Raw genomic sequence first — 72,089 nt, 5'->3', positions numbered from 1 at the left:
TCCGGCACGCCGCCGGGACGGGGAAGTGCCCCCGGAAGGCTCCTCCATCGACACCACCGCCATCTCCATCACCGCTGCTGTCTCCCATGAGGAGGGAGTAGTTCTCCATCGAGGCTCGGGGCTGTACCGGTAGCTATGTGGTTCATCTCTCTCCTATGTACTTCAATACAATAATCTCATGAGCTGCCTTACATGATTGAGATTCATATGATGATGCTTGTAATCTAGATGTCGTTATGCTAGTCAAGTGAATTTTACTTATGTGATCTCCGGAGACTCCTTGTCCCACGTGTGTAAAGGTGACAGTGTGTGCACCGTGTGGGTCTCTTAGGCTATATTTCACAGAATACTTATTCACTGTTATGAATGGCATAGTGAAGTGCTTATTTATATCTCTTTATGATTGCAATGTGTTTTGTATCACAATATATCTACATGCTACTCTAGTGATGTTATTAAAGTAGTTTATTCCTCCTGCACGGTGTAATGGTGACAGTGTGTGCATCCGTGTTAGTACTTGGCGTATGCTATGATTATGATTTCTTGTAGATTATGAAGTTAACTATTGCTATGATGGTATTGATGTGATCTATTCCTCCTACATAGTGTGAAGGTGACAGTGTGCATGCTATGTTAGTACTTGGTTTAGTCGTGTTGATCTTTCATGCACTCTAAGGTTATTTAAATATGAACATTGAATTGTGGAGCTTGTTAACTCCGGCATTGAGGGTTCGTGTAATCCTACGCAATGGTGTTCATCATCCAACAAAAGAGTGTAGAGTATGCATTTATCTATTCTGTTATGTGATCAAAGTTGAGAGTGTCCACTAGTGAAAGTCTAATCTCTAGGCCTTGTTCCTATATACTGCTATCGCTGCTTGTTTACTGTTTTACTGCGTTACTACTGCTGCGTTACTACTGCTTGTTTACTGTCCTGGGCAAAGCACTTTTCTGGTGCCGTTGCTACTACTTATTTATACCACCTGTCTCCGACGTATCGATAATTTCTTATGTTCCATGCCACATTATTGATGATATCTACATGTTTTATGCATACTTTATGTCATATTTATGCGTTTTCCGGAACTAACCTATTGACGAGATGCCGAAGGGCCAGTTGTTGTTTTCTGCTGTTTTTGGTTTCAGAAATCCTAGTAAGGAAATATTCTCGGAATCGGACGAAATCAACGCCCAGAATCCTATTTTTCCACGAAGCTTCCAGAACACCCGAGAGTCGCCAGAGGGGAGGTCTGGTGGGCCCAGGAGGGTGGCCGGCGCGGCCCAGGCCCTGGCCGCGCTGCCATACCCCCTCACCGCCTCTTCGCCCCTCCGACTCCGCCTCTTCGCCTATATAAAGGTCCTCGACCTAAAACCTCGATACGGAAAAGCCACGGTACGAGAAACCTTCCAGAGCCGCCGCCATCGCGAAGCCAAGATCTGGGGGACAGGAGTCTCTGTTCCGGCACGCCGCCGGGACGGGGAAGTGCCCCCGGAAGGCTCCTCCATCGACATCACCGCCATCTCCATCAACGCTGCTGTCTCCCATGAGGAGGGAGTAGTTCTCCATCGAGGCTCGGGGCTGTACCGGTAGCTATGTGGTTAATCTCTCTCCCTATGTACTTCAATACACTAATCTCATGAGCTGCCTTACATGATTGAGATTCATATGATGATGATTGTAATCTAGATGTCATTATGCTAGTCAAGTGGATTTTACTTATGTGATCTCCGGAGACTCCTTGTCCCACGTGTGTAAAGGTGACAGTGTGTGCACCGTGTGGGTCTCTTAGGCTATATTTCACAGAATACTTATTCACTGTTATGAATGGCATAGTGAGGGGATTATTTATATCTCTTTATGATTGCAATGTGTTTTGTATCACAATTTATCTATGTGCTACTCTAGTGATGTTATTAAAGTAGTTTATTCCTCCTGCACGGTGTAATGGTGACAGTGTGTGCATCGTGTTAGTACTTGGAGTAGATTATGATTGTGATCTCTTGTAGATTATGAAGTTAACTATTGCTATGATGGTATTGATGTGATCTATGCCTCCTTTCGTAGCGTGAAGGTGACAGTGTGCATGCTATGTTAGTACTTGGTTTAGTTATGTTGATCTGTCATGCACTCTAAGGTTATTTAAATATGAACATCGAATATTGTGGAGCTTGTTAACTCCGGCATTGAGGGTTCGTGTAATCCTACACAGTTAGTGGTGTTCATCATCCAACAAGAGAGTGTAGAGTCTAGCATCTATTTATTTATTCTGTTATGTGATCAATGTTGAGAGTGTCCACTAGTGAAAGTATGATCCCTAGGCCTTGTTCGCAAATACTGCTATCGCTGCTTGTTTACTGTTCTACTGCATCTGTACTGTCCGCAATATTACCACCATCAACTACACGCCAGCAAGCACTTTTCTGGCGCCGTTACTACTGCTCATACTTATTCATACCACCTGTATTTCACTATCTCTTCGCTGAACTAGTGCACCTATTAGGTGTGTTGGGGACACAAGAGACTTCTTGCTTTGTGGTTGCAGGGTTGCATGAGAGGGATATCTTTGACCTCTTCCTCCCTGAGTTCGATAAACCTTGGGTGATCCACTTAAGGGAAACTTGCTGCTGTTCTACAAACCTCTGCTCTTGGAGGCCCAACACTGTCTACAAGAATAGATGCTCCCGTAGACATCAAGCACTTTTCTGGCGCCGTTGCCGGGGAGGAAAGGTAAAAGGCACTCATACTCCGGTTCCAGGTAACAGTACTTTTCTGGCGCCATTGTGTTTGTGCTCGAAGCTATTTCCTTTAGATCCTGCAATTGCATCTTTTTGTTTCTTGTTTACACTAGTTAGGCATAATGGAAAACAACAAAAATATGAGAGATCTTTATGAACTTTATCTTGAATTAGGACATGATGTGTTTGAAGAGAGAATTTAAAAACCCATGGAACTTTATATGCATGCTAATGGGAATGTTATTAATATGAATGCTTTGAACACTATTGTTGCTAATGCTATGGAAAATTCTAAGCTTGGGGAAGCTGGTTTTGATGAGCATGATCTTTTTAGTCCCCCAAGCATTGAGGAGGAAATTTACTTTGATGACACTTTGCCTCCTATTTATGATGATTATAATGATAGTAGTCTTTTGGTTCCACCTATTATGGAGGATAAATTTGATTATGATTATAATATGCCTCCTATATTTGATGATAGCTACTTTGTTGAATTTGCTCCCACTACAACTAATAAAATTGATTATGCTTATGTGGAGAGTAATAATTTTATGCATGAGACTCATGTTAAGAATGCTTTATGTGATAGTTATATTGTTGAGTTTGCTCATGTTGCTACTGAAAGTTATTAGGAGAGAGGAAAATATGGTTGTAGAAATTTTCATGTTACTAAAACACCTCTCTATGTGCTGAAATTTTTGAAGCTACACTTGTTTTATCTTTCTATGCTTGTTGCATTATGCTTCTTGAACTTGTTTATTTACAAGATTCCTATGCATAGGAAGCATGTTAGGCTTAAATTTGTTTTTAATTTGCTTTTTGATGCTCTCTTTTGCTTCAAATACTATTTCTTGCGAGTGCATCATTTAAACTGCTGAGCCCATCTTAATGGCTATAAAGAAAGCACTTCTTGGGAGATAACCCATGTGTTTATTTTGCTACAGTAACTTTGTTTTATATTTGAGTCTTGGAAGTTGTTACTACTGTAGCAACCTCTCCGTATCTTATTTTTGTTGCATTGTTGTGCCAAGTAAAGTCTTTGATAGAAAGGTTGATACTAGATTTGGATTACTGCGCAGAAACAGATTTCTGTCTGTCACGAATCTGGGCAAAATTTTCTGTAGGTAACTCAGAAAATTATGCCAATTTACGTGAGTGATCATCAGATATGTACGCAACTTTCATTCAATTTGAGCATTTTCATTTGAGCAAGTCTGTTGCCTCAATAAAATTCGTCTTTACGGACTGTTCTGTTTTGACAGATTCTGCCTTTTATTTCGCATTGCTTCTTTTGCTATGTGGGATGGATTTCTTTGTTTCATTGACTTCCAGTAGCTTTGGGCAATGTCCAGAAGTGTTAAGAATGATTGTGTCACCTCTGAACATGTGAATTTTGATTATGCACTAACCCTCTAATGAGTTGTTTTGAGTTTGGTGTGGAGGAAGTTTTCAAGGGTCAAGAGAGGAGGATGATACAATATGATCAAGAAGAGTGAAAGCTCTAAGCTTGGGGATGCCCCGGTGGTTCATCCCTGCATATTTCAAGAAGACTCAAGCGTCTAAGCTTGGGGATGCCCAAGGCATCCCCTTCTTCATCGACAAATTATCAGGTTCCTCCCTTGAAACTATATTTTTATTCGGTCACATCTTATGTACTTTACTTGGAGCGTCTGTTTGTTTTTGTTTTTGTTTTTGTTTGAATAAATGCTTGTGTGGGAGAGAGACACGCTCCGCTGGTTCGTATGAACACATTTGTTCTTAGCTTTTAATTTTCATGGCGAAGGTTGAAACTGCTTCGTTAATTGTTGTATGGTTGGAATCGGGAAATGCTACATGTAGTAATTCTAAAATGTCTTGGATAATGTGATACTTGGCAATTGTTGTGCTCATGTTTAAGCTCTTGCATCATATACTTTGCACCTACTAATGAAGAAATACATAGAGCATGCTAAAATTTGGTTTGCATATTTGGTCTCTCTAAGGTCTAGATAATTTCTAGTATTGAGTTTGAACAACAAGGAAGACGGTGTAGAGTCTTATAATGTTTACAATATGTCTTTTATGTGAGTTTTGCTGCATCGGTTCATCCTTGTGTTTGTTTCAAATAAACCTTGCTAGCCTAAACCTTGTATCGAGAGGGAATACTTCTCATGCATCCAAATACTTGAGCCAACCACTATGCCATTTGTGTCCACCATACCTACCTACTACATGGTATTTCTCCGCCATTCCAAAGTAAATTGCTTGAGTGCTACCTTTAAACAATTCAAAAATTATTACCTCTGATTTGTGTCAATGTTTTATAGCTCATGAGGAAGTATGTGGTGTTTATCTTTCATTCTTGTTGGGAAACTTTCGCCAATGGACTAGTGGCTTCATCCGCTTATCCAATAATTTTGCAAAAAGAGCTGGCAATAGGATTCCCAGTCCCAAATTAATTAACAAAAATAGACACTCCTCCATGGTATGTGATTGTTGGACGGCACCCGAAGGATTCGGTTAGCCATGGCTTGAGAAAGCAAAGGTGGGGAGGAGTGTCATCATAATAAAACTAAAATAAAAAGGCACTCCTTCATGGTATGAGATTGTTGGCAGGCACCCGAAGGATTCGGTTAGCCATGGTTTGTGAAAGAAAGGTTGGAAAGAGTGCCACACAAAAATAAAATAAAATGGGAGCCGCTCTTTGAAGGTTTGTCTGGCAAGGGGGTTAGAGTGCCCACTACCATTCGTTGACAACAACAAACACCTCTCAAAATTTTACTTTTATGCTCTCTATATGTTTTCAAAATCAAAGCTCTACCACAAATATAGCAATCGATGCTTTCCTCTTTGAAGGACCATTCTTTTACTTTTATGTTGAGTCAGTTCACCTATCTCTCTCCACCTCAAGAAGCAAACACTTGTGTGAACTGTGCATTGATTCCTACATACTTGCATATTGCACTTGTTATATTACTTTACATTGACAACTATCTATGAGATATACATGTTACAAGTTGAAAGCAACCGCTGAAACTTAATCTTCCTTTGTGTTGCTTCAATACCTCTACTTTGAATTATTGCTTTATGAGTTAACTCTTATGCAAGACTTATTGATGCTTGTCTTGAAAGTACTATTCATGAAAAGTCTTTGCTTTATGATTCAATTGTTTACAAATGTCATTTACATTGTTTGGATCGCTGCATTCATTACATATGCTTACAATAGTATGATCAAGGTTATGATGGCATGTCACTCCAGAAATTATCTTTGTTATCGTTTACCTGCTCGGGACGAGCAGAAACTAAGCTTGGGGATGCTGATACGTCTCCGACGTATCGATAATTTCTTATGTTCCATGCCACATTATTGATGATATCTACATGTTTTATGCATACTTTATGTCATATTTATGCGTTTTCCGGAACTAACCTATTGACGAGATGCCGAAGGGCCAGTTGCTGTTTTCTGCTGTTTTTGGTTTCAGAAATCCTAGTAAGGAAATATTCTCGGAATCGGACGAAATCAACGCCCAGCATCCTATTTTTCCACGAAGCTTCCAGAACACCCGAGAGTCGCCAGAGGGGAGGCCTGGTGGGCCCAGGAGGGTGGCCGGCGCGGCCCAGGCCCTGGCCGCGCCGCCATACCCCCTCACCGCCTCTTCGCCCCTCCGACTCCGCCTCTTCGCCTATATAAAGGTCCTCGACCTAAAACCTCGATACGGAAAAGCCACGGTATGAGAAACCTTCCAGAGCCGCCGCCATCGCGAAGCCAAGATCTGGGGGACAGGAGTCTCTGTTCCGGCACGCCGCCGGGACGGGGAAGTGCCCCCGGAAGGCTCCTCCATCGACATCACTGCCATCTCCATCAACGTTGTTGTCTCCCATGAGGAGGGAGTAGTTCTCCATCGAGGCTCGGGGCTGTACCGGTAGCTATGTGGTTAATCTCTCTCCCTATGTACTTCAATACAATAATCTCATGAGCTGCCTTACATGATTGAGATTCATATGATGATGCTTGTAATCTAGAAGTCATTATGCTAGTCAAGTGGATTTTACTTATGTGATCTCTGGAGACTCCTTGTCCCACGTGTGTAAAGGTGACAGTGTGTGCACCGTGTGGGTCTCTTAGGCTATATTTCACAGAATACTTATTCACTGTTATGAATGGCATAGTGAGGGGCTTATTTATATCTCTTTATGATTGCAATGTGTTTTGTATCACAATTTATCTGTGTGCTACTCTAGTGATGTTATTAAAGTAGTTTATTCCTCCTGCACGGTGTAATGGTGACAGTGTGTGCATCGTGTTAGTACTTAGAGTAGATTATGATTGTGATCTCTTGTAGATTATGAAGTTAACTATTGCTATGATGGTATTGATGTGATCTATGCCTCCTTTCGTAGAGTGAAGGTGACAGTGTGCATGCTATGTTAGTACTTGGTTTAGTTATGTTGATCTGGCATGCACTCTAAGGTTATTTAAATATGAACATCGAATATTGTGGAGCTTGTTAACTCCGGCATTGAGGGTTCGTGTAATCCTACACAGTTAGTGGTGTTCATCATCCAACAAGAGAGTGTAGAGTCTAGCATCTATTTATTTATTCTGTTATGTGATCAATGTTGAGAGTGTCCACTAGTGAAAGTATGATCCCTAGGCCTTGTTCGCAAATACTGCTATCGCTGCTTGTTTCTTGTTCTCTTTCGCATCTGTACTGTCCGCAATATTACCACCATCAACTACACGCCAGCAAGCACTTTTCTGGCGCCGTTACTACTGCTCATACTTATTCATACCACATGTATTTCACTATCTCTTCGCCGAACTAGTGCACCTATTAGGTGTGTTGGGGACACAAGAGACTTCTTGCTTTGTGGTTGCAGGGTTGCATGAGAGGGATATCTTTGACCTCTTCCTCCCTGAGTTCGATAAACCTTGGGTGATCCACTTAAGGGAAACTTGCTGCTGTTCTACAAACCTCTGCTCTTGGAGGCCCAACACTGTCTACAAGAATAGAAGCTCCCGTAGACATCACTATTCCATGTATCACATATAAACACACAAACTATTCTATGCACACACATAATCTAATTAGAGTGCATGGGTTGTGTTGTTGAAGGAGAATTTACTTCTTTGCATTTAATATGTAAATGATAGTTTCCATAGGGTTCTTGAGAAATAATTTCCTCTCATTGAAATCTTCTTAAGATTTAATTTCTCAAACAATCATAAATGAACTTATATTAACCTAAGTCAAATGTTCATCATCATCATTTGAGAAGATGATTTAAATGAGGTGGATCACCTCATATCATTTAATAACACTACATAGGATTTAAATCTCTAAGTAATTCATATAAGAGAGTTTGGGTCAGTGGTCCAAACATCCCACGAATTCATGTGAGACAAGATTTAAATGAAGTATAAGACTTCATATGAATTACTTAATAGTTTTGGACAATATCAACTAGTTAAACTAGCCATATTATCCATTAATTAAACTAGGGCATGATCATGCAAAGTGACCACACCATTTTATTGCATAAACAATTAGTGTAAGTCAAATGTGAGCTATTAGAGTTGGAATTAACTTAATATCTATTTTGGTTGATTTTTAATAATTATTTGAATATGAAAAAGTCCCTGACTTCTTCTTTTTATCAAATTAATTCTACAACAAATCTTGGCATGGGACCAGTGGCATTGTGTAGATATTTTCCTTAGCTTTCCAACAATATAAAGTTCATTAAATTTGGTTGAGCCAATTTGAATCTATTGAATTTCAAAGTTTGGGCAGTACTGGAAATGTTTGGAATTGTTTAAATCAAATTTGAATTAAACAGGCCGGCGGGAAAACTAACTGGGCCTAAAGGTTTAAAAACGGCCCAAGCCAGCCCACCACGCGTTTGTGCCCGCGTGGGCTGCCTGACCAGGGGGTCCCGCATGTCAGCGAGTCTTAAAACCCGAAGCGGTATGGAGTAACCAGGGGCGTAGGATTAGATCAAGATCGAACGGCTCTGGTTCATCGTCTCGCCGGCGAGAGAGAAAGTTCGCCGGCGGCTCACGTAGGGGGTCGGAGGGCTTACGGCGGCTCCAGTAAGGGTTGGCAATGTGCTCGAGGTAGATGTGGACGACGGCGAAGCTCCAGGTACCGGCGGCTCGTCCTGGGGTGGCTCCAATCGTCGGCGAGCTTCCGCGGCGGCGTGCGGCAGTGAGGTAGAAATTGGGCGGCTCTGGTGGTCAATGTGGAGCGGCGAGGTGGCTGGGAGATCAAGGAAGGAGAGGGAGGAGTGGTGGTGTGAAGGAATCGACGAGGCGATGCCTCCTTTTATAGGCGAGCGAGTGCCCGGGGCTCTGCGGCGAACTCGACAAGGGCGCGGCGTCTCCGGCGAGCGGTCGAGCTAGGCGAGGGCGTGGCAGTGTTCTACGGTTCCTGGCGAGTCGTTTGGCGGCGACAGCTTGGTAGGGTGGTGGTTAATCTGGTCGCCTTGCTTCCACGACGGCCGCGGCGTTCACGGGATGTGGTCGTCGTCTCCGGCGGCGGCGGGCACGGGTCGTGGTCGAGCGCGTGTCTGCGAGCTTCGTGGCGACGCGGCGATGCTCAACCCGCAGCTAGGTGGTCCAGGGCGCGCGTGAGGTGGCCAGTCGAGAGGTGGCCAGGGCGCGTCCATGCACGTGCATGCGCGACGTCGTCGGCATGGCGAGCGTGTTCTGGGCATGCTGTCTCCGGCCAGTGTCGAGCTTCTCCTCGACCGTGGCGATGCTAGGCGGTGCTAGGGCAGCGAGGTGGAGCGATGGGGCACGGTGGCCGTGGCCAGGGAAGAAGAGAGGAGAGGGTGGCGCGACATGTGTGGCATGGCCGGCATGGCCATGCACATGCATGTTAGGCTTGCCCTTCTAGGGTTTCTATGCTGCATTGAGAGTGAGAGGGGACCAGGGGACCATTTGGTGTAGGCTTGATGTAGATTAGATGTGTAGAGCACTATTTGCAATAGTGTCAAATAGTGCCATATTTGAAATTTGTGAATTTTGTCTAAATTTGGTTTAATTCAAATAGTTGGCCAATTTGAATTGTGTGTGTTTAGATAAGTTGTATTTGACCAGAGATGATGAGAGGTGGTGGTGGAATTGTGGAATTCAAAAATTTGCAAATTTGGCTAAGTGGGAGATTGTTGAACTTAGTAAAAAGTGGCAACTTTGGATGAGCATAGCTCTTGATCAAGAAAGATTTTGGCATGGTGATCTTTACAAAAATTGTTCACCTTGATGTTGACTTTGAAATGGTGCAAAGAGTTAGCAAGATTTAGTTTGAGAAAATTGAATTGCAATGGCTCAAAGTAGTGATCAGACTATAATTGTCAGTTTTGACCATTATCATATGTGAGCTAGTTTTGCATTTGAAAATTATTTGAAATGTGATCCTTTGATTCCAAAAGTGGTAATAAGTGTTTAGTAACATTATTCCACTAATGGTGAAGACCAAATTGGTCTAGGGTCAAAATTTATAAAAATGCCATAGAGCATATATTAGGGTTTTAGGATTTTTCAATTATTTGATTTCTTTCTCTCCTTGATTTATTTGGTTGGTGATCTTCATATGATCTCATTAGGGTTTTAGAGTATAGCACATACAAATAATAACAATCATCATGGCATATCAATCAAATGCACAAGTCCTATGCATGGCACTATATGCAATTTAAAAAGTTTTTGTTTGTTTGAAATTTTGCTCTCTGGAATTCTCTAACTTTCTTTTTATTGAAATTTGGGATGTTACACTACCTCAACGTGAAGAAGGGCCGCTACCCGAGAAATCAAGTGAGAAGAAGGGGATGAGAAGAAGATGCTACATATGCCGTGAGAAGGGCCACATCTCCTCCTTTTGCACTAGTGGTAACTCATCCAACCCTATCTTGATCCATGGTGCTTACTCTCTACATAAGTATAAGGTTGGCGATGTGTTTGCCAAATATGTTGGCACTCAAAGTGGTTTCGCAAAAAGAACCATTTGGGTTGCCAAGCCTATTGTGACTAACTTCTTAGGACCCAACTTAGTTGGGGACCAACGAGCCAAAACTTGATCAATAGGTACATGTGGAGGGCATGGAGGCTTGACTAGCTCATGAAGACTTAGGGGATCTTCATCATTTTCACTTCCTCAAGTCAAGTACTATTCCATTCATTCTTTACCCATGCTCCTCCTTGCGGTAACGAGTCCTCAACTCCTTTACATTGAAAGTTACTCGCTCCCCTTTTACATGTGTTGGTTTTGTGCCTTGCATGTGATTGTGTATGTTGTGCTTCCTACTTGCTTATCTTGTTTCTTTTTTATGTTGGGTGGCACACCATGTACAATTGTTCTTTGTTGAGCCTATTGCATCTTGTTCATATCTTAGTTGTTGGCTCATGTGAGAAATTAATGGACTATCCCATTTTGGGGGAGTGATATGCTCTGTGCATTTCACAATCCTAAAATGTGTGACATGATGAATTAAAATCATATAATGTCCCTTAATTATCTCACTTGGTTCTTATTTTCCTCTTACACGGAAAATGTCTTTATCACATTATGGGGGAGTATTATGCCATGTGCATTTTACAAGCCTAGAAAATGTGAACATTTGAGGTTGTGTCACATAGAGTTGATATTATAGATTATCTTGTTCCAATGTGACATGTGTGCTCAAACAAATCCCACTTTACCATTTGCTTTCTTGTTGTGAAGATAATCTTGGACATACTCACAAACTACATATGGATATTTCCTATACACCTCTTGTCCTTTGACAATTGGTAATAAATTGTGTAGTATTGTTCCGGATCATCCTCACACTTGGCTCTTGTGCTCAATTGTTTCATTTCTTGCCAAGAATTTGTCCTTGTGGGTTAGACTCCCATTTGTCTTCCTCGCTTCTTTTGGATCTCTTTATCTCACTTGAACCTTGTTGGTGTTTTGACAAACATGATTGAGCAAATCCCACATTTGTGCATTTTGTATTCAAATGCAAAATTCTAAATGGTGCACTAATTTTGGGGGAGCTCTCCTATGTTTGCTAGAACACTCCCTTGTTTCAAGAATTTGACCTTGGAAGACAAACCTTTTCTTTTCGGTACATTTGTGCCATCATGAAAAGTGTTGAGGGTTTGGTTTATTTAGAACCTTGCTTTCTTTGGGAGGGGGTTATCTCACTTCTTATATTTGGTTTAGATTCTTAACATGAGATAAGTCCTTGAGCATGCTTGTTTTCGATATCTTGCTCTATCTCTCTTGTACCTATCTTGTGTGTGCATGTTTCTTTGTGAATAAACGTCTCCATGATGTTGTCCACTTAGAGAAACTTATACACATAAGAGATGGTGCATATCTTTTGATATCCCTCTTTGTTGGAGTCTATTCCTTCATTCCTATTTCACTCTTTAATGACTTCACAACGAACTTGGCTATGAGTGCTCATTTTATATCATTTGCATCTTCACGCACTCATAGTTGATTTTGGCACATGCCTTGAGTGGTCTTGTGGGAGTAATGATGTCATGCTTGTGCACCTTATTCTTCAATGCAAATTGTTTATCTTGTGCACAAACTTTGGCGAGCTTTCACATAATTACTTAGAGCATAGTGTTGGTTCATTGATTGCTTGCTTCATAGTGTCTCACCTTCATATCCTCTTGCAATCTTTGATCCTCAATATAGTTTGATTTCCTTCGAATATTCATCATTGAATATGTGCATTTGATTTCACTCACAATTATGAGAAATGCACAACTTATGGAGGAACGCTCACTATATTGGCCTTCCAAACCTTTCGTCCATTTTGGCAATTAATGCCAATGGGGGAGAAGTTTGGAGGGTTTCGATGCCTTGCATGTGTTGCTTTGCATTGTTGAATATTTAGAGGATACTCCGCTAGGCTTTAATTGCCGGTATATGCAATGAAATTCAAGTTCATTCACACATGCATATATTATGGGGGAGTTTGTTCTAAATATTCAACTTGGGTTGTTCGCTAAATTCCATATCTAAACCCTCTCAAAGAGATTGTCATCAATTACCAAAATGGGGGAGATTGTAAGAACAAGTCCTTTACCCCATGTGTGGTTTTGGTAATTGATGACAATCCCTATGGACTAACGGTTGCATTGAGAATCAATCTTAGGTCAAGTCCATAGTCATGTTGGACTCAAGGTTGTAAGATGGAGAAGACGGAGTACAATGATGAAGATGGTGTCGAAGAGAGACAAAGACGGTGTTGAAGATGAAGAGAGAAGACGGCGTAGAAGATGAAGAGAGAAGACGGCGTTGAAGATGGAGGAAGACGGTGGCATGGACAATGATGAAGACGGTGGCATGGACAATGATGAAGAGGGTGAAGACGGAGCTTGCCGACTCGAGAAGAACGCGCAAGGACTAGGTTTGTGCTCGATAGGATAGTGGGTCGTATCATCGGAGAGAGCTCAAACCTTGCATGCATTGCATCGCGTTCTCGGTTCTTCTTGGTTCTTATGCATGAAACGGTTTTCGGTTGCATCGCATATTGCACGCGACAGAGTGATGATTTTCTCGATATATCGTATTGAGAGGTTACACCTCTATGACCATGAGAAAATCATCACTCACTCTTTTCCATGATTTCATCATGTGAGAAAATAGCTCTTTTCGCCCTCTTTCCAACAAAATTGGTTTCATGTCATTCCGATTTTCCTAGCCCGAGTTATCGCTCTTTCCGTTTTGTAGAAAAAAGAAAAAGAAAAAGTGGGCGGTAGTACCGCTTGGGCTTCCGGCCCAAGTACCGCTGCTGCCTCCCAACCTTACTGGACCCGGAGCGGTACCGGGCCGGTACCAGGCCGGTAGTACCGTAACCATTACGGTACTAGGCCGGTACCGGGGCCGGTAGTACCGGCCCTCTTTCTCTTCTTCTTTTTTCTCCTTTTCCCTCTCCTCCACCCACCCTTGGGCCGCAGCATCACCCACCGGCCCAGCTCGCTGAGGCCTGCACCGCGCCCAGCCAATTTGCCTGCCCTGCCCGCACTGGGCCACCGCCTCCACGTGGCCCACCACCGCGCTGCTGCCTCGCAAGCCCACCGCCGCCACGCTCGCTGGCCGCTGCTGCCTCGCAAGCCCACCGCCGCCACGCTCGCTGGCCGCTGCTGCCTCGTGCTCCCGCGCCCGCATCGATCGAGCGGGAGAGCTGCGGCTCGTTCCCCGCGTTGACCCGCTCGATCCCACGCACACGCTCCTGCGTCAGCCCCACACGCTGCTGCTCCTCCTTACCGCATGCTGCCCCTGCTGCCCTGCTGCTTTGCTCTGCTCTGCGCTGCTATCCTATCTCTCTCTCGCACGAAATTGAATCAGTTTTGCTCCAACTTTGGTCCAAGCGGTAGTACCGCCCCAGACAGCGGTACTACCGGTTTTGGGGCGATTTCCAGATCTGGTTTTTGGGCAAAAAGGTAGTACCGCTTTGCACAGCGGTAGTACCGCTTTTGCCTGAATCTGACCGTTTTTCTAGCCCCCAACAGCTATATTTTGGAGCCTCTATTTATACTCCTCTTCCACCTCCGGCCCAACTACCCCTGCACCTCCACTCTCTCTCCTCCATTGTTGACCTTGGGTTCTTGCTTCCTCCTCTTGATCCCTCCACTATTTGTTGCATATTTTTGGGGGAAAGGAGAGAGGAGATCTAGATCTAGAGCTTCACCAATGGAATCCTCCTCTAAGTGAGAGGATCTTGCTAGATCTAGATCTTGGAGTTTCTTGGTGTTTCTCCTCACTTTGTTCTTCCTCCCTTATTCCCCCAATAGCTTCTTCTAGCTTTGTTGGAATTTGGGAGAGAAGAACTTGGGCATCCTAGTGGTGTTCTTAGCCATTGCATTAGGTGCATCGGTTTGCGCTCTCTCCGGGGTTTCGATCTCGTAGGGTGTGTGTGTTCCTCCTTAGTGGTGTTCTTGCCTTAGTGGCCATCTTGCCTCTTGTGGCGTATCGCATCCTTGGTGGAGTTGGTTTCCTTGGTGGAGTGTGTTAGCCTCTTGTGGCGCGTTGCATCCTTGGTGGAGTTGGTTTCCTAGGTGGAGTGTGTTAGCCTCGTGTGGCGCATAGCATCCTTGGTGGAGTTGGTTTCCTTGGTGGTGTGTTGTAAGCCTCGTGTGGCCGTGTACTTGAGAGCCTCCTCGTTGTGGAGTTGCCTCAAGCTTGATACTTGGGAGTTTGCCCAAGCTTGTACGGGTTTGGTGACCACCCTCAAGGGTCCCTTAGTGGATCGAGGCTTTCCTTTGGTGGAAAGGCTCGAGGAGAATACGGTGGCCCTAGTTGGCTTCTTGGAGTGCTTCGTGCCTCCACACCGCTCCAACGGAGACGTAGCACCCTTGGGTGTGAACTTCGGGATACATCGTCGTCTCCTCGTGCACCGGTTACTTCTCAACCCGAGCTCCTTTACCTATGCGATTTACATTGTGATATCTATCATGCTTGATGCTATGCCTACCTTGTTATTACCTTGTTGCTCATCATGCTAGCATAGGTTGTTGGAGCACTTAGGCAAACCCCTAGTTGATAGGCCTTGAGCTAAACTAGTAAACACTTGTAGTTTTATTCAGCCTAGTTTAGCTCTCTAGTAGAAGTTTTTATACACCGCCTATTCACCCCCCCCCCCTCTAGGCGACGTCCTAGAACATTCAACCGGATACAAATCGCCGGGGCTCTCACATCGATGGAGGACCATCCGGGTGCGGGCGTCCTTAACAGAAAAACCAAAAGCATCAAATTCAACAGTCACAGAGTTGTCACGACAAAGAGTTTTAACAGAGACTAAATTCTGAATAAGTGATACATCTCCAACGTATCGATAATTTCTTATGTTCCATGCCACATTATTGATGTTATCTACATGTTTTATGCACACTTTATGTCATATTCGTGCATTTTCTGGAACTAACCTATTAACAAGATGCCGAAGTGCCGATTCTTTGTTTTACTGCTGTTTTTGGTTTCAGAAATCCTAGTAACGAAATATTCTCGGAATTGGACGAAATCAACGCCCAGGGTCCTATTTTGCCACGAAGCTTCCAGAAGTCCGAAGAGGAGACGAAGAGGGGCCACGAGGGGGCCACACCCTAGGGCGGCGCGGCCCCCCCTTGGCCGCGCGGCCCTGTGGTGTGGGGCCCCCGTGCCGCCTCTTGACCTGCCCTTCCGCCTACAAATAGCCTCTGTTGCGAAACCCCCAGTACCGAGAGCCACGATACGGAAAACCTTCCAGAGACGCCGCCGCCGCCGATCCCATCTCGGGGGATCCAGGAGATCGCCTCCGGCACCCTGCCGGAGAGGGGAATCATCTCCCGGAGGACTCTACGCCGCCATGGTCGCCTCCGGAGTGATGTGTGAGTAGTCTACCCCTGGACTATGGGTCCATAGCAGTAGCTAGATGGTTGTCTTCTCCCCATTGTGCTATCATTGTCGAATCTTGTGAGCTGCCTAACATGATCAAGATCATCTATCTGTAATTCTATATGTTGCGTTTGTTGGGATCCGATGAATAGAGAATACTTGTTATGTTGATTATCAAAGTTATATCTATGTGTTGTTTATGATCTTGCATGCTCTCCGTTACTAGTAGATGCTCTGGCCAAGTAGATGCTTGTAACTCCAAGAGGGAGTATTTATGCTCGATAGTGGGTTCATGCCTGCATTGACACCGGGACAAGGATGTAAAGTTCTAAGGTTGTGTTGTGCTGTTGCCACTAGGGATAAAACATTGATGCTATGTCTAAGGATGTAGTTGTTGATTACATTACGCACCATACTTAATGCAATTGTCTGTTGCTTTGCAACTTAATACTGGAGGGGGTTCGGATGATAACCTGAAGGTGGACTTTTTAGGCATAGATGCAGTTGGATGGCGGTCTATGTACTTTGTCGTAATGCCCAATTAAATCTCACTATACTCATCATGATATGTATGTGCATGGTCATGCCCTCTTTATTTGTCAATTGCCCAACTGTAATTTGTTCACCCAACATGCTGTTTATCTTATGGGAGAGACACCTCTAGTGAACTGTGGACCCCGGTCCAATTCTCTTTACTGAAATACAATCTACTGCAATACTGTTCTACTGTTTTCTGCAAACAATCATCTTCCACACAATACGGTTAATCCTTTGTTACAGCAAGCCGGTGAGATTGACAACCTCACAGTTTCGTTGGGGCAAAGTACTTTGGTGTTGTTGTGCAGGTTCCATGTTGGCGCCGGAATCCCTGGTGTTGCGCCGCACTACATCCCGCCGCCATCAACCTTCAACGTGCTTCTTGGCTCCTACTGGTTCGATAACCTTGGTTTCATACTGAGGGAAACTTGCCGCTGTATGCATCACACCTTCCTCTTGGGGTTCCCAACGGACGCGTGTTGAACGCGTATCAAGCAGCTTTTTCTGGCGCCGTTGCCGGGGAGATCAAGACACGCTGCAAGGGGAGTCTCCACTTCTCAATCTCTTTACTTTGTTTTTGTCTTGCTTAGTTTTATTTACTACTTTGTTTGCTGCACTAAATCAAAATACAAAAAAATTAGTTGCTAGTTTTACTTTACTTGCTATCTTGTTTGCTATATCAAAAACACAAAAAAATTAGTTACTTGCATTTACTTTATCTAGTTTGTTTTATTTACTGTCTTGCACTCTATAATAAAAATACAAAAAAATTAGTTACTTTTGTTACCATGTCTAGCTCTGAACCTGTTACTTCTTCGCCTGAAGAATTAGTCTTCACTTTCAAACAAGGGGATGAGGAGAGTTTTAAGGATGCTTGGTCTAGAATTTTTACTTCTTATCGTAAAACTGAACCTCAAATGACTCTAAGTTTGCTCCTTAGTAATTTTTATTTTGGTCTTATGGTTCGCTATAGATATGCTTTGGATACTTTAGTGGGAGGAGATTTCCTTCATTGCAATGGGGATCAAGCTTTTAATGCCATAAAGAAGTTGGTTGCATCACATGATTCAGCTAATAACTTTGATTCAACCCTCACTAGCATATATAGTAGATTAAACAATCTCGAGATAAGTACATCTCGCTTGGATGATAACTATTGCCAAGTTCGTAATCGTCTTGAACAAGTTTTAGTGAACTCTAAACTTTCATTGTGGGATCCTACTGTTAAAATTGTTATCGGTGATCGAACTCTTCATGCCTACTGTGATATTATGTCTGAATTTTGTCTTATGCCTGAAAGCATTTATAAATCTTTGAAACTTTGGGGAGTCGATGAAGGAGGAGAAGAAATAACTCTCATTGATAACTCTGTTATAATTCCTAAGGGAATAGCTGCAGGTGTGCATACAACCATTCTTGGAAGAACAATATCCATTGATTATCTTGTTATTGAATGTGTAGGGACAGGAAAAATCACACTCGGAAGATCCCTGCTGAAACTATTGGGAGCAGTCATTGATGTGGGAGAAGGCACTCTGAAATTCACCTCTATACCGGGGGGAAATCATATATTTCCTAAACCAAAGGGAAAGAAAAACAATAAGAAAGGTAAGGGTAAATCCCAAGGTAAGGTTGACACACCATCTCTTGATAATACTTGATACACACTTTCTGCGCCTAGCTGAAAGGCGTTAAAGAAAAGCGCTTATGGGAGACAACCCATGGTTTTTACCTACAGTACTTTGTTTTTATTTTGTGTCTTGGAAGTTGTTTACTACTGTAGCAACCTCTCCTTATCTTAGTTTTGTGTTTTGTTGTGCCAAGTAAAGTCATTGATAGAAAAGTTCATACTAGATTTGGATTACTGCGCAGAAACAGATTTCTTTGCTGTCACGAATCTGGGCTGTTTTCCCCTGTAGGTAACTCAGAAAATTATTCCAATTTACGTGAGTGATCCTCAGATATGTACGCAACTTTCATTCAATTTTAGCATTTTCATTTGAGCAAGTCTGGTGCCATTTTAAAATTCGTCAATACGAACTGTTCTGTTTTGACAGATTCTGCCTTTTATTTCACATTGCCTCTTTTGCTATGTTGGATGAATTTCTTTGATCCATTAATGTCCAGTAGCTTTATGCAATGTCCAGAAGTGTTAAGAATGATTGTGTCACCTCTGAATATGTTAATTTTTATTGTGCACTAACCCTCTAATGAGTTGTTCTAAGTTTGGTGTGGAGGAAGTTTTCAAGGATCAAGAGAGGAGTATGATGCAACATGATCAAGGAGAGTGAAAGCTCTAAGCTTGGGGATGCCCCGGTGGTTCACCCCTGCATATATCAAGAAGACTCAAGCGTCTAAGCTTGGGGATGCCCAAGGCATCCCCTTCTTCATCGACAACATTATCAGGTTCCTCCCCTGAAACTATATTTTTATTCCATCACATCTTATGTGCTTTGCTTGGAGCGTCGGTTTGTTTTTGTTTTTTGTTTTGTTTGAATAAAATGGATCCTAGCATTCACTTTATGGGAGAGAGACACGCTCCGCTGTAGCATATGGACAAGTATGCCCTTAGCTTCTACTCATAGTATTCATGGCGAAGTTTCTCCTTCGTTAAATTGTTATATGGTTGGAATTGGAAAATGATACATGTAGTAATTGCTATTAATGTCTTGGGTAATGTGATACTTGGCAATTGTTGTGCTCATGATTAAGCTCTTGCATCATATGCTTTGCACCCATTAATGAAGAAATACATAGAGCATGCTAAAATTTGGTTTGCATATTTGGTTTCTCTAAGGTCTAGATAATTTCTAGTATTGAGTTTGAACAACAAGGAAGACGGTGTAGAGTCTTATAATGTTTACAATATGTCTTTTATGTGAGTTTTGCTGCACCGGTTCATCCTTGTGTTTGTTTCAAATAAGCCTTGCTAGCCTAAACCTTGTATCGAGAGGGAATACTTCTCATGCATCCAAAATACTTGAGCCAACCACTATGCCATTTGTGTCCACCATACCTACCTACTACATGGTATTTTCCGCCATTCCAAAGTAAATTGCTTGAGTGCTACCTTTAAAATTCCATCATTCACCTTTGCAATATATAGCTCATGGGACAAATAGCTTAAAAACTATTGTGGTATTGAATATGTAATTATGCACTTTATCTCTTATTAAGTTGCTTGTTGTGCGATAACCATGTTTACTGGGGACGCCATCAACTATTCATTGTTGAATTTCATGTGAGTTGCTATGCATGTCCGTCTTGTCTGAAGTAAGAGAGATCTACCACCCTATGGTTAAGCATGCATATTGTTAGAGAAGAACATTGGGCCGCTAACTAAAGCCATGATCCATGGTGGAAGTTTCAGTTTTGGACAAATATCCTCAATCTCAAATGAGAAAATTATTAATTGTTGTTACATGCTTATGCATAAAAGAGGAGTCCATTATCTGTTGTCTATGTTGTCCCGGTATGGATGTCTAAGTTGAGAATAATCAATAGCGAGAAATCCAATGCGAGCTTTCTCCTTAGACCTTTGTACAGGCGGCATAGAGGTACCCCTTTGTGACACTTGGTTAAAACATGTGCATTGTGATGATCCGGTAGTCCAAGCTAATTAGGACAAGGTGCGGGCACTATTAGTATACTATGCATGAGGCTTGCAACTTGTAAGATATAATTTACATGATACATATGCTTTATTACTACCGTTGACAAAATTGTTTCATGTTTTCAAAATCAAAGCTCTAGCACAAATATAGCAATCGATGCTTTTCCTCTATGGAGGACCATTCTTTTTTGGACGAAATCCTAGTAACGAAATATTCTCGGAATTGGACGAAATCAACGCCCAGGGTCCTATTTTGCCACGAAGCTTCCAGAAGTCCGAAGAGGAGACGAAGAGGGGCCACGAGGGGGCCACACCCTAGGGCGGCGCCCCCCCCCCCTTGGCCGCGCGGCCCTGTGGTGTGGGGCCCCCGTGCCGCCTCTTGACCTGCCCTTCCGCCTACAAATAGCCTCCGTTGCGAAACCCCCAGTACCGAGAGCCACAATACGGAAAACCTTCCAGAGACGCCGCCGCCGCCGATCCCATCTCGGGGGATCCAGGAGATCGCCTCCGGCACCCTGCCGGAGAGGGGAATCATCTCCCGGAGGACTCTACGCCGCCATGGTCGCCTCCGGAGTGATGTGTGAGTAGTCTACCCCTGGACTATGGGTCCATAGCAGTAGCTAGATGGTTGTCTTCTCCCCATTGTGCTATCATTGTCGGATCTTGTGAGCTGCCTAACATGATCAAGATCATCTATCTGTAATTCTATATGTTGCGTTTGTTGGGATCCGATGAATAGAGAATACTTGTTATGTTGATTATCAAAGTTATATCTATGTGTTGTTTATGATCTTGCATGCTCTCCGTTACTAGTAGATGCTCTGGCCAAGTAGATGCTTGTAACTCCAAGAGGGAGTATTTATGCTCGATAGTGGGTTCATGCCTGCATTGACACCTGGGACAGTGATAGGAAGTTCTAAGGTTGTGTTGTGCTGTTGCCACTAGGGATAAAACATTGATGCTATGTCTAAGGATGTAGTTTTTGATTACATTACGCACCATACTTAATGCAATTGTCTGTTGCTTTGCAACTTAATACTGGAGGGGGTTCGGATGATAACCTGAAGGTGGACTTTTTAGGCATAGATGCAGTTGGATGGCGGTCTATGTACTTTGTCGTAATGCCCAATTAAATCTCACTATACTCATCATGATATGTATGTGCATGGTCATGCCCTCTTTATTTGTCAATTGCCCAACTGTAATTTGTTCACCCAACATGCTGTTTATCTTATGGGAGAGACACCTCTAGTGAACTGTGGACCCCGGTCCAATTCTCTTTACTGAAATACAATCTCTTGCAATCTTTGTTCTCATTGTTTTCTGCAAACAATCATCTTCCACACAATACGGTTAATCCTTTGTTACAGCAAGCCGGTGAGATTGACAACCTCACAGTTTCGTTGGGGCAAAGTACTTTGGTTGTGTTGTGCAGGTTCCACGTTGGCGCCGGAATCCCTGGTGTTGCGCCGCACTACATCCCGCCGCCATCAACCTTCAACGTGCTTCTTGGCTCCTACTGGTTCGATAACCTTGGTTTCATACTGAGGGAAACTTGCCGCTGTACGCATCACACCTTCCTCTTGGGGTTCCCAACGGACGCGTGTTGAACGCGTATCAATAAGCTGGGGAGACACAAGGACATTATTGAGAGACAGTGGTTTAGAAGTAGATGGAAAATTAGCAGAACCAATGTGAGAAATAGGAAGACCGGCGTCGTTACCGACAATGATGCGAGACTCGGTGGAAGTGGGAAAGGAATGGGAAAGGTTACCCGGGTGAGCGGCCATGTGAGACGAGGCGCCCGTGTCCATAAACCAGTTGCCGTCACCGGCGTAAGAGCCAGGTGCGGGTGCGGCGTGGTAGGCCGGGGCGTAGGACGGCGGCGTGGCGGTGAAGGCCGGGGCGTAGGGCGGTGTCGCGGTGAAGGGCACCTGGTGAGTCGGCGGGCGCGGCACCGGCATGTTGTAGGCGTGGATGAGCCCCGTCCATGGGTTGTAGGCGAAGGGGTTGCTGTCGTTGAAGACCGACGACATGATGACGCGCGCGCGCGGGATGGCGACGGCGCGGGGTTGGGGAGGGAGGCGCGGCGGCGGCTGCAGGTGTGGCAGCGGCGTGGCATGAGGAGGGGCACACGCGGCGGCGGCACAAGGGCGGCGGCGCTAGGGTTGGAGGGTGGGGCGGCGCGCGCGGGGAGAGAGGGGAGCGGCGGCTAGGTTAGGAACGGTAGGTGTCTGATACCATGTAGAGAGAGATGCAACTCACAATGTATTGATTGGGTGCATATGGCGTTACATATATAGGCCACGTCCTCCACTATACAAGGAAGGAGGCGGGCCCATTAATCAATACAAAGATATGTATCGCTATACATAACTACAGAAGATACACATCTGGATATACAAGGATATGTATCTCAACACTTAGACAAAGCATTGTTGTTTTATCCCTAGTGGCAACAGCACATCCACAACCTTAGAACTTTCTGTCACTGTCCCAGATTCAATGGAGGCATGAACCCACTATCGAGCATAAATACCCCCTCTTGGAGTTACAAGTATCAACTTGGCCAGAGCCTCTACTAGCAACGGAGAGCATGCAAGATCATAAACAACACATATGTGATAGATCAATAATCAAGTTGACATAGTATTCCATATTAATCGGATCCCAATAAACACAACATGTAGCATTACAATTAGATGATCTTTATCATGATAGGCAGCTCACAAGATCTAACATGATAGCACATGAGGAGAAGACAACCATCTAGCTACTGCTATGGACCCATAGTCCAAGGATGAACTACTCACACATCAGTCCGGAGGCGATCATGGTGATGTAGAGTCCTCCGGGTGATGATTCCCCTCTCCAGCAGGGTGCCGTAGGCGATCTCCTGAATCCGCCGAGATGGGATTGGTGGCGGCGGCGTCTCAGGAACTTTTCTCGTATCGTGGCTCTCGGTAATAGGGTTTTCGCGACGGAGAGTTTAAGTAGGCGAAGGGACAGAGTCGGGAGAGGCTCGAGGGCCCCACCCCACAGGCCGGCGCGGCAAGGGGCCCCACTGCGCCGCCCTAGGGTGTGGGAGCCTTGCGTCCCCTCTTCGTCTCCCCTTCGGACTTCTGGAAGGCTCCGTGCAAAATAAGACCGTGGGCTTTTGTTTCGTCCAATTCCGAGAATATTTCCTGTGTAGGATTTCTGAAACCAAAAATAGCAGAAAATAGGAACTGGCGCTTCGGCATCTTGTTAATAGGTTAGTGCCGGAAAATGCATAATAATGATGTAAAGTGTATATAAAACATGCGAGTATTGTCATAAAACTAGCATGGAACATAAGAAATTATAGATACGTTTGAGACGTATCAAGCATCCCCAAACTTAGTTCCTACTCGCCCTCGAGTAGGTAAATGATAACAAGGATAATTTCTGAAGTGACATGCTACTATCATAATCTTGATCAATACTATTGTAAAGCATATGAGATGAATGAAGTGATTCGAAGCAATGGTAAAGACAATGACTAAACAACTGAATCATATAGCAAGACTTTTCATGAATAGTACTTTCAAGACAAGCATCAATAAGACTTGCATAGGAGTTAACTCATAAAGCAATAAATTCTTAATAGAAGGTTTGAAAGCAATACAAAGGAAGATATAAGTTTCAGCATTTGCTTTCAACTTCAACATGTATATCTCATGGATAATTATCTACACAAAGTAATATGATGAATGCAAATAAGCAAGTATGTAGGAATCAATGCACACAGTTGACACAAGCATTTGCTTCTAAGATAGAAAGTAGGTAAACTGACTCAACATAAAAGTAAAATAAAGGCCCTTCGCAGAGGGAAGCAGGGATTACTATTTTTGTGCTAGAGCTTTTATTTTGAAATCATAGAAACAATTTTGTCAAGGGTAGTAATAATTCATATGTGTTATGCATAAGACATCCTATAAGTTGCAAGCCTCATGCATCGAATACCAATAGTGCTCGCACCTTGTCCTAATTAGCTTGGATTTCCATGGATTATCATTGCATTACATATGTTTCAACCAAGTGTCACAAAGGGGTACCTCTATGCCGCCTGTACAAAGGTCCAACGAGATAGATCGCATTTGATTTCTCGTTTTTGATAGATCTCAACCGAGGACATCCATACCGGGACAACATAGAAAACAGATAATGGACTCCTCTTTAATGCATAAGCATTCAACAACAGATAATATTCTCATAAGAGATTGAGGATTGATGTCCAAACTGAAACTTCCACCATGATTCATGGCTTTGGTTGGCGGCCCAAAGTTCTTCTCTAACAATATGCATACTCAAACCATTTAATCATGACAAATCACCCTTACTTCAGACAAGACGAACATGCATAGCAACTCACATGATATTCAACAAAGGTGTGATAGTTGATGGCGTCCCCAGAAACATGGTTACAGCTCAACAAGCAACTTATAAGAAATAAGATACATAAGCTACATATTCTTTACCACAATAGTTTTTAAGCTATTTTCCCATGAGCTATGTATTGCAAAGACAAGGAATGAAGTTTTAAAGGTAGCACGCAAGCAATTTACTTTGGAATGGCAGAGAAATACCACATAGTAGGTAGGTATGGTGGACACAAATGGCATAGTTTTTGGCTCAAGGTTTTGGATGCACGAGAAGCATTCCCTCTCAGTACAAGGCTTTGGTTAGCAAGGTTGTTTGAAGCAAACACAAGTATGAACCGGTACAGCAAAACTTACATAAGAACATATTGCAAGCATTATAAGACTCTACACTGTCTTCCTTGTTCAAACACTTTTACCAGAAAATATCTAGAATTTTAGATAGACCAATCATGCAAACCAAATTTCAACAAGCTCTACAGTAGTTCTCCACTAATAGGTGCAATCTACATGATGCAAGAGCTTAAACATGATCTATTTGAGAGCTCAAAACAATTGCCAAGTATCAAATTATTCAAGACAATATACCAATTACCACATGAAGCATCTTCTGTTTCCAACCAAATAGCAATGAACGAAGCAGTTTTCAACCTTCGCCATGAACATTAAAAGTAAAGCTAAGAACACCAGTGTTCATATGAACAAGAGGAGCGTGTCTTTCTCCCACACAAGGAATGCTAGGATCCGATTTTATTCAAACAAAAACAAAAATAAAAACATACAGACGCTCCAAGTAAAGCACATAAGATGTGACGGAATAAAAATATAGTTTCACTAGAGGTGACCTGATAAGTTGTCGATGAAGAAGGGGATGCCTTGGGCATCCCCAAGCTTAGATGCTTGAGTCTTCTTGAAATATGCAGGGATGAACCACGGGGGCATCCCCAAGCTTAGACTTTTCACTCTTCTTGATCATATTGTATCATCCTCCTCTCTTGATCCTTGAAAAGTTCCTCCACACCAAACTCAAAACAAACTCATTAGAGGGTTAGTGCATAATAAAAAATTCACATGTTGATACGTCTCCGACGTATCGATAATTTCTTATGTTCCATGCCACATTATTGATGTTATCTACATGTTTCATGCACACTTTATGTCATATTCGTGCATTTTCTGGAACTAACCTATTAACAAGATGCCGAAGTGCCAGTTGCTGTTTTCTGCTGTTTTTGGTTTCAGAAATCCTAGTAACGAAATATTCTCGGAATTGGACGAAATCAACGCCCAGGGTCCTATTTTGCCACGAAGCTTCCAGAAGTCCGAAGAGGAGACGAAGTGGGGCCACGAGGTGCCCAAACCATAGGGCGGCGCGGCCCCCCCTTGGCCGCGCGGCCCTGTGGTGTGGGGCCCTCGTGCCGCCTCCTGACCTGCCCTTCCGCCTACTTAAAGCCTCCGTTGCGAAACCCCCAGTACCGAGAGCCACGATACGGAAAACCTTCCAGAGACGCCGCCGCCGCCGATCCCATCTCGGGGGATCCAGGAGATCGCCTCCGGCACCCTGCCGGAGAGGGGAATCATCTCCCGGAGGACTCTACGCCGCCATGGTCGCCTCCGGAGTGATGTGTGAGTAGTCTACCCCTGGACTATGGGTCCATAGCAGTAGCTAGATGGTTGTCTTCTCCCCATTGTGCTTCATTGTCGGATCTTGTGAGCTGCCTAACATGATCAAGATCATCTATCTGTAATTCTATATGTTGCGTTTGTTGGGATCCGATGAATAGAGAATACTTGTTATGTTGATTATCAATTCATGTCTATGTGTTGTTTATGATCTTGCATGCTCTCCGTTATTAGTAGATGCTCTGGCCAAGTTGATGCTAGTAACTCCAAGAGGGAGTATTTATGCTCGATAGTGGGTTCATGTCTCCGTGAATCTGGAGGGGTGACAAGAACCTCTAAGGTTATGGATGTGCTGTTGCCACTAGGGATAAAACATTGGTGCTATGTTCAAGGATGTAGTCACTGATTACATTACGCGCAATACTTAATGCAATTGTCTGTTGTTAGCAACTTAATACTGGAGGGGGTTCGGATGATAACCTGAAGGTGGACTTTTTAGGCATAGATGCATGCTGGATGGCGGTCTATGTACTTTGTCGTAATGCCCAATTAAATCTCACTATACTCATCATAATATGTATGTGCATGGTCATGCCCTCTTTATTTGTCAATTGCCCAACTGTAATTTGTTCACCCAACATGTTGTTTATCTTATGGGAGAGACACCTCTAGTGAACTGTGGACCCCGGTCCAATTCTCTATACTGAAATACAATCTACTACAATACTGTTCTACTGTTTTCTGCAAACAATCATCTTCCACACAATACGGTTAATCCTTTGTTACAGCAAGCCGGTGAGATTGACAACCTCACTGTTTCGTTGGGGCAAAGTACTTTGGTTGTGTTGTGCAGGTTCCACGTTGGCGCCGGAATCCCTGGTGTTGCGCCGCACTACATCCCGCCGCCATCAACCTTCAACGTGCTTCTTGGCTCCTCCTGGTTCGATAAACCTTGGTTTCTTTCGAGGAAAACTTGCTGCTGTGCGCATCATACCTTCCTCTTGGGGTTCCCAACGAACGTGTGAGTTACACGCCATCAAGCTCTTTTTCTGGCGCCGTTGCCGGGGAGATCAAGACACGCTGCAAGGGGAGTCTCCACATCCCAATCTCTTTACTTTGTTTTTGTCTTGCTTAGTTTTATTTACTACTTTGTTTGCTGCACTAAATCAAAATACAAAAAAATTAGTTGCTAGTTTTACTTTATTTGCTATCTTGTTTGCTATATCAAAAACACAAAAAAAATTAGTTACTTGCATTTACTTTATCTAGTGTGCTTTATTTACTGTTGCTAAAATGGCCAACCCTGAAAATACTAAGTTGTGTGACTTCACAACCACAAATAATAATGATTTCTTATGCACACCTATTGCTCCACCTGCTACTACAGCAGAATTCTTTGAAATTAAACCTGCTTTACTGAATCTTGTTATGCGAGAACAATTTTCTGGTGTTAGTTCTGATGATGCTGCTGCCCATCTTAATAATTTTGTTGAACTATGTGAAATGCAAAAATATAAAGATGTAGATGGTGACATTATTAAATTAAAATTGTTCCCTTTCTCATTAAGAGGAAGAGCTAAAGATTGGTTGCTATCTCTGCCTAAGAATAGTATTGATTCATGGACTAAATGCAAGGATGCTTTTATTGGTAGACATTATTCCCCTGCTAAAATTATATCTTTGAGGAGTAGCATAATGAATTTTAAACAATTAGATACTGAACATGTTGCTCAAGCTTGGGAAAGAATGAAATCTCTGGTTAAAAATTGCCCAACCCATGGACTGACTACTTGGATGATCATCCAAACCTTCTATGCAGGACTAAATTTTTCTTCGCGGAATTTATTGGATTCAGCTGCTGGAGGTACCTTTATGTCCATTACTCTTGGTGAAGCAACAAAGCTTCTTGATAATATGATGATCAACTACTCTGAATGGCACACGGAAAGAGCTCCACAAGGTAAGAAGGTAAATTCTGTCGAAGAAACCTCTTCCTTGAGTGATAAGATTGATGCTATTATGTCTATGCTTGTGAATGATAGGACTAATATTGATCCTAATAATGTTCCGTTAGCTTCATTGGTTGCACAAGAAGAACATGTTGATGTAAACTTCATTAAAAATAATAATTTCAACAACAATGCTTACCGGAACAATTCTAGTAATAACTATAGGCCATATCCTTATAATAATGGCAACGGCTATGGTAATTCTTATGGGAATTATTACAACAATAATAGGAGTTCACCCCCTGGACTTGAAGCTATGCTTAAAGAATTTATTAGTACACAAACTGCTTTTAACAAATCTGTTGAAGAAAAGCTTGGGAAAATTGATATACTTGCTTCTAAAGTCGATAGTCTTGCTGCTGATGTTGATCTTTTGAAATCGAAAGTTATGCCTAATGAAAATCATCATAATAAAATTCTTACTACAGCAAATGCCATCCAAGTTAGAATTAATGAGAATATAAGATTAATGGCTGAATTGCGTGCTAGGTGGGATAGAGAAGAAAATGAAAAACTTGCTAAAGAGAAGAATGTAGCTAAAGTTTGGACTATTACCACCACTAGTAATGCTAATGCTACACATGTTGCTGCACCTCCTACTATTAATAATAAAAGAATTGGTGTTAGCAATGTTTCCACTTCTAATGCAAAGCGCGAGAAACTGCTCGAAACTGCTAAAACTGCTGAAACTGCCTGTGATAAAGCTGCTGAAATTTTTTCCAACATTGGGGATGATGATCCCATTGCTTTAGATTATAATGGTTTGAATTTTGATGATTGCCACATCTCTGAAGTTATAAAGTTCTTGCAAAAACTTGCTAAAAGTCCTAATGCTAGTGCTATAAATTTGGCTTTCACGCAACATATTACAAATGCTCTCATAAAAGCTAGAGAAGAGAAACTAGAGCGCGAAGCCTCTATTCCTAGAAAGCTAGAGGATGGTTGGGAGCCCATCATTAAGATGAAGGTTAAAAATTTTGATTGTAATGCTTTATGTGATCTTGGTGCAAGTATTTCCGTTATGCCTAAGAAAATTTATAATATGCTTGACTTGCCACCGCTGAAAAATTGTTATTTGGATGTTAATCTTGCTGATCATTCTACAAAGAAACCTTTGGGGAAAGTTGATAATGTTCGCATTACCGTTAACAATAACCTTGTCCCCGTTGATTTTGTTGTCTTGGATATTGAATGCAATGCATCTTGCCCCATTATATTGGGAAGACCTTTTCTTCGAACTGTTGGTGCTATCATTGATATGAAGGAAGGTAATATAAAATATCAATTTCCTCTCAAGAAAGGTATGGAACACTTCCCTAGAAAGAGAATGAAGTTACCTTTTGATTCTATTATTAGAATAAATTATGATGTTGACACTTCGTCTCTTGATAATACTTGATACACACTTTCTGCGCCTAGCTGAAAGGCGTTAAAGAAAAGCGCTTATGGGAGACAACCCATGTTTTTACCTACAGTACTTTGTTTTTATTTTGTGTCTTGGAAGTTGTTTACTACTGTAGCAACCTCTCCTTATCTTAGTTTAGTGTTTTATTGTGCCAAGTAAAGCCGTTGATAGAAAAGTTCATACTAGATTTGGATTACTGCGCAGAAACAGATTTCTTTGCTGTCACGAATCTGGGCTGTTTTCCCTGTAGGTAACTCAGAAAATTATGCAAATTTACGTGAGTGATCCTCAGATATGTACGCAACTTTCATTCAATTTGAGCATTTTCATTTGAGCAAGTCTGGTGCCTCGATAAAATTCGTCAATACGAACTGTTCTATTTTGACAGATTCTGCCTTTTATTTCGCATTGCCTCTTTTGCTATGTTGGATGAATTTCTTTGATCCACTAATGTCCAGTAGCTTTATGCAATGTCCAGAAGTGTTAAGAATGATTGTATCACCTCTGAACATGTTAATTTTTATTGTCACTAACCCTCTAATGAGTTGTTCTAAGTTTGGTGTGGAGGAAGTTTTCAAGGATCAAGAGAGGAGTATGATGCAACATGATCAAGGAGAGTGAAAGCTCTAAACTTGGGGATGCCCCGGTGGTTCACCCCTTCATATACTAAGAAGACTCAAGCGTCTAAGCTTGGGGATGCCCAAGGCATCCCCTTCTTCATCGACAACATTATCAGGTTCCTCCCCTGAAACTATATTTTTATTCCATCACATCTTATGTGCTTTGCTTGGAGCGTCGGTTTGTTTTTGTTTTTTTGTTTTGTTTGAATAAAATGGATCCTAGCATTCACTTTATGGGAGAGAGACACGCTCCGCTGTAGCATATGGACAAGTATGTCCTTAGTTTCTACTCATAGTATTCATGGCGAAGTTTCTTCTTCGTTAAATTGTTATATGGTTGGAATTGGAAAATGATACATATAGTAATTGCTATTAATGTCTTGGGTAATGTGATACTTGGCAATTGTTGTGCTCATGTTTAAGCTCTTGCATCATATGCTTTGCACCCATTAATGAAGAAATACATAGAGCATGCTAAAATTTGGTTTGCATATTTGGTCTCTCTAAGGTCTAGATAATTTCTAGTATTGAGTTTGAACAACAAGGAAGACGGTGTAGAGTCTTATAATGTTTTCAATATGTCTTTTATGTGAGTTTTGCTGCACCGGTTCATCCTTGTGTTTGTCTCAAATAAGCCTTGCTAGCCAAAACCTTGTATCGAGAGGGAATACTTCTCATGCATCCAAAATACTTGAGCCAACCACTATGCCATTTGTGTCCACCATACCTACCTACTACATGGTATTTTCCGCCATTCCAAAGTAAATTGCTTGAGTGCTACCTTTAAATTCCATCATTCACCTTTGCAATATATAGCTCATGGGACAAATAGCTTAAAAACTATTGTGGTATTGAATATGTAATTATGCACTTTATCTCTTATTAAGTTGCTTGTTGTGCGATAACCATGTTTACTGGGGACGCCATCAACTACTCTTTGTTGAATTTCATGTGAGTTGCTATGCATGTTCGTCTTGTCTGAAGTAAGAGAGATCTACCACCTTATGGTTAAGCATGCATATTGTTAGAGAAGAACATTGGGCCGCTAACTAAAGCCATGATCCATGGTGGAAGTTTCAGTTTTGGACAAATATCCTCAATCTCATATGAGAAAATTATTAATTGTTGTTACATGCTTATGCATAAAAGAGGAGTCCATTATCTGTTGTCTATGTTGTCCCGGTATGGATGTCTAAGTTGAGAATAATCAATAGCGAGAAATCCAATGCGAGCTTTCTCCTTAGACCTTTGTACAGGCGGCATAGGGGTACCCCTTTGTGACACTTGGTTAAAACATGTGCATAGCGATGATCCGGTAGTCCAAGCTAATTAGGACAAGGTGCGGGCACTATTAGTACACTATGCATGAGGCTTGCAACTTGTAAGATATAATTTACATGATACATATGCTTTATTACTACCGTTGACAAAATTGTTTCATGTTTTCAAAATCAAAGCTCTAGCACAAATATAGCAATCGATGCTTTTCCTCTATGGAGGACCATTCTTTTACTTTCAATGTTGAGTCAGTTCACCTATTTCTCTCCACCTCAAGAAGCAAACACTTGTGTGAACTGTGCATTGATTCCTACATATTTGCTTATTGCACTTATTATATTACTCTATGTTGACAATATCCATGAGATATACATGTTACAAGTTGAAAGCAACCGCTGAAACTTAATCTTCCTTTGTGTTGCTTCAATGCCTTTACTTTGAATTATTGCTTTATGAGTTAACTCTTATGCAAGACTTATTGATGCTTGTCTTGAAGTGCTATTCATGAAAAGTCTTTGCTTTATGATTCACTTGTTTACTCATGTCATATACATTGTTTTGATCGCTGCATTCACTACATATGCTTTACAAATAGTATGATCAAGGTTATGATGGCATGTCACTCCAGAAATTATCTGTGTTATCGTTTTACCTGCTCGGGACGAGCAGAACTAAGCTTGGGGATGCTGATACGTCTCCGACGTATCGATAATTTCTTATGTTCCATGCCACATTATTGATGTTATCTACATGTTTCATGCACACTTTATGTCATATTCGTGCATTTTCTGGAACTAACCTATTAACAAGATGCCGAAGTGCCAGTTGCTGTTTTTCTGCTGTTTTTGGTTTCAGAAATCCTAGTAACGAAATATTCTCGGAATTGGACGAAATCAACGCCCAGGGTCCTATTTTGCCACGAAGCTTCCAGAAGTCCGAAGAGGAGACGAAGTGGGGCCACGAGGTGCCCAAACCATAGGGCGGCGCGGCCCCCCCTTGGCCGCGCGGCCCTGTGGTGTGGGGCCCTCGTTCCGCCTCCTGACCTGCCCTTCCGCCTACTTAAAGCCTCCGTTGCGAAACCCCCAGTACCGAGAGCCACGATACGGAAAACCTTCCAGAGACGCCGCCGCCGCCGATCCCATCTCGGGGGATCCAGGAGATCGCCTCCGGCACCCTGCCGGAGAGGGGAATCATCTCCCGGAGGACTCTACGCCGCCATGGTCGCCTCCGGAGTGATGTGTGAGTAGTCTACCCCTGGACTATGGGTCCATAGCAGTAGCTAGATGGTTGTCTTCTCCCCATTGTGCTTCATTGTCGGATCTTGTGAGCTGCCTAACATGATCAAGATCTTCTATCTGTAATTCTATATGTTGCGTTTGTTGGGATCCGATGAATAGAGAATACTTGTTATGTTGATTATCAATTCATGTCTATGTGTTGTTTATGATCTTGCATGCTCTCCGTTATTAGTAGATGCTCTGGCCAAGTTGATGCTAGTAACTCCAAGAGGGAGTATTTATGCTCGATAGTGGGTTCATGTCTCCGTGAATCTGGAGGGGTGACAAGAACCTCTAAGGTTATGGATGTGCTGTTGCCACTAGGGATAAAACATTGGTGCTATGTTCAAGGATGTAGTCACTAATTACATTACGCGCAATACTTAATGTAATTGTCTGTTGTTAGCAACTTAATACTGGAGGGGGTTCGGATGATAACCTGAAGGTGGACTTTTTAGGCATAGATGCATGCTGGATGGCGGTCTATGTACTTTGTCGTAATGCCCAATTAAATCTCACTATACTCATCATAATATGTATGTGCATGGTCATGCCCTCTTTATTTGTCAATTGCCCAACTGTAATTTGTTCACCCAACATGCTGTTTATCTTATGGGAGAGACACCTCTAGTGAACTGTGGACCCCGGTCCAATTCTCTATACTGAAATACAATCTACTGCAATACTGTTCTACTGTTTTCTGCAAACAATCATCTTCCACACAATACGGTTAATCCTTTGTTACAGCAAGCCGGTGAGATTGACAACCTCACTGTTTCGTTGGGGCAAAGTACTTTGGTTGTGTTGTGCAGGTTCCACGTTGGCGCCGGAATCCCTGGTGTTGCGCCGCACTACATCCCGCCGCCATCAACCTTCAACGTGCTTCTTGGCTCCTCCTGGTTCGATAAACCTTGGTTTCTTTCTGAGGGAAAACTTGCTGCTGTGCGCATCATACCTTCCTCTTGGGGTTCCCAACGAACGTGTGAGTTACACGCCATCACATGTTCAGAGGTAACACAATCATTCCTAACACTTCTGGAGATTACCCAAAGCTACTGAAAGTTAATGGAACAAAGAAATCCATTCAACATAGCAAAAGAGGCAATGTGAAATAAAAGGCAGAATCTGTCAAAACAGAACAGTTCGTAAAGACGAATTTTTTAGAGGCACTTAACATGCTCAGATGAAGATGCTCAAATTGAATGAAAGTTGCGTACATATCTGAGGATTACTCATGATTTTTCGCGGATTTTTCTGAGTTACCTACAGAGAGATCTAATCAAATTCGTGAGAGCAAGAAATCTGTTTCTGCGCAGAAATCCAAATCTAGTATCAACCTTGCTATCAAAGACTTTACTTGGCACAACAATGCAATAAAGTAAAGATAAGGAGAGGTTGCTACAGTAGTAACAACTTCCAAGACACAAATATAAAACAAAAATTGCAGAAATAAAATAATGGGTTGTCTCCCATAAGTTCTTTTCTTTAACGCCTTTGAGCTAGGCGCAGAAAGTGTAAATCAAGTATTATCAAGAGATGAAGCATTAAAGAGGGGTTTGGAGTTTCCTCAAATATGCATTGTATCTTGTGTATGTAAGGAACTCCTTTTTCGTTACTATTAGGCTTACTATCCTCTTCAAACAAATTTTCAGGAACAATCCAAGCAAAATTATTTTCTAGTGCCTCATGCATTCCTAAGAGCTTACAATGTATTGGTACTTTAATCTCTCCCTCATAATTGACTTTATTAGTGTACTTTAGTCTATCTTTTTCCATCTTTTCAAGGGTATTTGCAAAATTGGTATAAAAGCCAAGCCTCTTATGCTTAATAAAGACTTTCCTAGCTTCTTTAGCTACACCACCAAATTCTCTAAGAAGGGTTTATAAAACAAAATCTCTCTTTTCTCCTACTTCCATATCAGAGAGTGTAAGAAACATATGTTGCATTATAGGGTTGAGATTAACAAATGTAGCTTCCAACATGTGTACTAAAGAGGCAGTAGCAATTTCATAAGTAGGAGCAAGATCTACCAAGTGTCTATCTTCAAAATCTTTAACTCTACTGAAAAATTCTTCTATATTATCTCTTCCAATGATAGACCCATGCCCTACTGACATATCTTTAAGAGTGAACTTAGGGGGAAGCATGATAAAATAAACAAAAGGTAAGTAAAGTAAATGCAAGTAACTAATTTTTTTGTGTGTTTTGATATAAAGAAAGCAAACAAGACAACAAATAAAATAAAACAAGTAAAGAATTTTTTGTGTTTTTGATATAAAGAAAGCAAACAAAACAGAAAATAAAATAAAGTAAAGCAAGACAATAACAAAGTAAAGAGATTGGATGTGAGAGACTCCCCTTGCAGCGTGTCTTGATCTCCCCGGCAACGGTGCCAGAAAAAGAGCTTGATAACGCGTGAAGCACACGTCCGTTGGGAACCCCAAGAGGAAGATGTGATGCGTACAGCAGCAAGTTTTCCCTCAGTAAGAAACCAAGGTTATCGAACCAGTAGGAGATGAAGGTCACGTGAAGGTTGTTGGTGAAGAAGTGTACTGCGGCGCAACACCAGGGATTCCGGCGCCAACGTGGAACCTGCACAACACAATCAAAATACTTTGCCCCAACTTAACAGTGAGGTTGTCAATCTCACCGGCTTGCTGTAAACAAAGGATTAAACGTATGGTGTGGAGAATGGTGTTTGTTTGCAAAGAACAGTAGAGAACAATGATTGCAATAGATTGTATTTCAGATGTAAAAGAATGGACTGGGATCCACAGTTCACTAGTGGTGTCTCTCCAATAAGAAATAGCATGTTGGGTGAACAAATTACAGTTGGGCAATTTACAAATAGAGAGGGCATAACAATGCACATACATATCATGATGACTAATATGAGATTTAATTAGGGCATTACGACAAATAACATAGACCGCTATCCAGCATGCATCTATGCCTAAAAAGTCCACCTTCGGGTTAGCATCCGCACCCCTTCCAGTATTAAGTTGCAAACAACAGAAAATTGCATTAAGTACGGTGCGTAATGTAAACAATACAAATATCCTTAGACAAAGCATTGTTGTTTTATCCCTAGTGGCAACAGCACATCCACAACCTTAGAACTTTCTATCACTGTCCCAGATTCAATGGAGGCTTGAACCCACTATCGAGCATAAATACCCCCTCTTGGAGTTACAAGTATCAACTTGGCCAGAACCTCTACTAGCAACGAAGAGCATGCAAGATCATAAACAACACATATATGATAGATCAATAATCATCTTGACATAGTATTCCATATTTATCGGATCCCAACAAACACAACATGTAGCATTACAATTAGATGATCTTGATCATGATAGGCAGCTCACAAGATCTAGCATGATAGCACATGAGGAGAAGACAACCATCTAGCTACTGCTATGGACCCATAGTCCAAGGATGAACTAGTCACACATCAGTCCGGAGGCGATCATGGTAATGTAGAGTCCTCCGGGTGATTATTCCCCTCTCCGGCAGGGTGCCGGAGGCGATCTTCTGAATCCCCCGAGATGGGATTGGCGGCGGCGGCGTCTCTGGAACTTTTCTCGTATCGTGGCTCTCGGTAATAGGGTTTTCGCGACGGAGAGTTTAAGTAGGCGAAGGGGCAGAGTCAGGAGAGGCTCGAGGGCCCCACCCCACAGGCCGGCGCGCCCAGGGGCCCCACCGCGCCGCCCTACGGTGTGGGCGCCTCGCGTCCCCTCTTCGTCTCCCCTTCGGACTTCTGGAAGGCTCCGTGCAAAATAAGACCGTGGGCTTTTGTTTCGTCCAATTCCGAGAATATTTCCTGTGTAGGATTTCTGAAACCAAAAACAACAGAAAACAGGAATTGGCGCTTCGACATCTTGTTAATAGGTTAGTGCCGGAAAATGCATAATAATGATGTAAAGTGTATATAAAACATGTGAGTATTGTCATAAAATTAGCATGGAACATAAGAAATTATAGATACGTTTGAGACGTATCAGAGTCCCAAAACCCTCTGATCTACCGTCCACCATTGGTGGTACGCAGGGTTGGGAACGTCGACGGCGGCATCACCGACGCCTTTCGTGAGCGTCTTGGCAGGGCCCGCGTTTGTGCCGTCGAGGTGGCCATGAAGGCCTGCACCGGAGAGTTTGGGGAGCGTGAGCCCCTTCCACAAGGTGAAGTTCGTCGCATCCAGACGTACAGCCGGCGTGGTGAGAGACGCGGGCGGAGCGACGGGTACAGCGCCGACGGACGTCGATAGCTGAAGGGCGCCGGAGGAACCCATGGCGACGCGGAGTGACTCGCGTCGAGGAACAGCGGAAAGTAATCGCCCGGAGGGAGATCGAGAGAGCGGCAGCGGCGGGAGGTGTGTCTCGCGCGGCTCTGATACCAAGTTAATTTTAGGGTTTTGGCGTGGTGCTGCCACGCCTCAGGATCTTCTATTTATATGCACATACAGATTACAAGGAGAGAGTCCGGCTGTTACACAAAACGTACAGCTCAAGGACTCAATACATCTTAACAGTAGTCACCTGCTAGCAGTTTTCATATAGCAGTCATCATAAATGATTGAAGTTGCGGAAAGGTCAAGTTTAGAGAAGAAACAAATTCATTGGGTGTTTTAGTACCTGGGAGGGAGCATGCCACAGTTCACGAATGTCCAGAGCCGATTGAATTGTCCAGGCACTATGATTATTCGATGTCCAGATCATTATGTATAACATTTTTTGTTCATCTAAGACTGAGATTCTCTCTGATCATATCATATCCGGTAGAGTTCCCGTTCCTCCTAGACATAGTTTTGATGATGGCCAGCGCGTGCACTCTTTTCCTTAAATCAGCCTCCCGTGCACGTACTTGAACTGGGCGACATTGCCTTGACGCTGGCGTAGCACTTCCACTCCGGTCGTCTTACCAACTCGCACGCGCGGCAGGAGGTCGTGACCTGCTTCCATGCGCAGCCACCAACAAGGCAGGAACCAGCGGCAAGTTGACACCGACCACGAGGCAACACGTACAGCAGGTTGACGGCAGCGGTTGCAAAGCACTGTGGCATAGGGAGGTCGCCCCTGCCTCGAAGCAACAGCTGCCCATGGTTATCGAGATCGGTCGCCGGAGAACTCGAGTCGCTAGCACGCGTCCCTCGATTATGATTGCAATCAATTTGAGAACGAAAGTGGAAGTCGATTGCTCCCATATTTAAAGAGCTGGAGATGAGAAAGAGGACGAAAGGAAACCGAACTATATATGGCTATATATGGGCCCTTTTTTGCGCTCTATTTTGATTCGGCGTGTGAGTTCGGTACGAACTCATTCAAGCGCGGGGCGGGAGGAAGAGTCGGAGATCGAGGGGCGGCGGCCGTTTGCAGAAGAATTCTCGTGGACAAAAATAAGGAAGCCAACTTTTTTTTTTTAGCAGAACGACTTGAAGCTTTATTAATTATTAAGAATGTTTACAACAACACACAGATCACTAGGGGGATTCAAAAACCACACATGCCTACCAATATCTAAAGTAGTCGCTGATCGAGCAAGGCGATGTGCATCCCCATTTGCTTCACGTCGTTCGTGGCTAAATTTAGCCTCAGAAAATTGATTCCTCTTCAAGTGGATTTGCTTGATGATCATGCACTGCTGGCCGCTGTTTGCTCCGTCATTGATCTCTTTAATAACGTTCAAGCAGTCTGATGCCACCCAGAGCTTGTTCAAATGCATGTCCTCCGCAAGAGCTTGTTGGAAATATAAGCAAATATCCATATGAAATAATCCGTACGAGTAAATGATAAATCATGACTACGAAAATAACAAATAAATTAATCATGCAGATTAGTAAGGTAGATGAACAGATCACATCTAAACAAGATAAACCGATCACATCTACCACACAAACTAGAAGAAGAAACTCTAACAGAGACTGAAAGAGAGACGACAAGATCACATACTTTGCAGCAGCGTCGTTGTCGCCCATGTTGAGGTTGCCGAAGAAGTCGCTGAGGTCCGGGAAGAAGTTGTCGGTGTGGAGGAACTCGTCGTCCGATGCCGACGTCGTGATGCCAGTAGTCGTGCCGGAGCGCTCCCCAAAAACCTGATTTCCCCTCACCCGTACAGGTTCACGAGAGACAGGGTTCCGGAGGCCTACTGTCCCGGCAGTCGGTGCACGCCGACGGATGGGATGAGGAAGAAGAAGGCGGCGGCGCAATGAACTGGAAACAGATAGTAGCGTATGCGTCTGGTTCAGACTAGGGTTGGAGTCCGCGCTTATATAGTGCGGTTCGGGAAGGTCGTGGGGCGCAGCCCACGTCCGAGTCGGCACAGCCACGATCCAGAAAAACCGGAAGGCAAAACTGCTGAGTAACGTGTCCGTTAATGACTCGAAATTGATTACACAATTAATTTCCCAAACAGCAAAAAGATAAGCTCGGCTCGGCGAGATTCCCGCAACCCGCGGCGCGTCGTGACGAGGCGGGCGGCGGAGGAGGAGGAGTGCGCGAGGGCTCTCTCTCTTCTCACTCACTTACTAGGACTAGAACAACTCACCTTATATACCACTCCAACTCTCTCCCAACTAGCAGTGTGGGACTAAACTTTAGCTCCCACTTGTGCTGCCACTGATTATTGGAATGGGCCATGTGAGTTTCAGAATTTGATAATGGGCCATGGGCCAAAGGCCAAATGCACCAAATTCCAGCAATCCCCCACAAACTCTCATTGGCACATCTCATCAATAAGTTTCCAGAACATTGTTTTATATACCGGTATGTCATGGAGACTGTTAAGTTGAACTTCCACTTAAAGCTTCATATTACACTAGATTGCAACTTGGATAGTGGACTATGCCTTGAACTACAAGTTTTCTGCGCACTACCTTCATACAAAGCCTAGACCGATACTAGGCTGCCGTGAGGCTTCCTCGCGGTTTGGAGCTTATACGTCATACTCCAGGGCCTTTAATGAGTTTACTAGAGAGCACCCAACTCTCATAGATTGCGACGTTTAACAATCAGACTCATATAGGTGTGTTCTTCAAAAGATGTTCTGCAGGACAACATCTCTGCTAAAATAAGCCACTTAGAACACATTAAGATAATTATCAACCTGCCATGCAGATTAGGAGAGTATTGCATCTTATCGAGTGGTAAAATTGCTATAGAGATATATACTCTCCTCCCAGCTGACCAACAGCTTGTCTCCCAGCTCTAATTCACGGGATCTCCGATCACATAAAGTGGGTTACCACCGTGGGCAGCTCATAATGTGGGTCTCATACCCATCTCCCTCGATGCATTTTCTATCACATTTCTTCATAGTCCCTTTGTGAAGGGGTCTGCCAGGTTTCTAGACGTATGGATATAATCCAACGCTATAACTCCGGAGTTTCTCATTTTCCTGACAGTTTTCAGTCTCCTCTTCACATGCCTTGATGACTTCATATTATCCTTAGAACTGTTTACTTTGACGATCACAGTTTGATTATCACAGTTCATAGGAATAGCGGGTATTGGTTTCTCAACCACAGGCAAGTCCATCAAGAGCTCATGAAGCCACTCTGCTTCAACAGTGGCTGTGTCTAATGCTGTGAGTTCTGCTTCCATAGTTGACCTCGTAATGATGATCTGCTTGCAAGACTTCCAGGAAACAGCGCCACCTCCAAGTGTAAACAAATAACCACTCGTGTCCTTAGTCTCATCAGCATCAGATATCCAATTTGCATCACTATAACCCTCAAGTACCCTTGGATACCCAGTATAGTGAATGTCATAACTCGCAGTGCCTTTCAAATAGCGCAAAACTCTCTCAAGAGCATGCCAATGAACATCTCCAGGTCTAGACACAAAACGGCTGAGTTTATTTACAGCAAAGGAGATGTCAGGCCTCGTGGCGCTGGCTAAATACATAAGCGAGCCAATGATATGCGAATATCGCAATTGATCACTAGCAATTCTTTTATTCTTACGAATTATAACGCTAGGATCATAGGAAGTTGGAGAAGATTTGCAGTCGCTATACCCGAAGCGACTCAGGATCTTTTCCACATAGTGGGACTGAAGCAATGTAATCCCACCATCGGCATCCTTCAGCAGCTTGATGTTTAAGATCACATCAGCTACTCCCAAGTCCTTCATCTCAAAACGATGAGATAGGAACTCCTTGACCTCCTTAATCACATTAAGGTTGGTCCCAAATATCAATATGTCATCGACATAGAGACAAAGAATAACTCCCTCGCCCCCACCATGGCGATAGTATACACACTTGTCAGCTTCATTTACAACAAAGCCTTCAGCGGTTAGAGTTCTTTCAAACTTCTCATGCCATTGCTTAGGCGCTTGCTTAAGCCCATACAAAGACTTCAGTAATTTACACACCTTTCCTTCTTGACCATCTACTACAAATCCATCAGGCTGCTCCATATAAATTTCCTCTTCAAGCTCTCCATTTAGGAAAGCAGTCTTAACATCCATTTGATGAACGAGAAGACCATGTGAGGCAGCCAAGGAAAGTAGTACTCGAATAGTGGTCAGTCGAGCTACAGGTGAGTATGTATCAAAGAAGTCTTCGCCTTCTTTCTGAGTGTAACCCTTGGCCACAAGTCGTGCCTTGTACTTTTCAATAGTACCATCGGGCCTAAGCTTTTTCTTGAACACCCACTTGCATCCTACAGGTTTACACCCATAAGGACGATCAGTAACCTCCCAAGTTCCATTAGCTAAGATGGAATCCATCTCGCTACGGACAGCTTCCTTCCAGTAGTCAGCATCCTGAGATGCATAGGCTTCTGAAATAGAAGTGGGAGTATCATCCACGAGGTACACAATGAAATCATGACCAAAGGACTTTGCAGTCCTCTGTCTCTTGCTCCTTTTGGGAGCTTCATTGTCATCCTCCACAGGATTATCAAAGTGTTCTATAGCCATGGTAGGTTCAGGAAATAATTCCTGAGTAGATGAACTGGGTATCTCCTGAATTGATGAGCTAGACGTTTCTTTCATAGGAAAGATGTCCTCAAAGAAAGTCGCATCATTCGACTCCATAATTGTACCAACATGCATGTCGGATACCTCAGATTTTACTATCAAAAATCTGTAGCCAATGCTATGAAAAGCATATCCCAGAAGAACACAATCCACGGTTTTTGGTCCAAGCTTGCGCTTCTTGGGTATAGGCACATTTACTTTCGCCAAACAGCCTCAAGTTCGTAGATAAGAGAGTTTCAACATTTTCCTTTCCCATTCCTCAAAAGGGGTAATGGTTTTGTTCTTTGTGGGGACACGGTTTAGGACATGACATGCAGTCAATATCGCCTCCCCCCACCATGCCTTGGATAGACCCGATGTATCTAACATGGCGTTAACCAAATCAGTTAGAGTACGGTTCTTTCTTTTGGCTACCCCATTTGACTGAGGTGAGTAGGGAGGCGTCCTCTCATGGATAATACCATGTTCCGCACAAAAAGAATCAAAATCGTTGGAAAAATACTCTCTACCACGATCAGACCTTAGCCGCTTGATCTTTCGATCAAGTTGGTTTTCTGCTTCAGCTTTAAAGATTTTGAAGTGATTAAGAGCTTCATCTTTAGATTTCAGGAGATGCACATAACAATATCGAGTAGAGTCATCAATTAAAGTCATGAAGTATCTTTTTCCTCCTTTTGTCAATTCACCATTCATTTCACAAAGATCTGAATGTATAAGCTCCAGCGGTGCCAAGTCTCTTGCCTCCTTAGTCTTGTGAGACTTACGTGGTTGCTTAGCTTGCACGCATACTTGGCACTTGGATTTCTTGACAATAGAAAATTTCGGAATTATATTCATATTCGCTAGCCGCGTCATGCACCCAAAATTAATGTGACAAAGTCGTGAATGCCAAATATCGGACTCACTATCATTGCAAACGTGATTAATAATTTGAGTACATAAGTCTGACAGAGATAAGCGGAACAAGCCTCCGCACACATAACCCTTTCCAACAAATTGTCCACACTTGGAAATTACAACTTTATTGGACTCAAAAACCAACTTAAAACCATCTCGACATAAAAGCGATCCGCTAACGAGATTCTTATTAATGGAAGGAACGTGCTGCACATTCTTCAGCTGGATGGTCTTCCCCGAAGTAAACTTCAGATCCACCGTACGAACACCACGAACAGAAGCACGTGAGCCGTTTCCCATCAGCACGGAAGAAGTCCTTGCGACCTGATAAGAAGAAAACATAGAGACATCAGAACATACATGTGTATTGGCTCCGGTGTCTATCCACCAATCAGGAGAATTACATACTGAAAGGACAGTAGGGGAAGTACCATACCCAACGTCCTTCATCTCAGTATCAACACCAATAACAACATTTGCGGACTTGCCGCTGTTCTCACGTCGATCATGACGTTCTGGGCAATCAGGAGCCCAATGTCCAGGAGCGGCACAAACATGGCAGTTCCCTTTCTTCTTATAAGGAGTCTTCCTCTTGAAGTTGGTTGAGTTGGAGGCTTTGTTCTTCACGTCAAACTTGCCTTTCCATTGTTCTTATTCTTAGACTTGTGAGATTGGAAGTTCTTCTTCTGTACCACATTGGCACTAGAACCTCCCTCAAAACTACGAGCGCGTGTGTCCTTTGCCCTCGCCTTCTCTTCCACATGTAGCGAGCTAATGAGATCCGAAACGGAAAACTCTTGTCTCTTATGTTTCAGAGAAGTAGCAAAGTTCCTCCACGAAGGAGGAAGCTTGGCAATAATGCCACCAGCCACAAATTTGTCCGGTAAGGTAGACTTAAACTGCTCGAGTTCTTTGGCAAGGGACTGAATCTCATGAGCCTGCTCAACCACGGAGCGCTCATCAGTCATCCTGTAGTCATAGAATTGCTCCATGACATACAGTTCAGTGCCAGCGTCCGAGACCCCAAATTTGGCCTCGAGCGCATCCCACGCATCTTTACCATGGTCGAAAGCCATGTACGGGTCAACAATGTTGTCCCCAAGAATGCTGAACAAGGCCGCCTTAAACATGGCGTCGACCTTCTCAAACTTTTCCAGCTCCTCTGCAGAGAGAGGCCCCTCAGGTCTAGCATCTGTGGCGCTAAAACAGCCTAGGTTTGTAAACCATAGAACTGCCTTTGTGCGCCACCTCTTGTAATGCATACCATCAAAGAGGGGAGGTCGAGTAGCGGCAGCAACGCTGCTTGAATTGATTTGCCTAAAATCAGGTTTTTGGATTGTTGGAAATATAAGCAAATATCCATATGAAATAATCCGTACGAGTAAATGATAAATCATGACTACGAAAATAACAAATAAACTAATCATGCAGATTAGTAAGGTAGATGAACAGATCACATCTAAACAAGATAAACTGATCACATCTACCACACAAACTAGAAGAAGAAACTCTAACAGAGACTGAAAGAGAGACGACAAAATCACATACTTTGCAGCAGCGTCGTTGTCGCCCATGTTGAGGTTGCCGAAGAAGTCGCTGAGGTCCGGGAAGAAGTTGTCGGTGTGGAGGAACTTGTCGTCCGATGACGACATCGTGATGCCAGTAGTCGCGCCGGAGCGCTCCCCAAAAACCTGATTGCCCCTCACCCGTACAGGTTCACGAGAGGCAGGGTTCCGGAGGCCTACTGTCCCGGCAGTCGGTGCACGCCGACGGACGGGATGAGGAAGAAGAAGGCGGCGGCGCAATGAACTGGAAACAGATAGTAACGTATGCGTCTGGTTCAGACTAGGGTTGGAGTCCGCGCTTATATAGTGCGGTTCGGGAAGGTCGTGGGGCGCAGCCCACGTCCGAGTCGGCACAGCCACGATCCAGAAAAACCGGAAGGCAAAACGGCTAAGTAACGCGTCCGTTAATGACTCGAAATTGATTACACAATTAATTTCCCAAACAGCAAAAAGATAAGCTCGGCTCGGCGAGATTCCCGCAACCCGCGGCGCGTCGTGACGAGGCGGGCGGCGGAGGAGGAGGAGTGCGCGAGGGCTCTCTCTCTTCTCACTCACTTACTAGGACTAGAACAGCCCACCTTATATACCACTCCAACTCTCTCCCAACTAGCAGTGTGGGACTAAACTTTAGCTCCCACTTGTGCTGCCACTGATTATTGGAATGGGCCATGTGAGTTTCAGAATTTGATAATGGGCCATGGACCAAAGGCCAAATGCCCCAAATTCCAGCAGAGCTAACGCTTCAGAACAGGCAAGTGTCTCCAGAACTTCAGGGTTTATCAGTCCATCATACACTGCTGCAGAAGCACCCAAAAATTCAGCCCTGTTGTCACGGCAAACACATGCCACAGCTCCTCTCAACTCTTGCTTTGATACTGCCCACCATCAGTATTTATTTTGGATATTCCTTCTGGAGGTGGCACCCATGTAGTGATAGTCCTTGGACCACCCATGAAACCATACTAGGTGTGTGCACGATTTTCAGTTCATCAAGGTATCTTTGGATAAACAGATGCGTAGATGAAGGTGGCTGTTGCTCCCCTTCATGAATATACTTCCTCCTTGCCCACCAAATGGCCCATAGAGTCACTAACATTTGAACGAATTGTTCCTCATTCAAGCTTTTGCTAAGAGAAAATAACCATTGTCGAGGGTTTTCAGTTTCGTCGGAAAAAAGAGGCAACACCAGATCATCCTCTCGCATCGCCCACACACTAGCTGCCATGTTGCAAGTCAGCAGGGAGTGTCTCCAGTCATCAGTTGCAGCATTGCATATCGGGCATACTAAAGAATCTGCCATATGACGGCGCACGCGCTCTGCCCCTGTGGGAAGAGATGATCGGGCCAAGCACCACGCGAAGATGCGAAGTTTTGAGGGCACCCGTACCTTCCACAATTTCTTCCACGACCCCTCATCTTGTGCTGCATTTGAAGGAGCAGCCCGCTCCTCAAAATAGTCCTCCCGTCTCCTCTTTGTTTCAATCAACATTTTATAAGCAGATTTGACTGAAAACACACCCTTACGCGGTAATTGGGCCAGGCTTAGGTGCGGCGACGAACAGGACGGACGAATCATTTTTCACTTGGTGGTGGGAGGTGCTGCAATTTCAGTGAAAAACAGGGGTAATTTTTTACGGACCAACAAGAAGCCTTATTTTATATAGTCCTACAAAATCTTCTCTATATTACACCCAATTTAAAATGAAAGCCTACTTTGCTTCATAAATGGATCATTTAAACCTTATGAGATATCTATCTACTGAACTTCAATTCTATGTGGAATTAAAGTATCACGTATAAATGAGACACTCGATCATTAGTGCAGAAATAGCGGAATATCATTTGTATGAAAAGAAAAAATAATTAAAGTTGTTGTCCGCAGCAATAATATTTCGTTCCAATGATATCTTTCGTGCTTGTGAACAAATCATATCTTTTGAGATAGCATGAATATACATGATTATAAATAATTAAGGAGTGAAGATATAGAATAATTAAAAAGAAAAGATACAAAGTAATTAAAGAATGCAGATGCTGCCCTCGCATTTACGAGCCCCACTATGCTTGTTTTCAATAATAACTAAATTTAATTGTTTTATTAAATATGTGAGATAAACATTTATTTGCCCATAGCAACAAAAGAGTATTATGCTATTTCGATATGTAGACACCGTGTTAAGGCTATGTCCGAATAAAGGATACGCGAGGACCAAAACATGTAGCTAGCCAACCATGGTATTTACTTTCCTATATAAGGAGGTAGAGCAGAGGTCCATAGAACACTCACTTCACCCGAATCTTTGTATACAACTACAAAATCTAGTGTTTCAATGGCGAGAGGCATGCTGCTTGCGCTCACCATGGTCTCCGCACTCGCGGTCATGGCTCCGGCGGCGAGCATGTCGTCGCTAGAGAGGATTTACGTTAGCTCGGAGGATTTTTCTTCGGAGGATAGCCTGCGTGGCCTGTACGAGCGTTGGTACGCGCTTTACAGGCGCGGCGGCGACCCCGAAGAGAAGGAGAAGCGGTTCTCCATCTTCAAGGTAGAGGCGCACACAGTGTACGAGCTGAACGAGGCTGGTGCGCGCGTGAAACATCATCTGAACTGGTTCGCGGACATGACCCAAGGAGAGTACGATGACTCGTTCGCAAGCTGCTCGCACCGCAAGACCCCACACCGCGACGAGATGAAGCTCAACCGTCAGCAGCCCAGCCAGTATTACGCCGACAAGCTGCCGGTCACCGTGGACTGGCGGACCGTGGAGGGCGTTCTCACCAGAGTGAAGCACCAGGGGGAATGCGGAAGCTGCTGGGCAATTGCTGCCACCGATGCTATGGAGAGCGTCCACTTCCTCGAGAACAAGAAGCGCACCAACCTCTCCGCTCAGGAACTGGTTGACTGCAACTTCCATAATGATGGATGCAAAGGCGGCACGGCTGTCAATGCTTTCATTTACGTCATCAATTACGGCATTCATTCCTCAGAGCAGTTTCCATATGTGGGAAGGCGGACGGACTGCGTCATGCCTCCAGTAAAACCTGTCATGGCAATCAGGAATTATTACCATTTGCATCCACGTAACGAGAAGATGCTCATGGAAACGGTGGCCAAAAGGCCCGTCGTGGTCTTGGTTGTCGGCGCCAACACCACAACCTTTAAGCACTACAGCGGTGGCATCTTCAGAGGGCCCTGTGGCATCGACAGAAAGCACGAAGCCTTGCTCGTGGGCTACGGCACGACACCAAGTGACGATTCCAATGATCCTGGCGTCAAGTATTGGGTGCTGAGGAACTCATGGGGGGAGTCGTGGGGAGAGAATGGATACATGCGCCTTGAGCGCGGTAATGAGGCTGACGGTGGCCTCTGCGGCATTATGGAGGAGCCAGTGTACCCTGCACATCCATATGCGAGATAGTTCAATTGTTGGAGATATGCCCAAGAGGCAATAATAAAGTGGTATTATAATATCTTTGTGTTTATGATAAATGTTTGCATACCATGCTATAATTGTATTAACCGAAATATTGATACATGTGTGTTATGTAAACAACAAGGAGTCCCTAGTAAGCCTCTTGTATAACTAGCTTGTTGATTAATGGATGATCATGGTTTCGTGATCATGAACATTGGATGTTATTAATAACAAGGTTATGTCATTAGTTGAATGATATAATGGACACACACCCAATTGAGCGTAGCATAAGATCAAGTCATTAAGTTCAATTTGCTATAAGCTTTCGATACATAGTTGTCTAAATCCTTCGACCATGAGATCATGTAAATCACTTACACCGGAAGGGTACTTTGATTACATCAAACGCCATTGTGTAAATGGGTGGTTATAAAGATGGGATTAAGTATTCGGAAAGTGTGAGTTGAGGAATATGGATCAATAGTGGGATTTATCCATCCTGATGATGGATAGATATACTCTGGGGGCCTCTCGGTGGAATGTCGTCTGATTAGCTTGCAAGCATGTGATTGGATCACAAGAGATGACATACCACGGTACGAGTAAAGAGTACTTGTCGGTAACGAGGTTGAACAAGGTATAGAAATACCGATGATCGAACCTCGGACAAGTAAAGTATCGCGTGACAAAGGGAATCGGCATCGTATGTAAATGGTTCAATCGATCACTAAGTTATCGTTGAATATGTGGGAGACATTATGGATCTCTAGATCCCGCTATTGGCTATTGCTCGGAGAGGAGTCTCGACCATGTCTGCATAGTACGCGAACCGTAGGGTGACGCGCTTAAGGTTCGATGTCGCATAAGTAGATTTGGAATATGGTATGTAGAAGAAGTTTGTTCGGAGTCTCGGATGGGATCCAGGACATCACGAGGAGGTCCGGAATAGTCCGTAGAATAAGATTCATATAAGGGAAGTTGATTTCTAGGTTTCGGAAAAGTTCGGGATTTTTTCGGTGAAAGACTGGAAGGTTCTAGAAGGTTCCGGAGGGGTCCACCATGGGGCCCATGACCTAAAAGGGACCCACATGGGCCGAGGGGGTGCTGGCCAGCCCAAATGAGCCAGGAACACCAAGCCTCAAGGCCCAGGCCGGCCAACCCCTAGGGTTTCCCCAAAACCCTAAGGGGGATCAAGTTGGGGGAAGATTTCCCTCTTCCCCCCACTTGGCCGCTGGCCCCTAACCCTAGATGGGAAAGGGGGGCCACCCCAGCTGACCAAGCCCCTATATAAAGATGGGAGGGGGTGGCCGACCACTTCACCCCTTCATCCAACCCTGGCCGCCCCTCTCTTCCTCCACCATACGTTGTTCCGGCTTGGCGAAGCCCTGGAGCTTTTCTTCCTCCACCACCACCACCACGCCGTCGTACTGCTGGAATTTGGAGGAGATCTACCACACCTCCGCTGCCCGCTGGAACGGGGAGAGGACGGGATTCATCGACACCGTACGCGCGACCGAGTACGAAAGTGCTGCCGGATTGCAGCACCGGTACGATCGTCTACACCAACAACGAGATTAATCTCGTAGGCTTTGGAATCTTCGAGGGTTAGTCTCACATCCATCTCGTTGCTCCGATTTATTCGTCTTTGCGGTAGGAATTTTTTTGTTTTCTATGCAACGAACCCATCATCAATCACGTGTGCGCTTGATCTCCTAATAATGCTTGTATTCCAATAGTTAGTTCGAGTGTTCGTAATGTAACTCCTAGTTGTACTCTAGTGTTAGTGGAGTGGTATGATGGTGTACTATCTCTCTGCTAATACTAAAATTTAAGTATCCGGCATTGCTCCTTTAAACCAACACATCAACTACATATTTATGATGAAATCATATCTGTGTAAGATTGAAGATTTCCCTCTAGTTTAGTTTATTAATCTTTTATGTGTCACTAGGTCATCATTTTGACCTATATCTACAATATAATACAAAATATTATAGCATTATACAATATAATATCTGAAGTTCAATAATATTTTTAAAATATATCTTGTATTAAGTTTTTAAATGAATTACCTAGAAATACGCGTATGACTAATAAACCTGAGCAGAGGTAGTATTAATTCAATCCTTTTGAGAAACACATCAACTACATGTTTATGATGGCCTCAATGTATTTTCACCATGCTAGTTTTCTTGGTAGATTTTCCGTATTATACAAATGTGTTCTGAAGTGTATGCATATGTTTATATTTCCTAATTTTATAATGTAGGGATTTCTATTTCCATGCCGGTCCTTAGTTGTACTCAGTTTTCCCCAGCCCCTTAGTTTTTTCTCAGTTTTCCCCAAGCCTTTGTCTGAAACCCGCAGAAGGATCTCGGACGGAAGGAATCCATTTAGTTGAACATTCCGTGTTGACGTGTGGGGCCACGTCGTGTGGGGCTGGTAGGAAGGGACCGCGTGGGACAGGACGAGACCGTGTTTGGTTGTACGTGAGAGCTGGGTTTTGTCTCTCTCGGCCCAAATTGTCATTTTTAAGAGCACCTTTTCCCCACTTTCTCTCTCTGTCTTTTTCACCAAATTAGTATCAAATCTAGAGAAGCTTCTATTTCTGTCTTTCTTCAATTATTTATGCCTTCTGGCCCTCGTTTTTTGCCCAATATGGCAGCAAATCTAGTAGCAAATCTAGAAGGTAGTATATGACAAATTCACAGCAGCATAATCAGAAAACTAAGTACCTATGCCATGTGTGTCCACCATACCTACCTACTATGTGGTATTTTCTGACATTCCAAGTAAATACTTCGTGTGCTACCTTTAAACAATTCAAAATTTATTACCTCTTATTTGTGTCAATGTTTTATAGCTGATGAGGAAGTATGTGGTGTTTTATCTTTCAATCTTGTTGGGCAACTTTCACCAATGGACTAGTGGCTTCATCCGCTTATCCAATAATTTTGCAAAAAGAGCTGGCAATGGGGTTCCCAGCCCCAAATTAATTAACCTTAATAGACACTCCTCCATGGTATGTGATTGATGGAAGGCACCCGAGGATTCGGTTAGCCATGGCTTGAGAAAGTAAAGGTGGGGAGGAGTGTCATCTCAAAAATAAAACTAAAATATACAGACACTCCTTCATGGTATTTGATTGTTGGAAGGCACCCGAGGATTCGGTTAGCCATGGTTTGTGAAAGCAAAGGTTGGAAGGAGTGTCACCCAAAAATAAAAATAATCATGGGAGCCGCTCTTTGAAAGAATGTCTGGCAAGGGGGTTAGAGTGCCCACTACCATTCGTTGACAACAACAAACACCTCTCAAAACTTTACTTTTATGCTCTCTATATGATTTCAAAACTTGAAAAGCTCTAGCACATGATTTATCCCTACTTCCCTCTGCAAAGGGCCATTCTTTTAATTTTATGTTGAGTCGGTTTACCTATTTCCTTCCATCTTAGAAGCAAACACTTGTGTTAACTGTGCATTGATTCTTACATACTTGCTTATTGCACTTATTATTTTACTTTGTGTTGACAATTATCAATGAGATAAACATGTTGAAGTTGAAAGCAACTGCTGAAACTTATATCTTCCTTTGTGTTGCTTCAATGTCTTTACTTTGAATTTATTGCTTTATGAGTTAACTCTTATGCAAGACTTATTGATGCTTGTCTTAAAAGTACTATTCATGAAAAGTCTTTGCTATATGATTCAGTTGTTTAGTCATTGACTTTATTGCTTTGAATCACTTCATTCATCTCATATGCTTTACAATAGTATGATCAAGATTATGATAGCATGTCACTTAAGAAATTATCTTTGTTATCGTTTACCTACTCGAGGACGAGTAGGAACTAAGCTTGGGGATGCTGATACGTCTCCAACGTATCTATAATTTCTTATGTTCCATGCTACTTTTATGATGATACCCACATGTTTTATACATACTTTATGTCATATTTATGCATTTTCCGGCACTAACCTATTGACAGGATGCCGAAGTGCCAGTTCCTGTTTTCTGTTGTTTTTGGTTTCAGAAATCCTAGTAAGGAAATATTCTCGGAATTGGACGAAATCAACGCCCAGTATCTTATTTTTCCACGAAGCTTCCAGAACACCGGAGAGAGACCAGAGGGGAGCCAGGGGCCTCACACGCCAGGGCGGCGCGGCCAAGGGGTGGGGCGCGCCCCCTATTGTGTGGCCCCACCAGGGCCCCTCCGAGGCTGCTCTTCCGCCTACTTAAGGACTCCGTCGCGAAAACCCTAAAGGAATAAGCCACGATACGAGAAAAGTTACAGAGCCGCCGCCATCGCGAAGCCAAGATTCGGGGGATAGAAGTCTCTATTCCGGCACGCCGCCGGGATGGTAAATTGCCCCCGAAAGGCATCTCCATCGACACCACCGCCATCTTCATCGCCATCGCTGCTTCCCATGATGAGGAGGGAGTAGTTCTCTCCCGAGGCTGAGGGCTCTACCGTAGCTATGTGGTTCATCTCTCTCTTTGTGATCTAGTTGAATATCATCTATGTGCTACTCTAGTGATGTTATTAAAGTAGTTTACTCCTCCATGATGTAATGTTGACAGTGTGTGCATCATGTAGTACTTGGTATAAGCTATGATTGTGATCTCTTGTAGATTATGAAGTTAATTATTACTATGATAAGTATTGATGCGATCTATTCCCCCTTTCATAGTCTGTCGGTGATGGTGTGCATGCTATGTTAGTACTCGGTATAATTGTAATGGTCTTTCATGCACTCTGAGGTTACTTAAATATGAACTCCGGATGTTGTGGAGCTTGCTAACTCCGGCATTGAGGTGCTCTTGTAGCCCTACACAATGAATGGTGTTTGTCATCCAATAAAAGAGTGTAGAGTAGTTTCAGTTATGTGATCAATGTTGAGAGTGTCCACTAGTGAAAGTAGAATCCCTAGGCCTTGTTTCTAAGCATCGAATCTCGGTTTATTTACTGTTCCACTGCATGTTTACTCGCTGCCATCTTTATTTCAGATTGCAATTACTACTCATAATCATCCATATTACTTGTATTTTACTATCTTTTCGCCGAACTAGTGCACCTATACATCTGACAAGTGTATTAGGTGTGTTGGGGACACAAGAGACTTCTTGTATCTTAATTGCAGGGTTGCTTGAGAGGGATATCTTTGACCTCTTCCTCCCTGAGTTCGATAAACCTTGGGTGATTCACTTAAGGGAAACTTGTTGCTGTTCTACAAACCTCTGCTCTTGGAGGCCCAACACTGTCTACAGGAAAAGAAGTGTGAGTAGACATCATCGGGCCACACAGCGTACAGCAAATCTTGCTGTTCGTGGCGTTATGTGAGTGCTACCTGGGTTGTCCACCGTACTTCCCCCTATGGGTGTCGATCTTCCATGGGCGGGCGACCCGGGCTAGCAAGAGCGACCAGGCGCTCATCCCGAACGGCGGGATCACCTTCCAGGTGAAGTCGGGGGAGAGCTTCATCGACATGGCGCTCCCCAAGAAGGCGCAGTCGCGGTGGCGCCGGTTCTGGTTCTACGCCAAGGAGTACACTCCCCCAGGCGAGGTATGCATTCCCCAGTACACCCCTGAGCCGAGTGTCCCTCGGCACCTCAATGTCCGGTCGTTGCCGCGCGACCAGGAGGAGGTAGTGAAGGAGATGCGCCTGGCGATCCAGGCGCTGAAGGACGGCGGCCTGACGGCGGCCAACATGTACAAGTGTTGGCTCGGTCACCGCTTGATCCCTTTGCGCTGTCGAGGCCACTTTATGTGGGAGTACCGGGGGCAGAACGACTGCACCCGGTCGACGGCGACCGAGTGGGACGAGGCCGAGTAACGGAAGGCACTCGCCAAGATAACCACGGCCACCTTCACCTCCTTTGAGGATGGGCTGCGGCCCTTCTCCGAGGACAAGCCGGCGCCCCAGGTATCAGTCCGCTCACTGCCATGACCTCGAATGCCTGACTGAAGTTCTTCCTTTTCTGACTTGCTTCCTCGGCCTGGATGTAGCGATGGCAGAAGGTCGCCAATCATCTCCCCCTTGCGAGGAAAGAACCTCCGGAGATGACCGAGGGCGAGGAGGACGAGGCCGAAGATGAGGAGGAGCGCACCGAGTCGGACTCCAACGCGAGGGACTTCGTCCGACTCCCCCACAGTGAAGTAAGTATTTTTTGTTAAGCCTTGCTTCATCGTTCGCGGGGTTTCTGAAAGGCTCATATCAATCTTGTGCAGGTACAAGAAGAAGGTCTTGACGAGACCTGCCTCGGTCGGTGGAGCGACAGCTACGAGAGCTGCCGAGGCGAAGAAGGCGGCCGACCTGAAGAAGGCCGCCGAGTCGAAGAAGACGGCCGCCGACCCCGCGGGCATGGGCTCGTCCCGGGAAGAACCCGCCGTCGCGGGTAAGGCGGCGGATGCGACTGCCAGCTTCACTGAGCCCATCGCCGAAATCTACCCCTTGGCCAGCGTAGGTCGTGGTGGAGCGACGAACGCGGCCGTGGGCCTAGACGCCACTCCCCCCGTGGTAGAAGAGGAGACGGCGGGCACCGGGTCGACTGAGGCCCAGGGCACGGATGTTGTGCCGCCCGTGGTCGAAGAAGGTACCGCTGAGGGGGGCGGCCTCCCGACGACAAGGAAGGAGCGCCGGACCAAGGCTGCTAGGGACCAAGCTCGTCCTAGCGACCCCGAGGCGCGAGCGGAGGAAGCGCCGTCGACCGAGGCGGTGTTGCAGGCGGGCGAAGCACCCGAGTCGCGCCGTCCTCCGCCGTCGACTATGTCCTTCACTGAGCTCCACACAGCGCTCAGTGAAGTTCATGTGGTAGGCATTCCTTTACTCGCAGTCCAGTCCTCCCCCAGTCCCCGAGGGTCGACTTGGGCTGAAGGGGCGAGTCGAGGCTCCTTTTACACCTGGACTGTTGTTGTTGTTGACGTTCGCCCGTCTCCTGCGCAGGCGGAGGTGAAGCGATTGACGGCGCTTGTAGAGGAGGCGGCGCAGAAGAACCGTAAGCTTATCGCCCTGGGCAGTAAGTTGTTTCTCTCGTCTCCCCCTTTTGGTTTGTCCTGCGCATGTATGTGGATTTGTTCTCATCACCTCATGTTTTCTATAGCAGAGGCGCAGGCGAAGGCGCTTGCCGAGGCCCGTGAAGGATTCGTAAAGGAATCCTTCTATCGGGAAGCCGAGTTCCGGGCGACGCAGGCCAAGGAGGCGAGGAAGAAGGCGAAGGCGGAGGTTGCGGACCATACAAAGGTCCTGGAGGACAAGAGTAGGGAGCTTGAAGACGTCATCGCGGAGTACAAGGGGAAGCTGGAGTCCGCGACGGAGGCGAGGGATGCCGCTCGGGGGGCCGCAGCGTCTCTTCGGGAGGAGGTTCCGGCTTTGAAGCTGCAGCATGCCAAGGAGCTTGCCGTGGAGAAGGAGGCATCCGAGGGCATTGTCCTAGCGGTGCAGGCCGAGAAGACCAGCTTCGGGGCTTTTGTCCGCGAGATGTCGCGGCAGCTACTTGGTAAGTTCTTGCGGTCCTCTGTTAAACTTTTGTTGATCGCCGGGTGGGCGAGTCTGCCTCGGGGGGCAGTCTCCGAGCGTGGCGAGTCCGCAGCGGGGGCCAGTCCCCGAGTGTGGCGAGTCCGCGTCGGGGGCCAGTCCCCTAGCGTGGCGAGTCTGCCTCGGGGGCCAGTCCCCGAGCGTGGCGAGTCCGCAGCGGGGGCCAGTCCCCGAGCGTGGTGAGTCCGCGTCGGGGGCCAGTCCCCTAGCGTGGCGAGTCTGCCTCGGGGGCCAGTCCCCGAGCGTGGCGAGTCCGCAGCGGGGGCCAGTCCCCGAGCGTGGTGAGTCCGCGTCGGGGGCCAGACCCCGAGCGTGGCGAGTCTGCCTCGGGGGCCAGTCCCCGAGCGTGGCGAGGTTGCGTCGGGGGCAGTCCCCGAGCGTGGCGAGTCTGCCTCGGGGGCCAGTCCCCGAGCGTGGCGAGGTTGCGTCGGGGGCAGTCCCCGAGCGTGGCGAGTCTGCCTCGGGGGGCCAGTCCCCGAGCGTGGCGAGTCCGCGTCGGGAGTGAGATCTGACTTGGCCTCTTTTTTTGGTGTTTTTCAGGCCAATGTGAGCTCGTGGAGACGGCGACCCCTCGGGAGTGCCTGACGACTGCGACCACGCGCATCATCGCCTGCGCGGGGGAGATACTGGCGGCGCTCCAGTACCTGAGTCCACGGGAGGTGATCCCGCGGGACACGCCGTCGGTGTTTAAGGCTGTCTCCGACATCCCGGCGGTTGTCGACTGGCTCCGCCGCTGTTCTTGCCGCGTGGGCATCACCATGGCGCTGAGCATGGTGCTAGCCCCTTACTCCGAGGGATTCGACGTGGAAGAGGTTCACGGCTGGCTTCCCGTCGGAGACTGGGGAGTTTGACGTCGCCGAGGTGCTTCGCTTGATGGAGGCGGTGCGCCCCTACGCCGACCGGGTGTTGGCGACTGCGGACTTGGAGACGCACCTTGTCAGCTAGTCGGCTCCGGAGGACGTGGGGAAGGAGGCTGGCCCGGTGGAGTTCCCTGCCGAGCGCTTGTTCCATGCCGCGGCCACCAACGCCTTGTCCACCTACCCGGTTGTCCGGTACACCCCGAAGTTCCGCCATGGCGATGGTGGTGCTGAGCCGGTCGTGGAGGAGAACTCGGGGCCATCCAAGTAAGGGGAGGGCTTGTAGACCTGTAAATGAGAATACCCAAGTTCCTGCGAGCACATGACTCGTGGGTGTTAGTTGTAAATAAAGGACTAGCTTTTGCTTAATTATGGTTGGCGACCACTTTTGATGTGCTGAAACATATTGAATGTGCTTTTTTGTTCGAGTGCGTATTGGGGGCCGACTCTCCATGGCCAGAGGGGCCAGTCGCCATGCGACCCCAATGAAGGCTATCGACTTGACTGTTTTCCTTGTCGAGCTAGGCATCCCCAGTCGCAGTACATAGTCTTGTTAGTGCGAATAGCAGCCTCATGGGTGGAGGAGTGGGTCGGTTACGTTTGTGCTGTTTGTATGTAGCGCGCCTCTCGTCGTGGCTCAGTGAGCCAGTCGCTTGGCGACTCCAAAGGGGGTTCTTGGTGTGGCGTTGTTCCTTGGCGAGCCGCGGGTCCGTTTTGCGGGGTCCCTGGTCGAAGTACTTAGCCGTTCAAGTCACCAGCCTAAGGTAGAGGAGGGCGTTGTTGTGTCGTATAGCGTAGCACTACACGATTGCTGTGGCCCGGAGGGCTGGTCGGGCATGCGACCCTGCTGTAGGTTCCAGTTGACGTTTTCACCTGACGGCGTAAGGGACGGGGGGTAGCCGGGCCTGGTGTTGCGACCGGTTTGCCCGTCATGCCCTTGTTAGCCGGGCTACTTGGCCGATCTTGGACTTTCTCTTCAAGCAGCAGCAATCGAAGGTCTCCCAGTACCGAGTCGCATGTCATAGCGACTGGGCTCATGTTGATGAGATGGGAGATACGGTTGATCGACGAATAGTGGAGAGGCGATCGGCGTTTGAGAATGAAGCAATCGGCGACTTTTGATTAATCTCTGCATTTATGTGTTACATGTCTTTCTTAGGTGTAGAACCGGCGGAGGAGATTGACGTTCCAGGGGCGCTCCACCTCTCGGGTGAGTAGTTCGCCTTTGTCGTCCTTGCGGACATCGGTGAGGTAGTAGGAGTCGTTGCCGAGTACACGGATGACGGCGAAAGGTCCTTCCAATGGAGGGGAGAGCTTGTGCATGCCTTTCTTGTCTTGGATTAGCCGGAGCACGAGATCGCCTACTTTGAAGGAGCGACTGCGAACGCGACGACTGTGGTAACGGCGGAGGCCTTGCTGATAGATGGCAGTCCTGGAGAGTGCAAGGTCCCTGGCCTCGTCGAGGAGGTTGATGTCATCTTGGCGAGCGCGTTCGTTTTCTTCTTCGGCGTAGTTGGTGACCCGTGGCGAGTCGTAGGCAATGTATGTGGGCATGACCGCTTCGGCGCCGTACACCAGGAAGAATGGCGTGAAGCCGGTCGACCTGTTTGGCGTTGTGCGAATGCCCCACAGCACGGAGGGGAGTTCTTCTGCCCAGCATCCGGCTGCGCGCTCTAGGGGCACCATCAGTCGTGGATTGATTCCATGAAGGATGCTCTGGTTCGCTCTTTCCGCCTGCCCATTCGACTCGGGGTGTGCGACCGACGCGAGGTCGAGTCGGATGCCTTTGTCTTCACAGAAGTCGGCCATCTCCCCTTTGGCGAAATTTGTGCCATTGTCGGTTATGATGTTGTGGGGGTAGCCATAGCGGTAGATAAGCTCGCGTAGGAACTTGGTGGCTGTCTTTCCGTCGCACTTCTTGATGGGTTTTGCTTCCACCCATTTGGTAAACTTGTCCACCGCAACTAAAAGGTGAGTGTACCCACCGGGGCTGTTTTGAATTTTCCCACCATGTCCAGGCCCCAGACGGCGAATGGACAAGTGAGGGGTATGGTCTTCAGCGCCGATCCCGGCATGTGCGATTGACTTGCGTACTTCTGGCATCCGGCGCACGCGCGAACGAGGGCGACTGCATCTTCGTGGGCTGTTGGCCAGTAAAAGCCATGCCGGAAGGCTTTGGCGACGATCGAGCGCGCGCCTGCGTGGTGGCCGCAGTCTCCTGCGTGGATATCGCGCAGGATCTTGCATCCTTCGTCAGCGCCGACGCACCGCTGGAATACTCCCGAGGTGCTGCGCTTGTAGAGCTCGTTGTTGATGATGGTGAAAGACTTGCATCAGCGTACGAGCGCGCGTGCCTCCGTTTCGTCCATTGGCAGCACCTGGCGTTCGAGGTAGCTTAGGTACGGCTCCGTCCAGTCGCTGGTATCGGAGGCAAGTGCGACTAGGATGGAGTCGGGCGCGGGAGGCACGGCGATGTCCAGCTCCCGAGGTACGCGCACCGAGGGGTGGCTGAGTATGTCGAGGAAGACGCCTGGAGGGGGTTGGAGTCGCTTGGACCCGAGTCTGGCTAGCGCGTCTGCTTCTTCGTTCTTGCACCTATCAACCCACTCGACAACGTGACCGGCGAAGCTGGCGCCGGCTTGGTCAACAGCTCGTTTGTAGACGATCATGTTGGCGTCGGTGGCGTCGCAGGTGCCGGACGTCTGGCTGGCGACGAGGTCGGAGTCGCCGAGACAGCGTAGTCGTGTTGCGCCCATCTCTTTCGCGACTCGCATACCATGCAGGAGCGCCTCGTACTCGGCCATGCTGTTGGTGCAGGGCTCGAATCGAAGTTGTAGGACGTATCTCACGATGTCGCCTTTTGGCGAAGTGAGGACGACCCCCGCACCTGACCCCTCGAGGTTCTTGGAGCCATCGAAGTGCAGTGTCCAATGCTTGACGTCCGCGGGGGAACTCGGCTGCTGGGCCTCTTCCCAATCGGCGAGGAAGTCGGCGAGTGCCTGGGATTTGATGGCGTGGTGCGACTCGTACGTGATGTTGTGGACGCCGAGCTCGACTGCCCACTTGGCGATCCGGCCAGTTGCGTCGCGGTTGCGGATGATGTCTGCGAGTGGCGTTGAGGCGACTACCTTGATGGGGTGTTCGTGGAAGTAAGGGGCTAGTCGCCTCTGGACCCTAAGGACTGCGTACACCAGCTTTTGGTAGTGCGGGTACCGTTGCTTTGAGTCAATTAGGGCCTCGCTGATGTAGTAGACTGGGCGCTGTATCAGCTATTCTTTTCCTTCTTCCTTGCGCTCGACGACCATGACCGCACTTATCGCGCGATTGGATGCAGCGACGTACAATAGCATAGTTTCTTGTGGCAGTGGGGCCGCGAGGACGGGGGCATTCCGCAGGGCGTGTTGGAGCTCTTCCAGGGCCCTTTGTGCTTCTTCTGTCCACTCGAACGATTCTGACTTCTTGAGGAGGCGATAGAGTGGCGTAGCCTTGTCGCCGAGTCTGGGTATGAAGCGACTGAGGGCCGCGACTCGCCCGGCGAGTTTTTGTGCGTCGACCAAGCAGGTTGGTTGTTTGGTTCGCATGACCGCTAGGATTTTCTCCGGGTTGGGCTCGATGCCGCGCTTGGAGACGACGTAGCCGAGTAGCTGTCCCGACGGGACCCCAAAGGTGCATTTCAGAGGGTTGACCTTGATCTTGTAACGTCGTAGGTTGGCGAACGTCTCGGTGAGGTCGGCGATGAGGTCGTCCTACCGAGTCAACTTGACTACCACGTCGTCTATGTAGACGTGTACATTGCGGCCGATTTGGCTCTCCAGGCAGCTGTTCATGCAGCGTTGGTATGTTGCTCCGGCGTTTTTGAGGCCGAAAGTCATGGATGTGTAACAGTAAGCACCAAGTGGCGTGATGAACGCTGTCTTCTCTTGGTCTTCTTTCGCCATTTTTATTTGATTGTACCCGGAGTAGGCGTCGAGGAAGCACAGTGACTCCGACCCTGCGACCGCGTCGATAATCTGGTCGATTTGCGGCAGGACGAATGGGTCCTTGGGACATGCGTGGTTGAGGCTGGTGTAGTCGATGCACATGCGCCATGTCTTGTTCTTCTTTAGCACCAAGACTGGGTTTGCCAGCCATCTTGGGTGTTTTATTTCGACGATGAAGCCGGCGGCGAGTAGCCGGTTCACCTCTTCGGCGATTGCGCGCCGTCGCTCTTCGCCCACGGGGCGCATTGCCTTCCTAACGGGGCGTGCAGAGGGGTCGACGTGTAATTTGTGCTCAGCAAGTTCTCTCGGGACACCCGGCATGTCAGATGGTTTCCATGCAAAGATATCTCGATTCTCACGGAGGAACTTGATGAGCGCGCTTTCCTATTGGGCGGACAGGCCCGTCCCAATGGTAATTTGCCTACTCGGATCATCCTCTACAAGATCTACTTGGCGAGTGTCGGTTGTGGGCTTGAAGTTTGCTCCGGATGAGTCGAGCTCGGTCGGCTTCTCCAGGATGGCGGGGTCGTTGCGGTCGACTGGATACTTGGCGAGCTCGGCGGTGTTGTCGTGTTCGTCGGCGATGACGGCGTCGGCGAGCTTGGCGCTGCTATCCTCGCATTCCAGCGCCATTTCTGGGTCGCCGTGGACGGTGATGACGCCGCGGGGCCCGGGCATCTTCATCATGTTGTAGGCGTAGTGAGGTGCGGCCATGAACCGGGCGAACGACTGTCGGCCGACCACGCAGTGATAGGAGCTGCGGAAGTTGACCACCTCGAACGTTATCCACTCAGTGCGGTAGTTCACGGGTGTGCCGAAGGTGACCGGTAGTGTGACCTTGCCGATCGGGAAGGCCTTCCGCCCGGGGACGATGCCATGGAATGTGACCTTGGTGTTTTCAAGGCGTGAGTCTAGCAAGCCGAGCCGCTGGAAGGTCTCGTAGTACAGAATGTTGATGGAGCTTCCTCCATCCATCAGTGTTTTTGGCAGCCAGTAGTCGGCTACCTTGGGCCTGACGACTAGCGCCACTCGGCCGGGGTACTCGATGCGAGGAGCATGGTCTTCGCGACTCCATGTGATGCTCTGCTCGGACCAGTTGAGCCACCGGGGAACGTCGAGGACGACCGCGTGTACCGCCACCGCCCTGGTGAGGACCTTCCCGTCCCGGCGATCGCCGACTCCGGTGAAGGTATGGAGCGAGCCGGCGCTGCGACCGAACCCGTCTCCCTTGTGCTGATCTAGGTCCTTGGCGCGGTCTTTGTGCTGGTTGCCGCCATCGGTTTCCTTGGCGCGGCAGGCCTTCTCTATTTGCTTCAGGGAATAACAGTTCCCCGTCGTATGTGTTGAGGGCTTGCCCTCCCTGCTGTGGTAGATGCACGGGGCGTCCAGCAGACTGCGGGCATCGAAGCGCTTGGGCTGGGGTCGATCCTCCCGTGGCACACGGTTGTCGCGTCGGAAGGATTTTGGTTCGCGTTGCTCGTAATCAGCGTTGGCGACGAGCTCGGTGTATCCCCCGTCGGCGCGGCGCTTGCCGTTGCTGGACCAACCGCCGAACCGGTAGTCGCCGCGGTGAGAGTCGGCGTGAACGGGACGGCGATTGCGCTGCTGCCCGTACTCATCGTCTGAGTCGACTGTAGGGTCTTCGTCGTCTTAGCGGGTGGCGATGTTGAAGAGCTCGGAAATTGAAATATTATCTCTGCTAACGTGGCGGAGTTTGGCGCTGAGTGGTTCATACCGGCAGCACCGCCGGAAGCAGTAGATTGCCGTGTCCGTGCTGATGCCGCTGGAGGTCGTCCACATGTCTTGCCAGCGCTGCACCCATCGGCGAGTCGACTCGCGCGGGCCCTGGACACAGCGATCCAGGTGTTCTATGGTGGTCGCGCGGGTATACGCGCTGGCGAAGTGCTGGATGAACGCGGCACGAGCTTCTTCCCAGGAGTCGATGCTGTTTGCGGTGAGGGTGTTGAACCAATGGCGATTTACACCGTCCATCATGAGAGGCAAGTAACGTGCCGCGAGCAACTCAGAATGGCCTTGGATGCCCATTGCCATGGCGTACGAGTCGATCCAGACCGTGGGGTCGATGTGAGTATCGTACTTCTCGATGTCGCGGGGCCCCTTGAACCCTACGGGGTAAGGCTCGCCTCTGATCATCGGGCCAAAACATGCGGGGCCGACTTGATTGAACGCGCTTTGGCGCGGGAGTTCGTCGGCGTAGCGGTTGTTCATGCGGTTTCGCGCCCGCCATTCTTGATCATTGACGATGTGGGTGCGCGCGTCGATGGGCTGCCCATTGGCGGCGACCATCACTCGCGCGGGGCGCGGCTCGATTCGGTTGTTAGTCGAGTGGGCCGCGTGTGGCGCTGGCGGCGGGCAGTTGTTGACGTTGGCGACCGCGCGGTTTGCCGCTCCTGAAGACGCTGCGCGGCTAGCGGATGAGCGCGAGTAGAGTCGCCCTTGTGAGTCGGCGGTGGCGTGTTGCTGCTCCAAGGCCTTGGCAACCAGGGCCTTAGCATGCTGGACGAGGATCGTGCCATCTCCCGTTTCGGGGAGCCTCGCAAGGACAGCTTGGGCGGCTACGATGTTGTCGGCTGGAGACGAGTGTAGGGGTAGGCCATTGGCGTCGACTTCCGCCCGGGGAACTTCGGGTGGTGGTGGTGGTGGTGGTGGTGGCGGTGGCGGTGGCGCTCCATGCGCCGTCCTGCCGGCGGCAGCCCGACTTCCTTCGGGGATGTCGGGGTTCTGGACTCGGGCGGTCCGGACTTCTCCGCCCGGGTCGTCGAAGTTGAGACGCGCACTGGGGAAGTCGTGCGCACGGGCGCGCTCCATGCGCAGGCGATTGCGCTGTTGGCGATAGTGAGACACAGCTCTCACCTCGTCTTGCTCGAGGCGGAATTTCTGCCGCTCGGTGAGCTCCTTCTTCCTCTGTTCTTCGAGGGCCGCCCGATGCACCTCAATCTCGGTCGCGGTGGCGGTTGCAGGGAGGGGTGTGGTGAAGGCGTCATTCGGAGGCTTCTCCTCACCTCCCGCCATGAAGACGGCGGTTGGATATTGGTAGCGCGGGGCCTCGACGGAGTCCGACTCGGAATCGCTGCCGAAGAGGGAGAGAACGGAGTCATCCTCAAAGTCACTCGGGTGAGAGACTAGGGAGATGGAGTCCTTGAACAATGCCGCGGTGATGGAACCGGTGGTTGGTGACGCGGCGGTGGATCCGGCGACTGATGCCGCGGCGGTGGAGTCGGCGACGGATGCTGCGACGATGGAGTCGGCGGCCAATGCTACAACAGTGGAGTCGGCGGTTGATGCCGCGACGATGGAGTCGGCGACTAGCGCCGTGGCTGCCGTGTCGGCGTCGTCCTCCAGGGCCGGCTCGGCCTCTACGTACACTGCGCCGGTGACCGGGCGAGTAGCAGTGAGGAGTTGGCCCGGCGCGAAGGGATCGTGTGGTCGACCGGGACGAGGCTCAGTGGGGTCGCTGACACCGGCGAGCCCAACGAAGAGGTTGATCGTGTCGATCGGCACCATCCAAGCGTGCTCGAGGGGTGATGAGGCAGGCCGGTAGGTGCTTGGCTGGATGTGGAAGAAGTTGCCCGTGGCGATCATCCTACCAGAAGCGACCAACCGTCGTATTGGCGAATAGGGCCTCGCCGCAGCTCGGAGGCTTGATGTCCCATGCCCCACGGTGGGCGCCACTGTCATGGATATGACCACGGCAGATGCTACAGGGGTAGCACTTCATTGATGCGGGGGCAAGGGAACATTGCCATCTGCGGATCGAGGTGCAAGGGACGCAAGGTTTTACCCAGGTTCAGCCCCTCCGGAGAGTAAAAGGCCTACGTCCTGCTAGATCTTATTGCTCAGTGGAGAATTACAATGGGGGGCTCAGTCGGCACGGAGCCAAGAGCTTACAATGGGGAGATTGGATCTCAGATGATCTGTAGTCTAGGGTTTAGCCTGGGGGTTTATATATCCACCCCCGATCTAGGGTTATAAGAGGATAACTCCGAATCGTATCAGTTGCTACTAATACGGGATTCGCGACCCTTCCTGCAAGTAATCTTCTTATCCGGCACGCAGATCTTCTCCTTAGGACTTCAGCCCAGTCGCCTTAGGGTCCAGTCGCTCGGGCGACTGGCGATCCACCTGGGCCTCCGTCTTCGTGGCGAGTGGGACTGGCGACCCACCCCCTATGGGCATATCCCCATCATGCCTTAAAATGCGTATAAATGATATAAAGTGTATATAAAACATGTGAGTATTGTCATAAAACTAGCATGGAACATAAGAAATTATAGATACGTTTGAGACGTATCAGGGTCCACAGTTCACTAGTGGTGTCTCTCCAATAAGAAATAGCATGTTGGGTGAACAAATTACAGTTAGGCAATTGACAAATAGAGAGGGCATAACAATGCACATACATATCATGAAGACTAATATGAGATTTACTTAGGGCATTACGACAAAAAACATAGACCGCTATCCAGCATGCATCTATGCCTAAAAAGTACACCTTCGGGTTAGCATCCGCACCCCTTCCAGTATTAAGTTGCAAACAACAGAAAATTGCATTAAGTACTGTGCGTAATGTAAACAATACAAATATGCTGACATAAAGCATTGTTGTTTTATCCCTAGTGGCAACAGCACATTCATAACCTTACAACTTTCTGTCACTGTCCCAGATTCAATGGAGGCATGAACCCACTATCGAGCATAAATACTCCCTCTTGGAGTTACAAGTATCAACTTGGCCAGAGCCTCTACTAGCAACGGAGAGCATGCAAGATCATAAACAACACATATATGATAGATCAATAATCAACTTGACATAGTATTCCATATTCATCGGATCCCAACAAACACAACATGTAGCATTACAAATAGATGATCTTGATCATGATAGGCAGCTCACAAGATCTAAACATGATAGCACAAGAGGAGAAGACAACCATCTAGCTACTGCTATGGACCCATAGTCCAAGGATGAACTACTCACGCATCAGTCCGGAGGCGGGCATGGTGATGTAGAGCCCTCCGGTGATGATTCCCCTCTCCGGCAGGGTGTCGGATGCGATCTCCTGAATCCCCCGAGATGGGATTGGCGGCGGTGGTGTCTCTGGAACTTTTCTCGTATCGTGGCTCTCGGTAATAGGGTTTTCGCGACGAAGAGAATATATAGGCGAAGGGGCAGAGTCGGGGACGCTCGAGGGCCCACCCCATAGGGCGGCGCGGCCAGGGGTGGGGCCGCGCCCCCCTAGGGTGTGGCCGCCTCGACACCCCTCTTCGTCTCCTCTTCGGACTTCTGGAAGGCTCCGTGGAAAATAAGACCGTGGGCTTTTGTTTCGTCCAATTCCGAGAATATTTCTTGTGTAGGATTTCTGAAACCACAAACAGCAGAAAACAGGAACTGGCGCTTCGGCATCTTGTTAATAGGTTAGTGCTAGAAAATGCATCAAAATGATATAAAGTGTATATAAAACATGTGAGTATTGTCATAAAACTAGCATGGAACATAAGAAATTATAGATACGTTTGAGACGTATCAGGGACTTTCAGGGGTGTCCAGTCCCTGGCCCGGTCTGACCGGCTCTCCCGCCAGGCGGCCCGGTCCCTGGCCCAGTTTGGCCCAGTTTGCCAGGCTACACGAAAAAAACTCCCAGATTTGCCCCAACGGTTATATTTTCCCTTGGGCTATAAAAGGGGCTTCTTCCCCAACAGTTTTCTAGGATTCTTGAGCACGTTTTGACCACCATTGTTGAACCTCTTGAGCTTTCTTCCTCTACCTTCCCTCCCATGATTCTTGCTCATTCTTGAGGGATCTAAGAGAGGAGATCTAGATCTGCAATCTCCACCAATCCATTTCTCCTCTAAGTGAGGGGAACTCATGGGATCTAGATCTTGGAGTCATTTGTTGATTTTCTCCTTTGTTCTTCCTCTCTAATCTCATCCTAGCATCTGTTGCTTTGGTGGGATTTGAGTGTGAAGGATTTGAACACCTCTAGTGTTCTTGCTTTGCATCATTACATAGTGTTGAGCTCTCCACCACGATTAGTTCGAGTGAGAGACCGTGAGTTTGTTACTCTTGGAGGGAGACCTCCTAGTTGGCTTGGCGGTTGCTGCTGCGGTGATCTCTTCAAGGAAGATTGTGAAGAAGCCCGGGTTTCTCCTTCGTGGAGCTTGTGAAGTGGTTTTGGAGCTTGCCATCTCCGGAGTGAAGGAAAAGCTAACCATAATGAAAGGGTCATTATCATTCGTGGGTTTGGCTCGGAGAATAGGGTGAGCCTTCGTGGCGTTGGGAAATCCTTCGTGGGACCTCCACTCCTTCAAACGTGACATACCTTCTTGTAAAGGAAGGAAACACGGGAATAAATCCTCGTCTCCGCGTGCCTCGGTTATTTCTATACTCGAGCTTTCTTTTCTTGTGATAGCCATCGTGTTTGAAGTACATATATCTTGCTATCACTTGTGCTACATATATCTTGTGCCTATCTTGTTTGGCTCTAGTTGTTGTTGTTGCACTTAGGTGAGCCTAGCATATTTAGGATTTGTGCTTGTAAAATAAACATTAGTTTAATTCCGCATTCTTACAAGCCAAATCCGTAAGAGTTTTTAAAACGCCCCCCCCCTAGGCGACATCTCGTCCTTTCAGTCATAAAATATGTCCAAATACGAATTTTAACAAAATTCAGATATCGTTGAAGAAACAAAGAAAATACAAAAATTAAGATGCAAAATTCGAATAGTATCTATACCTAATATTAAAGGGAGAAGTGTTTTCGTGGTTTGGTATGGTTAGGTACGAGAAAGACAGATTGATTTGGATTGTACGATCGTTCGTCGCTTTGTTTTTAGCCAAAAGTGCTCCCCCGCGTCCTGGTAGAGATCTCCGTTTAGGACTATGCTTGCATGTCAGAATCAGAATTCATCTTGAAGTCTTGCCTTCTCTGGCTCTAGACCAATAAATATGGGAGCAATAGATTGCCTGACAGCAAATCAATCTAAGCAAGCGCAGAAAATGAACGAAAGCTGAGTCGTGGACGGGGGCAGGCGCTAGCACAGCTTCCAGAGACGCAGATGTATGTATACCACACGCGCAGGGTGCCCACCACGCTGGAGGTCAAGGAGGAGTAGGAGGAAACCAAGCATGTCGGGATCAAGAGGAGCACCGCTGCACAAGATAGATCGTGGGCCACACGCTGGCAATGATGGTCAAGGAAGAGCACAATGATGGTCAATGACCTGTTTACCTCGATGTTGTCGTGACTTGCGCCGACACCACGACACGGCCTCTGAAGGGGGACGACATCGTGCCAGCAAGGCTCGCGTTTGACGTCCTTGGATTCAAGCATGCCCGGCTAGGCGCCTCCCCGGCACCCTCACACTATGCCCATGTGACGGCATGTTAGACCGAAATGGCAGGTTCAACGCCGCGCTCAGTCTGATCGAGGACATACTGATTGGAAGAAACTGCCGGTGTTGTGCTTACCTGCTCTGACAACCTGAAGACGAAGAAGGTCGACAATGAGACCATGAAAGGCTCCTTCAGCAATTCAGTTCTCTGACAAAGGAGAGAACCTTGACTTGGCATGTGCATCCACGCGAAACACACGACTCTGGTGTGGTGACGCGACGTCTCAATGGACGAGACCATCATCCAGCTATCGGATGCTCCGGGGATTATTTGATGCAATGCGAGATATAGTACAACTTACGATGAAGTGGTAAGTTATATGAGGTACATATCCAGATTTAGATGTGAAAAAAGGCACATATTATTGTCACATGGTACATATACCGATTTATCTGAGGAACTCTTCAGATCAGCTGACTATCTTCCGAGAGAAATCAGGCAACACCGGCAATGACAACACGAGCACCAAAGGCCATTTTAGCTCAACAGCACATCACTATTTAAGATTTCAGATATACATACAACCAGGATAATGGCATCATATCATTGTTTAAGATTCTACGGAATCAGATCGAGCAACGATGAAAGTTTTCAGTGCATGTTGCATCTAATTCCAAACGATGGGACACCTGTGATTCGTACAAATATTGGAGAGTTTATAGGACATAAAAAGGAACATATTAGAGGTCTTATATAGGGCTAGATACATGACTATAAAGAGTAGAAGCAGAGCTATATTTGTCCCACGGCCGCCCGTCTTTGAAATATATGGCTGCAAAGACTCGCTTTTCCCTGTTCAACGCTATAATTTGCAATACATGTTTCTAGAAATAGCCAGAAGGCACATACAGATATAGAGATCTGTAATGAAAATTCCGATGTGGCAAAATAGTGAAAACGAGAAGCTGTTAGTCCGGCATAGAGCACCTCGATGGTCCGTACAAGCTGGTGGGAGGGAGGAAGATTTCTTCCTCTGTTTTCGTGAGTAGCCCTCTCTCGTAAATTGCACCACGGAGAGTTTGGCCGTAAACTGAACAACTCCAGCCCCGATGCCTTCACAAAAAACCGTGTCCCGTTCTGTTTGAAAGGAAAGTTTAGAAATCAAGGTGGAAATCCATGTCCGGCTCTACAACAGATGATTCCCGTATATAATCCAACAAGCAACAACACAAGAATCGTTCTAGATCGAATCGAAGTTGAAGCAACAAGGCGAACCGCAGTTCAGCACCAGCGCCATGACGATTTCTTCTGCATACGTTGTTGCCGCCGGAGAAGCCAGCCCGAGGGCCATGTACGCAGAGGGGAGCACCGTCCGCAGCTGTGGGATCCTTCGTGCCGGGACTCATAGGAGCTGGGGGAAACAGCAGTGCTGTCGACGGCCATCCGCGAAGGAGCCAGTGAGAGCGCTCCCTGTGAGTTTCCCAACGCCCTAGCGGCGGTGCCAACGAAAGATTAGGCTGTTTCTAAATATTCCTTATCTATGTTGGATATCCTCCATCGGTTGCAATGGACATGCATCAATGGATTTGTTCTAACTTCTAGCAACCTGGTCTAAGAATTGCATCAGTGTGCAGGAGAAGCCTTCACCCGAGTATATGCAACAATTGAACCATCTATTTATATCTTTCGTGTTGTGTAGCTATGACTTTTACATGATGTTGGTGTTACGTAACTTCAACATAGAAGAACAGTTAGTTTCTTGCGAATACATAAGTTCTGTATCTTTTGCTAAAATTATGAAATTTTGAAACAAGTACATTTTTCAGTATATAATATATCATTGATAGCCGTAGCAACGCACGGGTTCTGTCCTAGTATTCATAAAGTGAAAAGCACGTGAAGCTGACTTGTATATATTATATGGCACAACGATATGGAGGAACTAGGACCTTAGATGTCAATATATCTGGTGAGGGCTAAAGCTTCTGGTCATATGAGGAAACCAGAACATCATCTTCATCATGGGGCACATATGCCGATATCCTTTTGCGGCCCAGCGGAACATTGGTGCCACCTGCTGGTGTGCTTTCTAAAATCAAAAACTTCAAAGAAACACACCAATGCATTGGCCAAACAAGCTAGCTTTATAATAATTAAATTGTAATCGGAATCAAACGAAATATTTTTAAGGCACGTAAATATGGAGTACTCCACCAGTACGTTTCTTGGAAGGCATGTTGTAATGTTTGGTACTGCTGGGCTGGTAAGAAGTGTTGTGAAGTGTATAAGTGGATTGTACTAGACCTTTCCATCAGTTCGAACGTTTGGTTGCCTTTGCTAGTACTATCAGTAGATACATTCATTTTTTTGTCAAATCTCAGACAACGTTCGTAGGACACTGTTGCCTGCCAAAACCCACCGGCGAGCAGTGACGAGCAACACGAAGAGCCGGGAGGCTCCCAGAACTGCTGGTGGGCCCTGGTCCCTCGGGCAACGGCCCGCAAAACTCCGGTACACGTCCTGGCTGTTGCGAGAGCGTGCCACCTGACCTATACCTGGTCAGGAAGGTGATGGATTGCTTCGACTAGTTTCCTGCATGGCAGACACGTAAACATTAAATCCGAGCCTCGATCGGCTCTCAGCTACCCTGTGAATCGGCTCAAGGAGCCGATTGACTCATGGTTCATATTGGATCTACGATAACATGGGGGTCCTGCTTGATCAATACTAAGTTAAATCAATCTACGACAGTCTAGGGTTTTCACGGCATAACTGGAACATCCTACACGTAGTTGAGCCTGGTAAATACGAAAGATAATAGAAAACTAGTCCTAGAAAAGGCCTAAAAACCAACACGAAGTCGAGTCGATTCCCGGAACAACTCATCTTGGATCGGCAAACCATACCTTACGCACTACTGGATCGTTCAACCCGTTTGTAAGGCCTAACCATGCGGATATCAAACTAATCCTTGGAGAACAAGGAACAACCATCACAGATCAAATCTACTAAATAAAGACTAAGCAAGATGCTGCCCTTACACCTAAGATAGGTGCAAAGGCAGCTAGACATGTAGGGGCAGCGTAACTAAGCAAACATACCGGAAAAGTATCGATGATAGCCCTAACACATCTATGATAATGGTGTTACTCGCCATCAACAAGGCTTCAGTACGAGCAACACAAAACAACGAATAAACTGATACTGCTGAGATCGCAAGATGCGATCTGGGCAGCATGGCGCTTACCCGGAAGAAACCCTCGAAACAAGGGGTGGCAATGCGCCTAGATTGGTTTGTTGTGAACGTGATCGTCGTCCTTTCTCAATAACCCTAGGTACATATTTATAGTCCGTGGACTTTCTATCTTTGGAATAAACCTAACTGTGTACGAACTAAACTCTATCTCTTAATTCTAAACTTAAACGTAATCTACCATAATGTACAGATACACGGGCAATCTAGCCCAAACTCTCGTACAAGGCCGATTGAGAAACATATTATGTGCATATCCTCCACTGGTAGAAAAACAGGCTTCCGGTGAGCCCCATAAGTCGCGAAGCTGTAGGAACCGCGACTAATGGGACCTTTAGTCGCGGTTCGGGAGGTGAACCGCGACCAAAGGCCTGGGCCCAGGGCGCTCGGTGGCCAGCCGGTGCACGTGGGGGGCTTTAGTCGCGGTTGGCCTGGCCAACCGCGACTAAAGGTGCCCGAAGGCCTTTAGTCGCGGTTGGCCAGGCCAACCGGGACTAAAGCCCCTCCCCTATATATACCCATCCAGCAGCCAACACTTAGCCATTTGGAGCCATTCTCTTCACAAACTTCACAAGTGGGTGTTAGGTTTGCTTTTGGTTCCTCTTATGCACATAAGGTGTTTGATGAAATGCCCCAAGAGCATGAAACAAACATGATATGAAGTGTTGGAGCCACACTTGAGCTTTCTCATTTATTTTTTCCTCCTCGATCGCGGTTAGCAACTTGAACCTTTGATGTGTCATTGATAAAATATGCATGTGTGTAGTTCATTGTTTAATTTATATTGTTTGTAGCTAGTTAGTTTAACAAATGCATGATGGTTAATTATATATTTTATATTATAATAATGCAGATGAATCGACAATGGATGTACGGTAACCGGCTCTCCGGCGAGTTCAGTACGGGTTTGAAAGATTTCCTCGTAGTGGCTAATGCGAACAAGCAGGGGGGTTTTGTTATCTGTCCATGTGTTAACTGTAAGAATCAGAAGGGTTACTCTTCCTCAAGAGATGTTCACATGCACCTGCTTTGGCACGGTTTCATGCCAAGCTATAATTGTTGGACCAAGCATGAAGAAAGAGGGGTTATAATGGAAGAAGATGAAGAAGGGGATGATTTCATCGATGAAAGCTATCTTGCTCATTTCGGTGATACTTTCATGGAGGATGCTGAAGGTGAAGGGGAAGGTGAAGGGGAAGGTGAAGAAGAGGCACGTGATGATCCCGTTGATGATCTTGGTCGGACCATTGCTGATGCATGGAGACGCTGCGAAACTGAAAAAGAGAGGGAGAATTTGGATCGCATGTTAGAGGATCACGGGGAAGGCGCTGTACCCCGGATGCGATGATGGTCTGAAAAAGCTGGGCTGCACACTGGATTTGCTGAAATGGAAGGCA

General features: G+C 46.3%; 2 protein-coding genes across 2 annotated transcripts; one reads left to right on the top strand and one right to left on the bottom strand.

The window, feature by feature from the left end:
• Positions 1–46,633: 46,633 nt before the first annotated feature.
• LOC127346930 (ervatamin-B-like) lies at positions 46,634–47,719 on the top strand. The gene has a single exon (XM_051373170.1). The coding sequence runs from the start codon at positions 46,634–46,636 to the stop codon at positions 47,717–47,719; it is 1,086 nt and encodes a 361-aa protein (XP_051229130.1).
• Positions 47,720–58,438: 10,719 nt separating this feature from the next.
• LOC139839002 (uncharacterized) lies at positions 58,439–58,909 on the bottom strand. The gene has a single exon (XM_071829033.1). The coding sequence runs from the start codon at positions 58,907–58,909 to the stop codon at positions 58,439–58,441; it is 471 nt and encodes a 156-aa protein (XP_071685134.1).
• Between the last annotated feature and the right edge of the window lie 13,180 nt (positions 58,910–72,089).

This window comes from Lolium perenne, chromosome 4 (genome assembly GCF_019359855.2).
Source record: "Lolium perenne isolate Kyuss_39 chromosome 4, Kyuss_2.0, whole genome shotgun sequence".
Classification (NCBI taxonomy): domain Eukaryota; kingdom Viridiplantae; phylum Streptophyta; class Magnoliopsida; order Poales; family Poaceae; genus Lolium; species Lolium perenne.
The sequence above is the reverse complement of the archived record's forward strand: the minus strand, read 5'-3'. Positions and strand labels throughout refer to the sequence as shown.

What these genes read in the sequence shown, in the direction of transcription:
- LOC127346930 (XM_051373170.1), top strand. Translation starts at nt 46,634, where the DNA reads ATGGCGAGAGGCATGCTGCTTGCGCTCACCATGGTCTCCGCACTCGCG.
- LOC139839002 (XM_071829033.1), bottom strand. Translation starts at nt 58,909, where the DNA reads ATGGCCGAGTACGAGGCGCTCCTGCATGGTATGCGAGTCGCGAAAGAG.